The following is a 71,167-nucleotide window of genomic DNA, read 5'->3' as shown; positions in this document are numbered from 1 at the left end:
TCGTAGTTCTCTTTGACTTGTAGTAGTTCTTGGTATAATCTGGGTATGACCCTTGGCCATTTGTATGAGATTCAATGGTCAAAGTGCATCTGATCCAAAGGGCAATCTGATCATGTCCCTCTCATGGATCCTCCTTCTTTATGTCTCATGTTCCGGCCTCCTTACTTCTCTAGCCTCCCCATGGACCACCCGCTCTCTGCCTTCTCTCCTTCAGCCACACTGGAGTCTCTTGAATACTCTGCTCTCTCTACCCCGGAATCTGACAAAAGGCAGAAGCTAAGGGCACAGACTCTGGAGCCAGACCGCCTGGGTTTCCTTCCTTATGTTTAAAGTGGTGATAATAATACTTCATAGAGTTGTTGTGCAGAACCGAGGTGCTGGAGTGCTTCGAAGGATGCTTTGCACGTGGTAAAGGGGATGTGATACTTATCATTGATTGGCAGAGTGTGGGCTAGTTTTCAGACCCTGCTTGCCCCTTCAGCGGGAAGACTTGTGCAGTGCACACCCTGCTCAGCTGTATGTGGCGGCCCTGGCTTGTCCCCAGGTCTTGAGTTCCTCCAGAGTGGCTCTGTTCTCAGGAGGCTCCTCCCTTTTGGTGTCACCAGTGATTTTCAGCAGGACCAGACTTAACATCCTGCCAGTTTTGCAACCCCTTCCAAGAGAGAGCACCTCGCTCCCAATAATTAGAGCAGGAAATTATTGGAGAGCGAATGTCCGGGCTGGCACGTGTATCCTTCCCTGGGGGCAGGAGGGTGGGAGGGGCTGCTACAGGGCCACCTCATATGAACCCCTTGGACTGAGAGCCTTCAAAGTAAAATGGAAGGTTATTACTAGAAAAAGAGTGAGTTAATTCTGGGCAGGAAAAACCCACCAGCTTTCCCATTCCTTCCCTTGCTCCCATTCATGGAATCCACCCACTCCCAGTTACCCCACTTCAGGTTGCTTTATTCCACTTTCTTACAAGAAAACTCACTCCCCAAAATGTTCATTCTCTGCCTAGAAAACCCATGCAGTCACACAGGAGCTTCAGACAGAGGTCTTCATCTGTTATGAGTTTTTTGGGCATCAGTTTTTATCAACAGCCCCTGTCTTTAATCAAGAAGGAATTACCCAGTGGCAAGGCATTATGGTTTTCTTTTATAACTGGCTTGTTTAAAAAAAATTAATTTCAGTTTCAACTTTTAAGCAAGGGAAGAGAAAGGATAATTGTGCCGCCTTTCCTGAAAAGTTATGAAAGGAAGCGAGGGGTCATTTTTCAGAACTCTGCTCCCCACGATCAATAATCATCAGTCGTGGGTCTCTCACGCGTCTTGCAGCTAAGCTGGGAGCCCTGGAATTAGCTGACTGGGCTCTGCTTCCAAGATGCTTCTTGGATTCTCCTATTTCCAAGGAAGGGGCTTGGAATTAGGGAAGAAGCTGGGGTGTAGTTGGGTGGGGGAAATTCTTGCTCTAAAGGGTGATGGTTTCCACATTCTGTCGGGAAGAAGGACCCTTCCCACTTCCACCCTCCCTCCGGAGCAGCCCTCCCCACCCCAGCCCCCCGCCTCTCTTTTCTCTTCTCCAGCCTGATTTTTATTCGAATCATTGGCTGTGTTGTGCTCTCGAGCCTGGACACGGATGCACGGAGTTTTCAAACTGTAATTTATCATGTGTATGAAGGTTTTATCTCTTGTCTGGTGCCCACAACATTGGGGTTCTAATTTCCACCCCAGGACCGGTTCCCTGTGGAGCAGGGCAGGCTTTGTCTAACCTTTCTGTGTTAGTTTCATCTCCTGGAAAATAGAGTTAATATCAACCCTGCTCACAGTAGCACAGGAATTAGTCACTGTTTTTCAGAGGGCTAATCTCATACCTTTGCCGGCGGAAGGCAATTCCGCTCACAGCCCCCAGATTATATCTGATAGCATCGTTGCCAATGAGCAGTATTTATTATCACTATTTCCATTGTGAGGCTCCAAACTCCTACTTATGAGGTCGCCACTTAATTCATAAATCCAAGACGCTGTCACAGTCACCGCAGTGAGTGGGGATCAGGGCTGAGGGCCACTTGGAAAAATGATCACCTCCCACCCAGAGCTGGTCTCCATCCTGAGGCTGGGCAGGCAATCACAGTGGAAATTATAAGGTCACAATGGGATGTGGCTTCATCCCTTTCCATTTCAGGCTATGATTAATCTCTTCTGATGTTACTTTACTTGAAAGAATAATCTAAAACCAGCCCCAGACAAGATCAAGTCTCCCGAAAAGGGAGATCTAAGTGAAAGGAGATAATGTTCGTGGAGAAGAAAAGGCATGAACACACGGCAAGTTTGGAAGCTACGGAGGAGACTAAGTGGCCAGGTCCCTTAATTTATGGCTTAGAAACGGAGAGCTCTTTCTCCTGGAAAGTTGGAGATTCACGGCCTCATTTTGGGTCTGACTCCATCAGAAATATGTCTAGTTGCAAGAGCTGCCCAAAAAAGTGGGTTTCCACAGCGTCTCCTCCGGCCCGGAGACCTGGGTGTACTGTGTGCAGTGAATTTGTGAGGTCCCTCAACTTGAGTTTTCCTGCCCTCCTGAGTTGTAAATAGTCCACGAGAAAGACCCTCAGGAGGCAGGCTGCTTTGGTCTGGATGGGATTCTCAGCGGCACTGCTACTGGTACTTGATGCTGGGCTATTCAGTGTGATGAGGTCGTCCTATACATTGCAGGGTATTGAGCAGAGCCCCTGGGTCCTCGCAGGTGTAGAGCGCTACCTGAGCATCTCAGGTGTGAGGGAGCAGGGCCCCCAACCGTGGGTAATGTTTGAAGGATGCGAGCCCTTGGGAAGCCTTTCATTTGGATGCCTCGTGCCCCATCATCGCCAGCAAATTAAAACACACCCACACTTTAAGTATAATTTATTTGCAGTAAAAATCTTTGAAAGGAATTTAATGATTTTGCTTCTTATATTATCTGGCGGCAGGTAATTCACCAACGTCATAATGACCTGTGATTCCCTCACAGCCAATAGCATCCTTAGGAATTCTTGCAACTGTTTTCTCAAATGTAATGAAGTTTTTATGACTACGACATCGTGGATACCGCAGCCAGCAAGCGGCGAGGAGGCCTCATTGCTGCGTTTGGCAGGCGTTTAATGAAGCACTTATTAATTTTGATTTTCTGGCTTTCTTGTCGAATTTTGGAGCCGATCATTTTTCTCCACATGGCACACACTCGCACAGGCCCCGGAGAGGGCCGTGCCTGAGGCTCTGAGGACCAGGGTTGCTCTCACCAAAAGGTGAGAAGGAGATTCCAGAGGCCGCTAAGCAGTCGCTGTGCTGCGTGGGATTGGCGGGGCGGGGGAGGTCCGCCCGGCTGTTGGATCCACTCCCAGCTTTCTCTTTCTTCGTTTTTATGGCGGTAAAAATTAAGTTGAAACATCTGGAGATCCACATGTGCGATTCGCGAACATCAAACACGGGCGTTCATTCCTTATTTCTTGATTAATTTACTGGACGGCAGCTTTCTGATCGGCCTGTTGCTTTAATCACGGGGAAATTGCCTACCAGCTGCGTAGTTTACTTTTCTCTGTTACAGCAAATGAAGCATAATTGCCGGGATGCGGACCCGTCGGAAAAACAAGGAGAAATTAGGCATAATTGGGCGGCATTCCCTGACGGGTTGTAACACCGAGCCCCCAGATGGGATTAGCTGGTGTTTTATTTTCTTTTTTACAAAGAGGGACCTCCCGATTATAAATAGTGCGAGAGGAACCCTCCCTGCTGCTCTGGGATGCGTGGGATTGAGCCGTGGGGGCCATTTCCTCCCTCCCAACGAGGGGTGATGTGTCTCCTGGAAGCTTATGGTAATATTTAAAGATATAAAAAGGGACAGGACAATTAAAAATGTGCATGAGTAGCTTTAGGGCTGACGTTATTGATGCCTCTGTGATCAATAGCACTATTTTTATTTGGATGGCTGGGTAAGAAGGAGCCTTAGGAAGCTCTGGCCACAAAATTGAGAGCCTTACAGAGGGTTGTAAAACCTTGCAGTAACTCTAGTGTCAGGCCTGGGAATAACGGCTGATGGAAAGCTGTGGGTGATGGAGTGAGGCGGGGTTTTCATCAGCGTATATGCCCAGGAGAGGGGATTACCTCTGCCTGCCTTCCAGACCCCAGGTGGAGCGAAGCCGTTTATAACAGAATTTGGCCGATTTTAATCTTGGGCTCCACCGATTGCTTGAAGGGCAAGCTCCAGAGGCCACCATTCGCTTTCACTAGCTTTACCCAGAGCCTAAAGAAATCCCCTCCGCCCGCCCCCACTGCTCTGTCTGGGGTTGTTTTTGTGGAAGGGATTTGAGAGAGAAAATTTCGTAAATAGGAACCATGGACCAGAGTTCTTTCTGGATGAACCGTTTGACACTGGTTTTCTGATAATAATCGCAGCTAATGTTTACTGGGTGCTGGTGACACGCAGAGCACTGTTAAATGCTTTCATGTCTTGTTTGTTTTCAAACTTGAAACCGAAGTTAGACTCGATTCTCAGGCCCATCCTCTGGACCTGCACCGGCTGATGCCGTAGCCGCTCATGGCGAGCGGCTCTCGAGCACTGGAAGTGTAGCTGGTGCTCACTGAGAGAAGCTGTAAAACACACAACGGATTTCAGACTTAGGGCAAAAAAAGAAGTGGGAACTACTTAATTGATTTTCTATCTAGATTACATGTTCTGGAATGCTCCTCATTTGGACATACTGTGTTACGTAAAATGTATGATAAAATGACCTTCTTTATACTTTATACATTTGTTGTTACTGTGTAAAACTTTGACTGCCAGAAAATGAAAAATGACAGATGTGGCTTGCATTATATTTCTATTGCACGGTGCTGGTCTGGAGGGAGAAAAGAGGCACAGAGAGGTTAAGTAACTTGCCCTAGGCCACACAGCATCCTAGTGGCAACACCTTTTAGAAGCTAACAGCATCACCCCCAAACAGGCGCTCGTACATGGGTCTGCTCTTCTCGGTCAGCTTTCTGTCATCAGCCCTCCATCCCTGTAGACCCTGCTTGAAGTCGTAACCATAAATCTGTCCTCAGTTTCCCCAGCTGGGTCACCAGGCGGGTTGGGCTATATGATTGTTGTGGGGTTTCCCAGAGAATGACATTCTCAGTTTTGTACTCTTTAGCACATTGCTGTGTAGTGTGGGGAGGGGAGCGTCAGTCTCTCTCTTAATGCTTATTTAATTATATTTAATTAGGAATCTTGTCATATTTTAGCCTGCAGTTGGTCTCCTGCGGCCGTCTGCTGCAAAGATTTTTGAAAAATCCAAACTTTATTCTTTGCCATCAATCTGTGTGGTTAATGGGGCTGGGTAGGAATGATTTCATCCATCCTTCTAACTAGGAACAAGAGACGAAATGAGAGACTGAACAAAGACGGCCAGGCATCTGAGAGCCACCCTCTGAGAGCAAAGGTGGCCGGACTCCTTCATCCGGGCGCTAGTCTAAAAGTCCCCAGAGTGTGCCCCGTGTTGGGATCCCAGAGAGACCTGGGTCCTAGTATCATCTGTGTCCTTGTTGACATGGTACCCTAAAACTGATGCTTGCTCCTGATGTAAAGAGGGGGTCTGCAAGACTTTGCACCAGTTTTCCCCGTCCAGTGCCATTGGACCAGCCATCGGGCCACCCTCACGAAGGCTGGCATTTTCTTGCTGCCTGCTCCCCTGCTGCTGGGCTGGGCAGGACACCAGCAGCAGGGGAGTGGGTGTCCTGGGGTGTCATGCCCAGGACACCCCCGAACTGGGGCACGACAGAGAAGGGGGCTGTCTTTCAGTATCCTTGCTGGAAAATCGGGGTAGGATTCAAAAGCTAGATTGACGTCACCTACCCCCTTCCAGAAGCAGGCTGAGAGCTCAGCTCGCGGATGAGGCCGGCTTCCCCGAGCCAGGGCAGCCAAGGGGGGCTGGCACTCCTCCAGCCCGCCTTCTGCGCCCCTCTTCGGGCATTTAATCAGTGTAGCTGATTAGTTGCAACGCACCACAGAATGGTCGAGGACCCTGGCTGGCGGCCCGCGGCTGTCATTTATGGCTGGGTGATGTGAGGCCAGCCTCCCAGCCCCACTGAGCCTCCAATCCCTCATCTGCAAAATGAGACTCATCATGTCTGCCCTGCCTCCCCTCCCTGAGTTGTTGAGAGGTTCCAACAACGTATGAGAGAGTGATATGAAAATGTGGGTAAACAGGACAGTGGTGCTTCAATGCGCGCTATTACCATGATTGCCTTGTATTGTGTGTGTATATCTCACTCCCCAATTAGATGCGAGATCCTCGGTGACAGCCACCATGTCTCACCCCCTTTGCTATTCCCCACACAGCCAGGATGGCATTGAGCGTATTGCTGCCGCTCGATAAATATTTACTGAATGGAATTGAATTTCAGAGCCGTTCCAAATGACCCTAAAAACTTGGTCAGGTGCGGCTCAAAGGTTTTCTCAAGGAGAGGGCAGAGTCCGGGAGGTTCCACATCAGGTGTCAGGAAGCGTCTTGGAACGAATGACTCCGTGAATGAATGAATGCCTGGTGGCATTTGCTTTATTCTCCCAGCTCCTGGCTTTTGACAGTAGCTGTGAAATCTGCCGCCTCCGCTCAGAATGACTTCTCCCTCCGTCCTTCAGGACATGCTTTCCCCACCGGGCCCTCAGGCTTTCCCGCATCCGGGCGCCTCTGTTCCTGCTCAGTTTCTAGATCGCTCAGAAATGCTTAAATGAAGCATCTTATTCATCATTTCCTGGGAATGCCGTGCCACCAAAAAGAATAAAAAAAGAAACCAGGCGTGCGGGAGCCCCAGTGAGTTATATTTTTATAGGAATGCGTACCTTATCATGAGGTGTGGCCAATACATCAAAATGATAAGCCAGATTTGGATGCCATCTCACACCGTTATCGATAAATCAGGTTAACACTAAGTTGCGGAATCAGTGCTGCCCTGACACCAGCCTCTCCTCTGAGGAGAGATTCGAAAATAAATGTGGAGGGAACCAGAGGGAAAACTGCCTGAGAAGTTTCACAAGAGAAGCTGAACTCTACTAATCAGAAAGTAGATGCGTTTTGAGTTCCGAGATGACTGGGCGGCAAGTCCCGACGACAGGCAGAGCCTCTCAGCCCCCGGGCTTGGAAGAGACGGCTTACGCGTTTTGCCCTGCCAAGCCTGCATCCTCACGTTTTCCAAAATGTCCATTAACCCCAGAGGACGTTCCAGCTGGCCCCTCACCCCACCGAGGCGGTGTAAACACAACGATTAACCAATCGGCACAAGCATCAAGACTTCTTGACGTTCCTCTTCACTGAAAAATGCATTAGCTCCTGGCAGTACTGTCTAGAAATTAATTCACAGACAACCGAGCATCATTACCCATGATCTGCCTTGGCTAACTGCTCTCTGTTAGTGAATTTGGGGATGGAAATAAGCTATTTCCATCCACTTTATCATCCGGAGACCTCAGGACACAGGATGTCTCTGGTGAGTGCTGTTATTAGAACCTGTTTGTAGAATTGCTGTTACTATTAATTCTGCAGAAACAGGCTCCCACCCAAAGCCATCAGACGGGTGCCTTTAAGTCTAAAGATCAGCTTCTAATCTATACTGTGAAGTTACTGGCAGAAGCGAGAGTTTTATTTCAGCCCGATGACGGGTTGTTTTAATTTTTTTAAGGAGTGAGCTGTTTCCCCACACATGCTGAAGTCCAGAGGCTGCTCTCTGGATGGAACCCAGCTTAGGAGAAAGCCATGGTGAGTCCGTCCAAGTGCTTGCTGCTGGCTTGGTGCCATGGGTGTACGGAGGACCACAGGGCTCCTAGAGAGACAACACTGGGTTCATCTACCTTCTGAGCTCCGGACCCACGCACAGGACGTCCTGTGGACCTTTCTGCGGCAGTGCATCTTGCCCCGCCCTTGTCCCCGAGACATCTCTTCTCTGTGTTTTAAAACCTTGCTCTGGGGGTCACATCCCTCCCCTGAGTGCAGAGGCAGCCCCATCTTCCTGCGGACCTGGTACCTGACTGTATTTATGACCCAGATTTGCTTCTGGTTCATCAAGGAAGCATGAGTGCCCCACGCAGCATGGCCTGCTCCTGCACATTTGAATTTCCCTGAGAGGGCTTGACACACAGTAGGTCTCTGCAAGTACTTCTTAAATGAATGCACATGTATTCAAATCCAATCGATAGGGAAGAAAGATCGGAAGGATTTGAGGAACAGAAGGCTAAGAAACGGCTTCCGACTCAAGTCAGTGCTGATCAATTTCACTGCAAATGATTAAACCGAATGACGATTAAAAAAAAAAAAAGGAAAAGACACTCAGTATACCTTGGCCCCCTTGGGAAGGTTTTAATCATTATCGTCATCACGGCTCCCATGGACTGAGCATCTAGTTTCTGCTGAGCTCCATGCCGAGGGCTTTGCACATAGTAGCTTGTTTTGACCTTGCATGATTGTCTAAAGCAGGTCCTGCCCTGACCCTGGTTGCAGGTCAAGCAGTGGATGGTCAGAAAGCCTAAGCCACCATCATCCAGCAGGAGACCCCTGAGCTGAGCGAGCGAGTCCTCGGGGGTGGACGCGAGGCCCCTCCCACTGCCGTGCCTGTGGTCTCCGGGCTTCTATAAAGGTCGTGTGACGCGCAGGTCCCGGGGAGGACCATTATGAAAAGGGCACGTTCTTTGTTTGGGGCCTGGTGCAGAGCGTTTTCTACCCACCAGTGTATTCTGTTCGGTCTCCAGTACAGTCAGTAATATACTTTCGTCAGAGGAAGGCCGGCGTAGGGGCTGAAGCAGAGCCTCTACCTCTAAGAGAAGCTAATGGGCCCAGGATGGGGGGTGGGGGGTGAGCCCCTGACCTTGGCTGGATCAGCCCCAAGCGCTAATCAACATTGCCGGGGATGTCTGTGTGTGCTCACAGAGCATAAATATTTGTTCCCCGTTGAAGGCCTCCAGGGCCATGGCAAACAGCACCTTCAACGTGCACAGTCCGCCTGCCTGTTAAGAAAAACACAGAAAAACAGCCCTTCGAATCCATTCCTCCCCATAGAAACAGAAACGATGTTCTGATCATTATGTCTAAAAAAGCAGTAGATACGAAAATTGGATTTGGTCGGAGCTGGATTTTAGCTGCAAATGGGTGGTTTTTAATAAAGTGCCTCATAGCAACCGATCTGTGAAAAGCTGGTACTTAAAAGCAAGTTCATATGATGTTGGAAAATGGCTCATCCAGACAGGGCGGTCTGTAACTGTTTATTTAGAGTCGTCTGCGCCGGATCAGATAAGCTGGGGCTCGTGGAAGTGGGGGGCTTCCAGAAAGTACCATCCTCAGACTGTTTATGTGACCAGGAAACAGATCATCGGCTCTGGCGGAGTGGGAGATCGGGGGTAGGTGGGCTCTGCCCTTGGATAGACGTTCTCCAAGTGCTGAGACCCAAGAGCTGTTTGTGAAGATGGGGCTGCGGAAAAAGCGCGGGGGGCTTGAATGATGGTCTTTTAGGGAGCAGACGTGGATGGCGTCGGGGCCCACAGTTTTCCGGCTGTGTGGCCTCGAGCTAACGCCTTTTCTTTCCTTTATTTCTTTTTGAGCAGCTTTATTGAGATATAATTCACACGCCGTACAGTTCACCCGTTTAAAGAATTAGAATTCAATGGATTTTAATATATTCACAGATGTGTGCGACCATCTCCCCGGTCTGATTGGGAATATTTTTGTCATCTCAGAAAGAAACCCTATACCTTTTAGCTACCCCCCCCCCCCAGCTCCCCCAGCTCTAAGCAACCTCTAATCTGCTTTCTGTCTCTACAGGTTTGCTTATTCTGGACAATTTTACATAAATGGAACCCTCCCGTGTTGGTCCTTTCGTGTCTGGCTTCTCTCACTCAGCATCACGTCTCAAGTTGTACCAGCACTTTGCTCCCTTTTAGGGCCGGCCCTTTCTGGTCTTCAGATTCCTCATCGGTCAAACGGGTCGAATGCTGCCACTGTAGGACGATTCTGGAGGTGCTGTTCGTGCTTCCTGCTACTAGCCTTACTGCACTGAAATTCGAGGGACGTGTCAGTGAGAGGTTGAGCTGAGGAACATTCCCCCAAGGGGCAACTACTTCTTCATCCCTAACGACCCCGCACTGAAAATCATGAGAATAGTTGAAGCCGAGTGCGTTTCATCCATCACAGCACAGTGATGCTCTTTCCCCTCTGTGGCTCCCGTTTTCCCCACGAGATGCGTGAATTTGCGTTCGTCTTGATAAGAGCAGTAACACAATTTGTTCATATTTATTTAAGGGGCCAGACCTCATGCTTGGGCCTAACTTACAACAGCTCATGTCAACCCGGAGAGGCAAGAGAATAATGACCACGCCCCCAATTAACAGATGAGGGAATTGAGGCTCAGGGCGGGTGAATGGAGCCTTCTGAGTCTTCTGCAGAAACCTTAGTTCTTACATAAATGCTTTGGGGTTTGCCTGGACTTGAATTTTTTAATACACCCCTCTTGAGTGGGTCTAAGGGGACCCGGGGATGCCAGGAGGCTGGTCTCCAAGCCCTGTACTGGCCACCCAGGCACCTGGACCCCCATGGATGCAGAGAAGTCAACGGGCCAGGCCAGTAAGGTGGTCTGACAGTGGGGTGTGGTCTGGGGTGGTGGTGAAACTCGGCAGGTGCTTGATGGGGAAGGGGGCTTAGAAAATGTCCCCCAGGAGGTAGCGTATGAGTCGTGTCTTAAAGCACAAAGTGGGGTCCCCGAGGCAGGAGCGGGGAGGCCCTCTGTCCATCCTTTGATTAACTGTAATTAGAGGCGGGAGGTACAAAATGTCACGGGAGCACAGGGGTGGGGGTGATCGATCCCCCTGGAATCTGTTGGCCGCAGTTTTGCTGTTGCAGGAGCGTCTGCTGGAGAGATCGATCCAGACTTAACAGAGTGGTGAAATGGTGTCCGTGGCTGAACCCAGCAGAGCTTCACCCAGAGGGGGCCTCACCCCCGGAGCCACTCAGCTTTGGGGGTTCCAGCTAGTGTTTTTCTTCGTGGACCGGGGGAGATTTTCTCAAAGACCCCATTTGTGCGATGCGGGAAGCAGGAAGGCCCAGAGGAGAGGAGAGGAGAGGAGAGGAGAAAAGGAGAAAAGGAGAAAAGGGAGCGTGAGGGGTCATAACAACGCCTTTATTCCATCGGTTACTAGAAGGTGAAGGTGTGCCTTCACCTGACATCCATGGTCATCCTTTCTCCCAACCCTTTCTCCCTGCCTCTCACCACAATCCTGCGAGGCAGGGAATTTGGGGGCCCAAGAAGTGGAGGGACTTGCCTGACGTCGCATCAGTAACCAGTGCCAAATCCAGGATTTAAATTGAGGATTAGGAATTCCAGGTGCAGTGCTCAGCCGGGAGCAAAGCAGAACTCGGGCTGCCTGTTATGTACCCGGTCCCCCCGGAAACCCTAGGGTGTGGGCCGGTGCAGGGATTGTACAAAGACAGTCTTGCCACACTGCTGGGCTGGAGGGTAATTTGGGATGTGGTGCTGGGCTGTAGAAGCACAGGGAGAGTCACCCAAATCCACTGGGGCAGCCGGGGATGGCTCTTTGGAAGGGGGGCATGTTGAGTCTGGGTTTTGAGGGATGCCTAGGAGCCCTTGGGTTCAGTAAAGGGGAGGCTCACTCTGGGAATGGAAGCTGTACGTGCAAAGGCTTGAAGCTGAGATTGACGATGGCATATCCAGGGAACAATAGGACCTGCAGAGTAGCTGTTGTGGAGGATGTGAGGCCAGTGGAAGAAGAAAAGAGAGAGCGGGAAGGAGCGTCGTGATGCCCAGCTGCTCATCCAGCCCTGCCTTGTCAGGGTGGACACAGGTCGCCTTTTCCTGGGGCGGGATTTCATTAGGGGCAGGGAACCGTGAATGGCTTTGAAGATGTTTGCGCTTAGCGCCCACAACCCCTCTTGGAAGCTAAAGTTGGATTCTCCAAGGACTGAGAGCAAAGCCACAAGCAGAAAGAGATTCTGCCGGGGAAATTACGTAACTGCTTCCCTCTGTCATTAGCTAATCAAGGAGGGGGTAGGCTTTGAAGTAGCAAGAGAGAATTCTGAAATGGCTCCAGCTCTGTCCTGCTGGAGGGGTCTAATTACAGAGCAGCATTCTCCAAGGATGAGGTTACTCAGTGGGCAGCGGGTAGGCTGGGGCACGTGGAGTGGCTTCAGCATGGAAATAACCAGGACTGAAATATCTGCAACCACAGGCCCGAAGGCCACGACTTGCCATGCACTTTCTCTCTCTGGGGTGATTACAGTGGACTCTGGACATTTTCACCGAAAATCCGTGTGCGTGTGCAAGGGCGCTGCAGAGGGAACCTCGGTGTTGGGTACTCTGCTCCAGCTTCTCATCTTGGGTCTTGACAGGGGCATTTCCTTTTTCAGGATGAAAGTGAAATTCTTTCTGAAATAAATGTTCAGATCTACCAGCGCCGTGGTTGGCCAGAAGGAAGGAAAGAGGAAAGGTGTGTTGTCATTCCAACAGCTTCCTTCGGCTGCATGAGTGAGTTTGATGGCAGAGGTTGTACCATGAGCAGGTAGATTTTTTTTTTTTTTTTTTTTTTTTTTTTTGCGGTACGCGGGCCTCTCACTGTTGTGGCCTCTCCCGTTGTGGAGCACAGGCTCCGGACGTGCAGGCTCAGCGACCATGGCTCACGGGCCCAGCCTCTCCACGGCATGTGGGATCTTCCCAGACTGGGGCACGAACCCGTGTCCCCTGCATCGGCAGGCAGACTCCCAACCGCTGCGCCACCAGGGAAGCCCGAGCAGGTAGATTTTTTGAGAGGTGATGGGTACCACCATCTCGAAAGGTGGTACCCATCTCCTTTTCTGCCTGGGCATGCCACTTTTAGGTATTTACTAATTTGGCAAATCCTTATTAAGCAACTATTATGTGCCAAGCACTGTGCCAGGGACGGGTAATACGTGAGGTGAAGTGCAACAGATACAGGTCTGGCCATCAGGAGAGTGTGGTCTGCAAGCGCAAAGATGTAGACAAATAAATATAACTCCAAATTGGAACAAACTCTGTGAAAAAAGGAGGAAGCAAAGGACGGTGGTCAGAGTGACCATGCTTTGGAGGGGACAGCTGAGCTGACCAAAGGATGCTCAGAGGCCACTCTGCTGAGTGGGAGGAGGGTGATCCAGATGGAAACAGTGGCCTACGCAAAGACTGATGGGGCATTTCAGAAATAGGCATACGGTCTGTGCGGCTGGAAGGGTTGAAGCAGGGAAGGCAGAGGTGAGAAGGGCTGCAAGTCCAGCCTCACTTTTTCACCATGGACCCAGATAGGACCCTCCCTCCTAGCCCCTGCAGGCACAGTCTATAGAGACCGCCTCCCTCCCCGTATGGGATGTGGGGAAGGGGCCACAGGTGGATTTCTCCTGAAATTTCTAAGCCTTTGCATCTTAAGTTTCTGTATTGTGTAGCCACTGAAGAGGTTGGAGAGTCTTTAGTTTGAAACGTAAGATGATTTCTTCAGGAAAAATGATCAGATTCCTCACGACCTCTTGTTCCAAGGAGAATAGACAGTATTTTATCATTGCGGCATTGTATCATCGCTACAGCTAAAACCATCTGAATGCTTGCCAGTGTAACAAAGGGAAGATAAAGTGGGATGACTCAGTTTTGGGTCGTGAGAGCTCAGGAAAGCGAGACAGCATCACCCCCCCTGCAGCCGGGGTGCAGGAGGAAGGAAGTTGGGCAGGAGCAAGTGTCTGCTGAGTCTCCAACACGCTCTTCATTTAGCAGACAGTCAGCTGCCCGGCCCCGGCCCTTGAGCCTGGGGTCTTCACCATCTCATCGACCTGCTTGCAGTGTTAGCCAGTTTTAAAAACCTTGGTTGAGGGATGCTCTGTGAGTGAGTTCATCATGCAGGCTTTAAGCCAACATTTAACAAAGGGTGTTGAGCGTGTTCCCTCGTCACAAATTCTCAGGGCCGTGACATGCTAATGGACACCATGACCACACTCTAGGGGGTGTGGCGTGTGGTGTCTCTCCAGCTTATTTAAGGATGAATATGTGTTTTGAGGTACGTCTTCTGGGCTGGGGATTTCCTGGAAATCAGTTTGAGATCCGCTGCTTTAATCTGATCTTATTACCCTGTGACCGCTGTTGTCATCAAGAATACATTTTAAAATGGCAGTGAGCAACCAGCCATCCATCCACTCAACCACTTATTCAATGAACCATCTGTCCATTCATCCGATCAGTCATCCGTCTTTCTATCCATCCACCCAGCCATCCACTCATCATGTGTACATCCAAGCGAACGGTATCCAGCTGACAAACATCTACCGCGTGGGCTTTCCATACTCTGGGCACGAAATAGGACTTTGGTAGATCTACGGTGCCTTTGGGGGAGCTTCTAGTCTGATATAAGACTACCTCTCATGTACAACTAACCAGACTTGTGGGTTGGCAGTGATTTTTGTCCTTGGGGAAATGAAATGCTAGAAGCTCAGGAAGGGAAAAAGCTCCCCTCCTCAGGTGAATCCTTGAGGGCTTGGTGGAGGAGGTGGCATTTTTGTTGGAGGAGAGATTTGGAGGTGGAGAGATAGAAACTGGGCAAGGGATGCCTGCAGTTGAGACCAGTGTGAACAGAGGACCAGAAGGCCCCAAGGGTGGGCTGGTGGGGGGCGGCACCCTGCCTACCCCTCCTTCCTCGATTCTCTGCTTGTCTGAGTTGTGACGGTAGCACTGATGAAAAGCTGCTGCCCAGATGCCCCGTTACTGACAAGACCGTCTCAAACGAGGCCTGATTCTTCAGTCGGCGTGCTTTTCCTTGGGCGCTGGCTTCAGAAACATGTAGTTCCATTAAAATCAGAGGCGGAGATGTGTTTGTCATCATAATCCCCAAAGGCAAGGCCCCAGCATGACCTGCAGCCGCACTGGGGGTGTGTTACATGTGCTTCCACCTGGCACCCAACACTATGCACCTGCACCTGAGCCCTCAGATGCTGACTTTCCAGAACTTTCTGCCATGGGGCAACAGAGAGTTGGCGAGATCCCTATACACATCCAGAAGGAGAGGTGAACCTTGGTACTCTTCAGAGAAATCACACATTTGCCCAGTAGAACCATCTACTCAACATTCGAATGAGAGAAGACATACAGCGAGCCAGCAGATAACTCAGTAAGATAATTACATGTTGCACTTAACACTCGAAGGATGTACTAGAGGGCAACTTCAGGGGAGGACAATTTTAGATGGGGGGGTTAGAGAAGGCTTCCCAAGCAGATGACATTTAAGCCAAGACACGAATGCCAAGAAGGAGCCAGCCAAGGGAAGAGCTGGAGGAGGGAACCGCCAGTGCAAAGTCCCTGGGGTAGATGGGAGCTGAGACGTTTCGAGAAACAGAAGTCTTAGTGTGACAGAGGCCCGTGGGCAAGGTGAGGGGTGACAAGGAAAGTCACTGGTAAGGTGGGCAGGGACCAAATCACGTAGGACCTGCAGGCCATGAGAAGGAGTTTGATTTTAAGCGTAGCAGAGCTATAGGAGGGCTTAGGTGAGTAACTCTGTGTCTCATTTTGAAATCCTTGCTCTGGTTGTGGAGTTGGGTGTGGCTAATGGGGGTGGGAGTGGAAGCCTGGGGACCAGTGAGGGGCTGGAGGGACCAGGTGCCTTGGACTGGGGTGGGGTAGAGCGTTGTCAGGGGCCTGGAGGGAAGGGGAGGGTATGGGATTGTTGTGGAGGTGAAGCCTGATGGATTGTTAGGGGTGGGAGAGAGAGGTGACTGAAGGTCCGCTCCAAACAGGGCCTGAGAAGCTGGGTAGATGTGGCCCCATTTCCTGGGCTGCAGGAAGGTGGGGAGGAACAGGTTTGGGGACAGGAGAGTCAAAGAGCTCCATGTGACCCTGTTGAATGAGAAATGCATTTTAGACATCAAGGAGACAGTTGCATGTGTAAGTCTGGATTTAATGGGGAAGTTTGGGGCAGGAGAAAATGGGACCCAGGAGGCGTGGAATCCACTCGGCTCAGGAGATGGCAGGGTGGAAGGGAGAGTGCACAACTTGTGTTTGATCTCCTGGATCTAGCCATACCTGAAGCTGGACCACCTTGGTCTCTAGTCATATGAGCTAACCTGTCCCCATCCCCCCCCCCTTTTTTTCCCTGCATCAGTTTGAATCAGGCTTCTGTCACCTGCAGCGGAAAGAGTCCTGAACCAACACAGGAGGCAATTTCAGTGTCCCAGCCTGACTCCAATGCCTCCCCTCCACCTTGGGCTGGACTTACATCACCCCAGGGTGGTGAGCAGAGAGGCAGTAACAGGTTGTTAGAAAGAGTGGACCCTTTGACATCAGGTGGACCCAGGAGCCGGTCCCAGCTTTGCCACTGGCTGCCTGTGTGACCTTGGACAAGGAGACTGGCTTCTCTGCCCCTCTGTGTCTGCGTCCTCGCATGGAAGGGTTGTGTGAGGACGAGAGGAAAGAAAACCGGGAGGGTGTCTGGCCAGGGACTGGTGCGTGGAAGGTGCTTCGTAAGTGTCAGCATTTTGGCTCCTCTCCCCACCACAGACACACCGATGAAAAGCTCACCTTGACAGTTATTTATGTCTCTGATTAATTAAACAATTGGGAAACAAATTAATTATTACTTCACGAAGGCAGTTGAGGCGACACAATCTTTGCAAACACGAGGCCTGGCAGGGAGAGAACAAAAGGGATGCTCGGCAGCGAGGAGGATGGAAACCACTGAAGTAGAAAATCTTCAAGGTCCTTCTCATCTGGAAAATTCGCCTTTTCTGGACGTGCAGAATGTGGCTCCCTGCAGATAAATGTTGACTTATGGTTTGAGTGGCTCATTATATGTCACGGTGCCTTCAGATGGCAACTAGGCAATCACTCTGGTGTCACCTACGTGGAGTTTATCCAAGGCGAGAGGCGGAGAGGGAGAGATTGGACCTGAGTCACAGCCGCTGGCTGCTCGCTGCCGTCATTCCGGCTAAATCCACCTCTGTCGCTGTTCCCCGTGGTCCCCCGTGGCCAGCGCCCCCCCCCCCCCCACAGCTGTCGGATCTGGACGGCGGGCTGCATTAAAGTATCAGTAACGGCGGCCGTAACCATGCCCTTGGCTCAATCAGGGGAAGTTGTTGTGCTGGAATTTCAAAACAGCCCAAGTTTTTCGCCCCATTAAGTTATCATTTGCTTCAAGGAAAAGTTCCTGGAGTCCAAGCAGCTGTGATTTCTGCCCACCCCCCCACCCCCCGCCCCCGTCCTCACCCGGTAACTTCCTTGCTCTCTGGAGCCCCCTGGGCCACGGAGCACGTGGTCCGTCCTGAGGAAACATTTCAGCCGCTTCCCAGTCGGCCTAATGCCGTGTCGCTTGAGTGGCATCATCTCATTTTCTGAAGGCATCACAGTGGTTTATGGCTTTCTCACCTCCAAACCTGCCCTCGCTGAGTGCAGGAGAAATTCCGAGTTGTCAGAAACCTGTCCAGTCATCCGGAACCTTCCCCAGGGCCAGGAAGGTCAACTCCCGCCGTGGGTCATATGGATTTTATTGGATGGTTTTTTCCAAAGCAGTCGAACGGCAGTGGGGCCAGTGGGGAGGAGGCTTCCAGTTTGGGCTGGGAGGACCTTGTCTGGCTGCTGCGTTTTAAATGGCTCTCTTCCCCCCTTGAGTGTTGAATTCCCCCTCAATCAGCCCCCCCCCACCGCCTATTATCACAGAGGGGCTGAGCCAACCGCGTTTCCTTAAGTCACTGTGAGAGCCCGAGCTACATGTCACTACAAAGCAAGACACCTCCATCCCCCCCCACGGAGTAGATCAGGTGTGTGTGCAGTGATGCAGCCCCTGCCAGCCCCCCACAAGGAAAGAGACGGCAGTGGATGCTGGAAGAGTTCAAGCAAAGGGGAAGATGGAAAGATGGGCGTGAAGGGAAAGCCTGCTGGGCCTGGGTTCCACTCTCACCACCTTCCCAGGGAGGCTTTTACAGACGAAGTGCAGGTGGAGACTGTGAGCCCACAGGGTCACGTGACCTGGGAGCCAGGACCAGCTGGAGGACCAGAGTCCTTGTTCGTAAGAGAGAGACTGGCCATCCTCTCCTTTCGGTTCACATCAGAATCACAGGTGCTTGTCAAAAGTGCTGTGTCGGGGCTTCCCTGGTGGCGCAGTGGTTGAGTGTCCGTCTGCCGATGCAGGGGACGCGGGTTCGTGCCCCGGTCCGGGAAGATCCCTCATGCCGCGGAGCGGCTGGGCCCGTGAGCCATGGCTGCTGAGCCTGCGCGTCCGGAGCCTGTGCTCCACAGGGGGAGGGGCCACAGCGGTGAGAGGTCCGCGTACCGCAAAAAAAAAAAAAAGTGCTGTGTCCCAGGCCCTTACGCCAGATGCAGGGGCTCAGAATTCTCTAGATAACCGAGCTATAGACGTGTCCTGCCAGGGACCAGTGAGAAGCCATAGGTACACGCTGACGGAAGGTTAGCTCCAGCGATGAGCAAACAGCTCAGGGGCCCTGACAGCTGGGGCGTGGCTCAAGGGCGGTGGCCAAGCCCTGGGCTCCCAGGTCGTAACGCCTAACCGCCATAATTTACCTGATCCCTTCTGACTCGAGCTGGCAATGGTTCTGGAAAGGCCAGCACGTGTGCCACCTCCTCGGAGACGCCTTTGTGTTTTGTCAGGCGGCAAGGACGTCCCAGGCACGGGCACGGAGGCCTGCGGTCACTCTGGTGTCTGGGGGCTGCGAATCATGTTCATGTTGCTGGAGGGTCAAGTATGGGATAGGATGTGAAAGGGTGGATTAGAGAGTTTGTGAAGGTCAGATGTTTTATCTCCTTTTTTTCCCTCTAGAGGTGACAGGGAACCCCATAAAGGTTTTAATCAGGGGAGGGACACGGTCAGTGTTTGAAAGCTCACGCTGGCTGCAGTGTGGGAAGGTGGACCTGTAGCCAGGGCGGTGGTCAGTTGGGAGACTGTGTGTGGTCCAAGCAAAACATGGGGAGAGTCTAAGCTAAGGGAAGGGACTGGAGGGAAGGGGGTGGGTGAGAGGCCTATTAGTAGATGCCCCTTTCTTCAATAATCCTCCCCGAGTACCAGCCAGGGGACTGGCACTCCGGTAGGTGCTGGAGAAAGAGAAGTCCATCCCCTCACGGGGCTTGCATTCTTGTGGGATAAGCAAAAAGCAATCACACAGAGCATAAAACGTGTGTTCTTCAAAGGAGAGCTGTAAGGTGTTATGAATGATGTAATAGGGAGACACAGCCCACCAAGTCCTCCCTAAGGAAACGGCAGTGGATCAGAGAGGTGAGGAGTGACTAGGGGTTGCCTAGGCAGCGAGGGGAGGAACAGTGTTCTGCGCTGAAGGAACAGCATTTGCAAAGTCCATACAGGTGAAGTGGAGAGACGGAGGGGAGTGAAGGGCTGGGCAGGGGCCAGGTCGGGCAGGACTTTAGGGGAAGTGGCGGAGAGTATAGCCTTTATCCTAAGAGCAGAGAGAATTTTAACCATGATGTGATTTAAATCTGTGGAAGACTGATGTTCCCCTCTGGCCATGGTGGATAACTGGGACTGAATGGGGTAACTAGAAAATTGGACAAAATATATGAAACTTGTCCAACATTGGTCAACAGGCAGTCCAGGACTGTGCTCACAGAGGAGGAAACGAGCCAGCTGAGCTCTACAATCACCCTGGATTTCTGCCTAGAGCCTCTTTCTTATCTGTGGAGCAGAGATGGGATTCTAAGCAAACATGACTGTCTTGCTAAGTTGAGGAAGTACAGGTGGGAATTTGGGGAGGCCAAAGAGGCTAGAGTGTGTGGGGCGGAATTATAGAGAGGAAGGAGCTGTGCAGTAAAAGAACTCCAGAAATTTGCATGGTCTTGAGTCTCAGCTGAACATTAAGATGCATGCGGGACTCCCCTGGTGGCGCAGTGGTTGAGAGTCCGCCCGCCGATGCAGGGGACACGGGTTCGTGCCCCGGTCCGGGAAGATCCCACATGCCGCGGAGCGGCTGGGCCCGTGATCCATGGCCGCTGAGCCTACGCGTCCGGAGCCTGTGCTCCGCAACGGGAGAGGCCACAACAGTGAGAGGCCCGCGTACTGCAAAAAACAAAACAAAAACAAAAAAAAGATGCCTGCGTACAGGGGAGAGTTTCATGAAGCTGTGCAAATGTGGAGCCGGGAGCGTCGCGCTGCACGGCTCTCAGGGCTAATGCAGGGATGTGTGTGTTGGGGGCATTCAAGGATATATTAGCCAGCATGAAGGGTCCTCATTGACTACCCAGGGCATTCACTCCGGAGACCAGAGGGCTACACCTTGGTGGTGGGCCTCAACCAATCCTCAAGTCTACATTAGACCCACCCTAACAAAGGTTAAAAACGAGTCTCAAAAGTTCAAACTGAACCACAAGTTCAGTTTGTCTGAAAGAATTTTTGTCTACAAAAGTTTTTATTTCACCATCTCCCTGCCAAAAAAAGGCCAATACTCTTCAAAGGGAGACAACACAATCTAGACCCTCAACCCTGTAATAATCGTAATGTCCAGCATCCAATCAAAAATTACTCATCCTTTGCCGATGGGGGTGGCAAACAGTACAGCCACTTACAAAGCTTACAAAGCTAAATATACATTGGCTATAGCAGCCAGCAATCCCACCTCTAGGTGTTTACCCAAAGGAAAATATACACATAAAACATGTACATGAATGTTTATAGTGTACATATTCATATTTGCCCCAAACTGGAAACAAACCAAATATCTATCAACTAAATGTGTGGATAAGCACACCGTGGTACAACCATACGAAAGGAATTCACGCAGTGGGCCGGCTTAGCAACAGAGAGGAACAAAGGACTGAAACACACAACAGCTGGGTGAGTGTGAAAGGCGTTATGATGAGCGAATGAAGCTGGGCTTGAGAGACTACGTAATATATGGTTCCATTTATAGGACATTCACGTTCTGCAAAAAGCAAATCCATAGGGTGGAGATTAAGAAGGGGCATGAAGGAACTTTTTGGAGTGTAAAAAAGCGAACTTCTGACACGATTAACAAAATGAAAAGACAAGATACGGAGACGAGGAGAAGATATTGAATGCACGTATCTGACAGGGGGCTCGTATCTACAATTTATAAACAGCTCTTACTCTTCAATAATAAAGACAAACTATTTTTAAAATAGGAGAAGGATTTGAAAAGACACTTCACAGAAGAAGATACATGAATGGCCAATGAGCACATGTAAAGATATTCAGCATTATTAATCACCAGGGAAATGAAAATTAAAACCACAGTGAGATACCGCTGCACTCATCAGATGGCTAAAATTAAAAAGACAGACAACAACAAGTGTCGGCGAGGATGTGAAAGGACGAGTTTTCCTACATGGTTGTTTGGAAAAGAAGTTGGGCAGGTTCATAAGAAGTGAAATATAGTCTTAGCGTTTGACCCAGGAATCCCGCTTTGTGTATGTGTCCCTGGTTGATGATAGTTGGAGAATTGCTGGCCATCACCTTCATTAACCGTGCAGGTCTGCCATGTCTGCACTTTGCGTTTGCCTTGCCTGGTCTCAAATTGCTGTGTCTTTTTATGTGCTTGTGTAATTGTGACGGTTTTTCTAGCTGGGTGCTGCTCTCTGTCTGTCAGAGTACATTTTTGTCAGTGTTCTTATCTGTAGCAGCCTTTCTCCAATTGTGCCTTCAGTCCGCTGAGTTCTTAATAAGCGCAAGGATAGTATTGTGAGGACTGTTTCCTGGCTTCCGTTCTCCATGCCCTATTCACACATGATCTCAGCTCCTCTGCGAGGACAGGGACCATCTCTCTCGTTACCACTGGGTCCCCAGCGCTGGCACAGTGTTGAGATTCAGATCCAAGTGGACCTGGCTCCAGTGTGTTCACAAGCGCCAAGCTGACGGCGTGAACCTTGAACTCAGCAGTCAGCACCTTGCACGGATGGACATGGATGGGGGGAGCCGGGGAGGGGCTGCAGGGGCAGGTGGGCTTCCCAGAGTTAGACGGAATGGGATCTTAACCCTGGAGGTTCTGGGAAGCAGAGGAAAGCCTCAAGCCCAGTTAGAGGTTCTCCAGGGGGGCAGCCCAGGGGCTACCCGGCGGGATGGTGGGAGAGCCCCGCGTGCAGTGAATTCAGTACAGGATTGTGCTGGGCGCTGAATGCCACGGTGTTGGAATTGACCACAAGTCGTCACGCCCAGGAGCCCCACCGGCGGGCGGGGGCCCTATCGGTCATTGCTCCCTGATCGCTAACAGCCCATGCAAGTGGAGGGCATGCCGTCTAGAGGCGGCTTTCTAGGAGTCCGGACCCCCTTCCCTTGCAGGAGGGAGGAGGGCGGGTCAGGCTCAAGCGCTGCGCAGAGGGGGGCCCCCTCCAGCTCTCCTGCTGCTGTTTGCAGGGTTTTTGCCTTTCTCAGGCGATGACGGCTTCTCTTTTCCTCCCCGTCTGCTCCCCTCTGAGAGGACACCGCTTTCCTCAGTAGGAGCAAGCAGCCACAGTGACTATGAACTTGAGAGAGGCGACAGAAGTCTTGGGTAAATGTGCTTCGCCGCTTCCCGAGCACGTCCCCGCGGCAGCGTGAAGTCGCCTCCGCCGGGTGAGCCCACGCCTGCCGCAGCTGCCCCGGGCAGGCTCCGAGCAGGTGGCGGGGCCCCGGCTGTCTGGACACGCAGGCGGCGTCCACCACGGAGGCGCCCTTCTTTGTCCACTGCCCGTCCTTCCCAAGCATGACCAGCTGCAGAATTTTCAGGACCTGGTGCGAAGGGAAGATGTGAGGTGCTCGTCCAAAAACTATTCAGAATTTCGAGGCAGTGACAGCAGAACATTAAACCGAGTACGGGACCCTCCGAGCGGGGGGCTCTGCGAGGCTGCCCGGGTCGCACAGCCGGTCCCCCGGCCCTGCCTCGCTCCTGCCCGCGAGGGCAGGCGGGCATCCTCACGCAGCGAGGCCCCCAGTTACGCGCCCCCCGCTTGCGAGTGGGGTGGCACAAGGGGGCACTGGGACACAGTGCCTGTGTCCCCTGCTCATGTGGCCACACCCAGCTGGGTTCCAGCTCCCCTTGCTCGGCGGTGGGTCCTGGAAGGACGAGGATGTGTGTTCCTGATCTTCCTCCGACTTCTCTTGCTAGTTGTCTGGGCCCTACTACCGCCCCTGAATTTGGAGTCTTGACGTATCGTCTTCCCTCTGACCCAGCCCTCCTCCAAAACAGTAGACTTCCTCAGGATCGGTACAGTCGCCTGCCGTGTCGATGGGTTTCAGTGCATCCTGTCATATCCCCACGAGCTGGTCCACGCTCCTTCGAAGCATGGGCTCCACAGCACGGCGGGCAGTTAGACGAGCCGGCCCGTTTCTTCTCTGGGCCAGCCCCCCTCCCCTCCTGGGGTCCGTCTCCGGCTTTTAACCCCGGGGACACCTCAGCCCACAAGCGAAGGCCCAGTGTTACCCCGAGAAGCGTGAGCACCCGGCCCCCAGCAGGTGGAGGTTGTTCACTCGCCAATCACTGTGATGAACCAGGCACGGGAGGCCTGGAGAAAGCAGGAGGAGGGATGGGAAAGCGGTCGCTGGCATCCCAGAGTCTCGGGTTCGAATCCCAGCTCTGCCGCCCATTAGGTTCGTACCTGGGCAGGTTTCGGAGCTTCCCCTGTCCTCAGTTTCCCCAGCACCTGCCCCACGGGGCTGTGAGGGTGAGAGGGGGCAGGGCAGCGGTGGAGTGAGCACCTGCCAACAAGGCCTTGGTAACTGTGAGTCAAGGTTAAGGACCCGGGCCTGCAGCCCCGACGTCGGGGTCAGAGCCAGACATTCGCGGCAGGCACGGTGCTCGGCTTCCAGGACCAGGACCCCTGACGCCCCTGAGGCTCCGTCTAGCCTCATTCTTCCCGGCCCCTCGGATCAGGGCGCCCCCCCCCCTCGGGCTCCAGGCTCACGTGGGAACACGCCTGTCCCTCCTGCCTCTGGTTCTGGTCATGCTTCAGTCCCCAAAGGTGCCTTTCTCAGGGAAATGTCCCCCAGCCCTCTCTGAAGCAGGGCCCCTTGAATGCCCTCCAGTCCCCTGTGCTTTTCTGCACTGGTATTTAAAAGTATATGTGTACATAGTTTTACATTTTAATTGTGTGTTTGTTTGGTTAACTTCTGTCTCCCCCAGCTCACCGGCCTCTCCGAGAGGACAAAGCTGTGCCCACCGTTCACCATTCTGTCCTGGGTACACAGTGTGGGGCCAGCTGGCAATGCTTGAGAAGTCGTGGCTGCATAAGTAGATGAGTTTCTAGATCAGAGAGACAGAGACAGAGACACACAGACAGACAGAGAGCTCCAAGAGGGCCTGCGCGTCTGGGGTGGGGACAGCAGGGGTGGGGTTAGGGGGCCGGCAGTGGGGTCCAGGTGTCTTTGGGCTGCAGACCGTCTGGCCCTGCGGCCGGGGCTAAGGATCCGGGTCTCTCTCCCAAGGGTGCAGGGACGCCTGTTGAAGGGCATCGCACGGCTGCCTGCCAGCATCGATTTGCATTGTAGGAAGATCCCCGGCAGCTGTGCAGAGAACGGATGGGTAGCCCGGCTGCTTTGTTCAGGTCCCCAGAGGCTTTTTCTTCTTCTTTTCATAGGATTCTGACTTGTTAGGGACAGAGCCAGGAGCTGATGGTTTCTTCCCAACTCACTTTGTGACCTTGGGCGAGTCCTGGCCACTCTGCGGGAAGCAGGGCACGGACCCCCTGTCTGCTGCGCCCAGCCACGCAGCCACGGTCTCCCAAGCCCTGTGCCCCTCGCCTGCCACTGAGGTGTCCCCTTGGCCTCACACGGCTACGAGAGAAGGGGTCTTCTTTCCAGGGAGTGTGGGACATTCCTTTGGTTGTCACACTTGTGATTTCTCCAGGAGGGGCGTGCAGAGAGGACACACATACATCTCAGCAAAGTTGCTCCCCGTGGCACTCGCCCTTACTCAGTTGGTGACAATTACGTCTGGGCCTGCGCTCTTTGGGGCCCATGACTGAGGACAATCCCGTTGCCCCATCCCACCCCTACACCCTCCCAATCTTCGCTCTTCTTGGGGGTCGCCCAGGAATCGGGGGAGCCTGACTTTTCACTCTGTGGCCGCCCCGCCGCATACAGAAGTCGGAGGCCGAAGGGGATGGGGCTCCCGTGGGTACCATTTTTTAAAAAGCCAGCAGAAGAACCCCTCTCAGCTCCTTACCAGTGCCCAAAACAAGCTCTCCCTCCAGATTTATAAAGTTTGCCTAACTTTCCTTCTGCCACCCGGGAGGGACCTTCTCTGCCCTTGAAGGAAACACCTACGGGTTTTTTTGTTGCTGCTGTTTCTCTGAAAAACAGATGAAGGTTTTGGCTAGAAGTCCTGGAGGGTTGAGGGGGGCCGGGGGAGAGTAAATTGAGTCGTGGTTTATTGCCCTGAGGAAAACATACTTCGGTTATGAAGTATGCCCCCTTGAACTCTCACCTGACACTCTGTAAAGAAAGAGGAACTTTTTCAGAAGTTGGCCGAGCCACCTACTGCCTTGCTCCCAGAGTGAAGCCTTTTTGAAAGATTAATACGGAGCTGGAGACAGCCCGTCCCTGTGATCGCACTGATCCTGGCTTGTTCCTCGGCCTGCGTTGTCTCGGCCGCGTCCATCCGGTGTATGCCCGGGGCTGGTGTACCAGCTTAGCTCCATGAAAGGCTACCAGCCCCAAACTTCAGGGAGCTCTCCTCGCAGCCCCCGGAGGCTGGCAGGTCTGAGCTGCCGTCCTTTCTTACCTCTCTTTCCGGAATGGGGAAGAAGGGCCAGGCGCTGTGTTTGGTGTTTCTGGGCATTTTTTAATGGAATTAAGAATGGTTTCCCCGGGCTTCCCTGGTGGCGCAGTGGTTGAGAGTCCGCCTGCCGATGCAGGGGACACGGGTTCGTGCCCCAGTCTGGGAAGATCCCACATGCCGCGGAGCGGCTGGGCCCGTGAGCCATGGCCGCTGAGCCTGCGCGTCCGGAGCCTGTGCTCCGCAGCGGGAGAGGCCACAACAGTGAGAGGCCCGTGTACCGCAAAAAAAAAAAAAAAAAAAAAAAAGAATGGTTTCCCCAAACCATCTGTCTTTCACACTGCTTCCCTCCCGCCATCTACTTAAGAGCCGTTGCCCCAAGCAGGCTTTCCCACCTCCGTGGTTGCATCCCTTTAACCAGAGAAAAGTTCCATGGAAAGGCGATTTGGGGGCCGGAGGGGGCCCCTGACCTTCTGAGACACAAAGTACTCCCACAGATGCTCTTTGCAGTGCTGTCTGCCGGTTAAAACGAATTGTCTCAATTGTGGTCTTGGCCTGGGTCAGGGCAGACCAGACTCCCTCCTCCAAGACCATGGAGTAGCGTCTCAGATGGGACAGGTGTGGTGACAGGTTCAAACCCTGCTGAAGCTTAGAAGCGTCAGCCCAGGAGGACCTGTGGCTTCCTCGGGAGTGTTAGGACACGGCTTCTACCTGGAAGCTTGGGGGTCAGCTTGGCGTTTACCTGTTGGCTTTTCCTTTACCTCTTCCATCCACTTGGCTGGTTATAACTAAGCAGGCCCTGAACCCCGCCTTGGGCAGCCTTGGGACCTCAGCTTGCTTGACCGGTCGGCGGGTGGTTGAAGTCTCCTCCACGGCCACCATCTATGGGAAAAAAGCAAAGGCCCAAAAGCTAAATGATTGAAAGACATCGTTCCATGGAGCATGAATTTCCAGGATTTCACCTGCGAGTGGGAATAGTTTCAGAACTGTAAATGTTATGAAACCACGAGTTTCTTCATCCGGAGGGGGGCAGGTGGTGCAGAAAATCTGCTCTGGAGAAATCACCATGAAGGCAGGTTCCCAGCCCAGACCCAGCACCTGATCACTGACCCGCTCTGGGCTGGATGTTGATTAACTTCGCCGAGAGTTTCCCCCCCGGTGTCCGAGGGCAACTCCTGACCCGGATAAAGTCTGCACTCACCGTGTGACCTTTCCAGAGAGGCAGTGGCGTGCCCCCTCTGGGGTCCCTGAAATAATAAATCACCAGAGGGCTGCTCGAGGCGGCAGACGAAGGACAAAGAAGGGACAGTAGCTCCAACTTCCAGAGAGCACTTGTTTTGAAATGCAATTACGATCCAATAATACAAATATCGACATCTGGAATTCCGCGATCTTGGCGCCTGTCTGTTCTGTTTAGAAATGCAATGCTAATCGGGCACAATTTCTTTCCTGTTCACGGGCAGAGAGCATGGCGTTTGGGGAAGGACTGGTTCAGGGAGAGAGCAGATCTCTTAGCTGACTTGTCATTAGAGAAGCTCCGAGGGTACAGGGCCATCCACCAGGCCCCTGCCCTCACCGACTGACCGTCCAAAGAAACCCAAACCAACAGTGGCCTGGGAAAGCGCTCTCAGAACCAGCTTGGTTTGAAAAGCACCAAGAAAGAAGCCAGACCTGATCAAACATCTGCACCCGTCCTGTGCACTTCTGTCCTGGGCTAAAAATATGAATTCTAGACAAGGAATTTGAAGATTTTTTTTCTTCTGGAATTAAGGTCTGGGGAGGAAGAAGATGCTTTGCCCGCCAAGAGGCTGAACTGGCTGTGATGTGCCCAGGGTCTCTGTTCTTAGCACTGAGTCCCTCTGGAAATGCTGCTTTCTGTGTGTTTGGGGCCTCTTTTATTCTAAACTTCCTAAACCTTTTCCAAGCCATCAGTGAGGTGGGGGGAAAAAAAATGCATGCCCCCTTCCTCACTTTCAGATCCCAAGCTCTAGAAAATCCAAAGTCCGTCCATTTCCCTGATTGGATGACCAAGGAAAACTGAACTCAAAAAGACAAAATGGGACGTGAAAAAATACCTTGCAATCGTCTCCTCAGACATTTCAGGGGAAATGACTCAGGCATTTTTTCCCAGCACAGTCTGAAAACAGAGACCCTTTCCCGGGAGAAAGAAAAAACAGCTTCAAAGTTCTCCAAGAGGGGAGCAATCCCTCACGGTTATTAATTTTTAACTTGTGATGGATTTTATTACCCAAGCTTATACATTCTACCTCAAAGGCCCTAAGACAGGAAAGACGGCCCCAAAGAGTTTTGCAAACACTTAAAAAAAAAAAAGAAAAAAAACCCTACACTTTTAGGATTCATTGCTCTGACTATGTTGTTCCAGGTCCCAGTTAATGGGGTAAAGGAAAGTTCCAGGTGTCTTAAAAGTGCTGACGAATCCAGAAGGATTATACAGCTTCCCCCTTGAAACCCAGGGCCCACGTAGTTTTCATAACCAGATGTTTATCTAGCCAGAATTCATTTAGATGTGTGTTTTTGTTTTACAAGCTGATGGTCAAAACATAAAAGTAGTTTAAGCCCGAAAACAATCACAAAGGTCGGAAGTCAGGCAGTTTGTCAACGCACAAAGTTTGATGCCTGGGGGACAGCAAATCTATTTTTCTTTAGGTAACGTAAAGGGACAGAAGTCCTAAATAGGAAAATAACAAAACGGTGGTGATTTCCCACCCCCGTCCCCAGTGCAGAAGATCACAGATCTCAGATCTAGAAATTCGTGTGTCCCCCAGAGGGGAGTGTGGGCGAGGGCGCCCATGAAGCCAGGTGGCAGGGGTCAGGCATTTATTCTTACTGCTTTAATAACTTTTTTCTCCCTTGACAGTTTTATTGAGGGCAAAGCACGAGCACGGAGGCTGCAGCCGTCTCAGCTCCCAGCAAACTCATTTCTGGGCACTTGCATTTGTGCCAGAGCCGTTACATTTTCCGTTTTCTAGCTGGGAATGGAATGTTGATACTGTGTGATTGTTTTATTTATTTTATACGTTTCCCTTGGAATGTCTACGTGTGGCCTCTGTGTTGGCTTGAAGGCCCCTTGATTTACGGTAGCTATAAACATTCCAAAGTAGACGTGTCAGTTAAATGATACAATAACATTATACAGTTACCGTTCTGTTATAAATGTGCCCACGCTTCCAAAAAATCCATTTTCCGGGCCGCCTCCCCGACCCCACCCCTTTCTGCTACCTACACAGTGATGACTTTGGAAGCTACTGGCTCAATGGAAAGATGGCAGAAGATCTAAGCTTTACTCAGAAAGTGACCTCACCACCCCCAGCCCTGCCCTCCGGAAAATATTTCCAAGAAGCCTCAGTACTAGTGTCCAGAAGCAATATGCTCATGTGAGGAACACATTTGAACTTTCTTCCCACCGAAAGTCACATTTATTTCCATAAGCAGTGCACTCCCAGGAGAGGCATGGTTCCAACATGGCAGCCGGGGGAGTAGCTGAGGAGATGACCTGCCTCGGTCCACTGGCGCTTTTCCACGTCGCCCACACAGAAAGAGTGGTTTACTTTCCTAAGAGATGTTGGAAGAGGGACAGAAGAAACCCTTTCCACCAACGCAGCAATCCAGGGGCTTAACGTTCAGTCAGAAAACTCACCTCAGTAGCTCCCACAGAGAAATATCAGGGTGAGATTCCTTACACATCTTTCCACAGAAAACACCGGAACCACCATCCAGACTGCTAGAAACGCCCATTTTCTAACTGACGGGTACAAACCTGACAACTCATATCTGAGGTAAAATGTGCACGTAAAGAATTTCCATTCTCGGGGCTTCCCTGGTGGCGCAGTGGTTAAGAATCCGCCTGCCAATGCAGGGGACACAGGTTTGATCCCTGGTCCGGGAAGATCCCACATGCCGCGGAGCAACTAAGCCCGTGCACCACAACTACTGAGCCTGTGCTCTAGAGCCCGTGAGCCACAACTACTGAAGCCGTGTGCCACAACTACTGAAGCCCGCGTGCCACAACTACTGAAGCACGCGTGCCTAGAGCCTGTGCTCCGCAACAAGAGAAGCTCCCGAAATGAGAAGCCCGCGCACCGCAACGAAGAGTAGCTTCCGCTCACTGCAACTAGAAAAAAGCCCGGGCGCAGCAATGAAGACCCAACGCAGCCAAAATTAAATAAATAATAAGTAAAGACCTTGAGGATTTTTTTCTAAAAAAAGAGCAGGATTCTTTTTAAATTTCTTTAATAAGTTTGGCTGTTTGAAATCTTTGAATAGGTCACTTGACCGTGAACCTTTTGCTGGCAGGGGCTCTGCTTATCCCCAGCCCTGGAGCCTAGCACATGGCTGTCACTTACTATGTGCTCAGTAAATATTTAGTGGGGAGAAGTGCTCGGACACCAGGAGAGTGAGCACGCTCTCCGAGATACCCTGGAGGAGCCGTTCTCCGAGCTCATGCTTCATTTCCTGTCCCACTCCTGCAGAAACGGACCAGCTGCTCCACTCGGGTTGTTTAATGTCGGAGCTCCATCTTCGCCCACGCCGGGCCGGCCTCAGCTCTGCCTCCATTAATTCCCCAAGGCCATCCAAGGAGCCTCACGAAAGCAGATGCCTGAAGACGGCTTATGTGAACCGCGGAGGGGTGTCGAGCTTCACGCCTCGCTGCCTTGCAGTCTGGCGTCTTCCATCAGCATCAGTGGCCCAGGTGGGGTCTCCAAGCAGACACCCCCCAACCCGCCCCAGCTCCCAGAGGCCCTGCCTGCCTGTTCCTGGGCTGTCACCATCCCACGTCAGGGCCATCGTGGCGAGCAGTGACCTCGACTGCCGGCCGAGGAGTCTCACCTTTTCCTCCTCATCCAGCTAGCTCTGCGATGCTGGGAGAGGGCCCGTCATTCCCGAGCCTCAGTTAACTTTCTGTAAACTGGAGACAACGCAGGGCCTCATGGAGTAGGCACTCAACGCACCAGAGCAAGATTTATGGCCACTGCGTGTTGATTGACGGTGAAGCTCGGGCTCCAGGGAGGCCTTGCAGTGCTTTGGAGCAAGGTCCTCTCTGGGCGCCCACAGCGGGCGCAGGGAAGGGGTGCTTTTCTCTCTGATTCTGTCCTCAGAGGTGCAGGAAACCGCTCAGCCGGGCCAGGTGGCCGGGCCTCGCTGCCCCTGTGACAGCCTATGCCTGTCCCCCCGACAAAGGCCAGGCATCGCCTGTGCCTGCCCGTGGCTTTCTGTGGCCACGTGGAAATACCTGCTGGCAGCTGGGACTCCCTCCCAGAGACCTGGGAACGAGCACGGCCCCGCGTTTACATGATTTAAAACACGCTTTGTTTATGCTCTTGCGGGCGGACGAGACCTGCATGCCAAGCGGCCCAGTGAATCCTGGGAAGGGGAGATGGTGCGGTTTCGGGGCTGCAGATGTTTCTGGGGGGAAGCCCTGAGTCTGATGAGATGGACGGGTGATCGCTGGGGGCTGGGGTGGGGACTGCAGGTGACCAGCTCCTTTGTCAAAGGAGAAGCCCAGAGAACACGGGGACAACACTCAATCCGTTCGTTCAGCGTCTATGCACCAAGCAGCCACCTCGTGCCAAACCCGCGGAGAAGAGTCGGGCGGGAGTGGGGTCGTTTAAGACGTGACAAACCGACTCTCAAGAGGAGTGCGGCGCGGGCAGGGTTTAGGAAAAGCAAGGTAGCATGGCGTGGTCCCGGAGGACCAGTAACAGTGGGGAGATGTTCCCACCCCTGGGGGAGGGGTCGAGGGGATGGAGCAATGCCCGGAGCCCAGGGAGGGCGGCCCTATGTGGGCTGCTTGGTAGGACCGTGGCCTTTAGAAAAGGGACCCAGCCCCTGTGCCACCTGGCCGGGAGAGAGCCAGGAGAGCAAAGGCCCCCAGGTCTCCAGTGGGCGATTCCACTGGCTGAACGACCCAGAAGCCAGAGGGCGCGGGGCCTGTTGACTGGTCCATATGGGGCAGCCTCCTGGGGCTCAGGGCAAGGAGGAGAGGACAGACGTGACTCCAAGGGGCCATCAGAACGCAGCAGCACAGACCCACTCCCATAGAATTTTCACACCTGGTTTAGGGGTTGCAAACAACCTAATGGGCCAGGCAGGTAATATAAATGAGGGGAGTCAGACGGGTGTGTGACACAAGGGCGAGGTGGAGAGTGTGGGAAACTAACTTGTTCACCGTGGGAAGGAAAGTGGCCCAGGGTGTCCAGATCTTCCAGTTGTTTTGACAGAAACTGGAAATTGGGGGTTTTTAACGGGTGAGCTCTTGATTTGAAATTTTAGTAGTGGAGTCAAATTTTTGAGAAGAAAACATTTTGCGGGCAGGACAAATGTAATTTGTCTATAAGCAGGCTGTCACTCCTGAGCGGCTGGTCGGGGACTCGTGGGCAGTGGGGACCATGGGGTGAATAAGTGTGGAGCACCAAGCTGGACTCTGTTCCGGCCAGAAAAGGCCGGAGGTGGGACGGGGAGGGGCGCTGCCCGTGTTGGGGGCTGAGCTGAACCTGCTGCTGTGAACTATGAACCCGGCACCGTTTGGAGTGTTCACACTCCTGTCTGGTGTCCCTGACCCCACCTCGCCTTGCACTCCCCGTTCTCTACCTCTGCATTGTTTTTTAGAGCACTTATCCCAAGTTACGGCTGTATACTGCTTTACCTATTTATTTGCTATTTCCCTCCCTTCCTGAGACTGGGCAGGTGTCTGTTTCCTACCTTTGCCCCAGAGCCAGGCAAATAGAAAACGATGGATGGACGTTTGTTAAGTAACTGCTGTCGCACCCCCTTGGGGGGTGGCATTGTTATTATTACTACTGGTAGTGGCAGTTGTCATCATCATAGTCATCACCCATATTTTATAAATGAGGAAACAGAAGCAGAGTGCTTAAGAGAGTTAAGGTTGCACAACCAGGAAGTGTGAGGGTGGGGACTCAAACCCAGGACTGACAGATTCTCAAGACCCCTGCTCTTAGCTTGAACACTGGCTCATTCCTAGACATCCCTTAGATTTGAGCATAGACCTCACTGCCTCCAGGAAGCCCTCCCTGATTTACCCACCAGCAGGATTAGGAGTTGCCACTGGGCTCCCTCTGGCGTCTTCTACACAGGATTTATTTCTCTGTAATGCATCTTCCTGTTTCCTCTGGGTTGTCAAGTCCACCTTAAAGGCAAAGAGCTTATTTGTCCATGATTCCATTCCCAAATTCTTACAGCCCAGTGCCTGGCATGTATCAATAATAGCAATCTTAATAATCCTCAAAAAATGAGAGGACTATCATTAAGGAGTGACTACCGTGTGCCAGGCACTGAGCTTTTTTTTTTTTTTTTGCGGTACGCGGGCCTCTCACTGCTGTGGCCTCTCCCGTTGCGGAGCACAGGCTCCGGACGCGCAGGCTCAGCGGCCATGGCTCACGGGCCCAGCTGCTCCGCGGCATGTGGGATCTTCCCGGACCGGGGCACGAACCCGCATCCCCTGCATAGGCAGGTGGACTCTCAACCACTGCGCCACCAGGGAAGCCCCACTGAGCTTTTATTTAATCTTCATCAGGTCCCTGTTTTACAGACCGGGAACCTGGGATGCAGAGTAGCTTGCTGGAGGCTGCACAGCTGGCTGGAGGGGGAAGTAGGATTCAAATCCAGTGCTGGCTGTCCCTGAGGCCACCATATTGGTCTCTAACCATTGTGCTGACAAATCTCACTGTGGGTACTTCCTCAATACCAGACAAAAGGGGTCGGCAGCCTTGTTCTGTAAAGGGCTAGATGCAAACCCTGTTGGCTTTGCGGGCAGCACCACCATCACTGTCCCAGCCACTCAACTCTGACGGCAAAGTGCAAAAGCAGCCCTTGACAACATCTATGCAAATGGGTGTGGCTGTGTTCCAATAAAACTTTATTTACAAACACAAGTAGTGGGCCAGATTGGGGCTGTGGGCCTCAGTCTATGAACTCCTACCATATGTCGTTGAATCAAAGATGTCAATGTTACAAGGCATCCTGGTTTCAGAGAAATTATAATGTGAAAAACTCCACATCTTAGAACAAAGGAGATTTGATATTTGCTTAGTGATGAAGGAGTGAGTGAATGATGCCTTCAGGCGTGTGCCCCTGAGTGTCGGGCAGGGAAGACGAGTACCTAGCAGGGGCTTCCACGAACGTCCCATGAATGTCCTCCAAGAAGCCATCGCTCTTCCTGGGAACTGCTGTTGTCCCACAGTGCCTAAGTGGGAACCAGGAATCCAGGACCATGAGGGTCCTGGCAGGAGCCGGGCCTCAAGGCTTGAGTGCCAACTGCACCTCTGGAGGGGCAGTTCCTCATCAGCTGAGGAAGCAGCCCCAAAGTCACAGCAAGTGCACAAAGAATAACTTTGCACTTCAACTCCATCCAGATTAATTCAACGAGAGTTTATCGCACAGCTTTCATCATGGCTAGATGGGGGAGCGGGGGCTATAAAACACCACTCCTGCCCTCAGGGAGCTTAAGCACATCTAATCTTATAAACCACCCAGATGGAAAAGCGGCGTGAGAATTCGGAGGCACCGGGCCCCGTCCTGTCCCAGTGGAGCCTTCCGAGGTCTGTACCGTAGATATTTTCTGGGCAGGAATGAATCACGTTTACGTCGGCGCTCCGAGCCAGACCCTCCTTAATGCCCACTATAAAGAGCCTTATTACCCGGGAACGCTGTATATTACATTCTTCAGTGCACACCAGCCATGTGAGCAGGCTGCTCCCTGCGTCCCTGGGCCAATAAATTAGACTGAGATTACTAGGGATGGAAGGCGGCCCGGCGCGTGACTGCCTAACGGGTGCTGCGGACGGAGATGTCTTGATTTAGACGGCCGAATGGCCCTGCCGACAGGCCGGGAGGGTGCAGACTGGCACATAAAAAGCTCGTAACCTCCGTTAGCCCACCGTCACCTTGAACAAACAGGCCCGCCGTCAGGGGCCAGGCCTAGGGCTCGTTGATGGCTCGGATCCAATGTCATGCTCGTTTCCCGAACCCAAATCCTTTCTAGCTGCTGGTTATTGATCCCGCTGAGGAACGCGGTCGCCTCTGATGCACAGGCCCCTTGTCTGGCTCCAGAGTTTCCCAACTCGGGGGCTTCCTGTTTTTCAGGTGCCTCTGTGGGACCAGAGGCCAGGAAAGGCAGCGCGAAGGGGGTGCTATTGTAACCCTGGGTCCCCACTGGGATGGCGGGAGGGCTGTGGGTGAGCCGCTCTTGCCCGGGGCAGAGAGGGGTGAGGCCCTGGTGGCCGCAGGACGGGAAGCAGCCGCTGTGGTGGCAGATGGCTGCGCTCCTCAAACTTGCCCGTGTGGAGGAGCCCCTGGGCCACAGATTCTGGCTCAGCGGACCCGGGGCTGGGCTCGGGCTCTGGGGGCTTTCACAAGCCTCTCAGGTGATTGTGGGTGTCCTCAGCTTCAGGTCTTTGGGGGCTCTTCCAGAATCTTCTAGCCAGATAGCACCACTGAATCTGATGCCGCAGAGAGCAGGCAATGGGTGCTTCCACCGCTGCTTTCGCCGTCCTCTGCAGAGAGTGGCCTGCTGGGGGGCTGGCCCCGCTGCTGGATGGGAGTTCTGGTGCGGCTGGAGCTGAGCATCTTACCTTGGGCCGCCCAGAATAAGCCTCAGAAGATAGCTTGAACGCAAGAAGGAAGGGAGAGAAAATGGGAAGGGTGAGAAGGCTCTCTAGAAAGGACCCTAAATGATCCCAGGAAAGGCCAGGAAGTCCAGAGGTGGGATTTGCCATGGAAAGGAGGAGGGGCGGGGTGCAAAGGCAGAGGGAAACCGTGCGTGCACAAGGGATGCAAGGCTGCGGCCTCTCCCAGACCGTTCAAAGTGCAGATGTCCCTGCATCCTCCCCCAAAGGCAGCCTCATGACCAAGTGTGAACACCTCACCTTGAAAATACATTTGAACCGTTTTCTTCCCTTAACAGACCACGTTGTAGGTGTCATCCGGCAACTTCTCTTTTCCGCTGAGAATGTCTAGAGACCTCCCCCAGTCATAGCCAGAAGTCCCCCCCCTTTTTTCAAACAGATCACACTGATTATTTTTTACTCTGTTCTTCATCATGTCTAAATTGTGATAAAATACATATAACATAAAATATACCATTGTCTCTGTTTAAAGTATACAATTCAATGACATTAAGTAAATCCACATCACTATTTAGTTCCCAGTCATCACCACAAAGGGAAACCCTCATCCCCATGAGCGCTCACTTCCCACCCCCACGCCCACCAGCCCCTGGCAACCAAAACTCCACTTTCTTGGTGGCAAGGCAGCAGCTCCTTGCCTACGTTCCCCCAGCTCAGCAATCCCAGTGGAAGGGAGGATCTCTTTCCTTATAGTTCTCTATGGATTTGCCTGTGCTGGGCATTTCCTATGAATGGAATCATACAAGGTGCGGCCTTTTGGGTCTGGGTATTTCACTTATACAGTTTTCGAGGCTCGTCCATGTATCAGTACCTCATTCCTCTTTTCCGGCTGGGGAATATTCCATTGTATGGACAGACCACATCTTCTTTGTCCATTCCTCTGACAATGGACATTTGGGTGGTTTCCAGTTTTGGGCTGTCGTGAATAGTGCTGGTATGAACATTTGTGTACAAGTTTTTGTGGGGACCCCTGTTTTCCTTTCTTTTGGGTGTGCACCTGGGCGTGGACATGGTCATATGGAAACTCCACATTTAACTTCCTGAGGACACTGGATGCGTTTAACCTGCTGTTTAGTATTCCCGGTTGTGGCTCAGGAGAGCTTATTTCACACTCCTCTGTCGAGGGAATCGCAATTGTTGGCTGTTCTTGCCGTTTCAGCCACGAGCAGCTTCATCGTGCTCTTTGAGTGCCCACGCACGTGCTCTGGGACAGCTCTGCAGACACAGAACTGCTGGGCCGACCCAAGTGCACATTTAAAGTTTTACTGGGTATCACCACCCTGTCCCCATCCAGGCTAATGGGACATGTGGTCCCAGCGATGGGCAGTGATCTGTCTTTTCCCCTCGGTCTTTGTCCTCACCAGATATTATCGACATGGACACTTTCTGCCGATCTCGTGGGTGCAAAGTGGTACCTTGTCATTTTAATTTGTATTTCCATGTATCTAAAGGAATAGGAGTTAGTGGAGGTAAGAAGGAAGCAAAGAACCTTCCAGGAAGGGGCAGCTGTAGGCACAAAGAGGTAGGAGGGAATAGCACGGGGTTCACTATCGCACAAGTTATGGGTCTGAAGAGGCCAGGCGAGTGGGGAGCCCAGGTGTCAACCTGCAAGTTAGAATCAGGACCAGTCCGTGCAATCGTTCTGTCTCCCAGATGGGACAGGCCACCCAGTGGAAGTTGAAAAAGGAAAGGCTTGTGGGAGAGGTGGGGAGGACCCAATGGCAAGGTACACGAGTTAACCCGGGAGCCGGGCTGCCTGCCTTCAAATCCCAGCTCTGCCACTTGCTTGGCTGTCCGGCCTCGGGCAGCTTGCTTTAACCTCTCTGAGCTTCAGTTTCCTCACCTGTAAAACAAGGACAAGGAGAATTCTTACTCGTAAGTTTGTAAGACCAAGTTGATGGTGGGACCTGGAATAGAGAGGCTTCAAAGCTGTGGATGTGGAAGGTGTGAGCTGGCCAGGTGGCTTTTCATTATAAGGAAACAGAACCCAACTCAAATAGGTATAAGCTAGAAAAAAAGGACGTTAGCTCCTGTACCAGAAAAGACAAGGAGTGGATCAGCTTCAGGAATGGCTGGATCCAGGTGCTCAAATGCATCAGGACTTGGATCCCCTCAGCAGGATCCTGTTCTGCTTTCTTTTATGTTGGCCTGACTCTTGGGCAGGCTCTCCCTGAGTGGTGGCAAGGCAGAAGCTCCTTGCTTACATTCCCCCAGCTCAGCAATCCCCGTGGAAGAGAGGATCTCTTTCCTTATAGTTCTAGTGAAAGTCCCAGTGTTAACTCGGGTTGGACCATCTTGGGTCACATGCCCACCCCTGGAGTTAGGGATCAGGAGGGGAGTCTGACCTCAACTGTGTGCACTGGGGGCAGGTGAGGGTGGTGAAATTGGGGTGCTCCACAGGAGGAGGACTGGTGTTGGCCAGAGCGTCCTCTGTGCAGGGTGACCCAGGGGCCAGTAGGTGGAGGAGGAGAGGCTGGTGCCAGGGGTCCTGGAGGGCATCAGTTTGCGGGAGACAACTGAGGAGCGGGGTAGAAAGGCTTGAGAAGGGGCGGCAGCCGACTCCAGGGCCAGACAGCCTTCTGCTTCTCGCTGCACCAGCCAGGGAGCTGCTCACGCGTCACCGAGCTTCCCCGAGTCGCTCAGAGAGAGTTGCGTGGCCCATTGCAATGATTCCCTTTTTGCCTCAGCTGCCGGGATGCAGGAGCCAAGCTAGACTATCTAAGTGTATCGCCATTTCCCTAAACCGGAGTATTTGGGAGCGTTTCTGACCCCTCCTCCTGTGTGGTGTTCTTGATTTTTCTCTTTCTAGTTAACAGCCTTTCCATTTTATGTGTCGTTTATCGTAAACCACCTCAAATCCTTTTTGGAAGCAGGCAGGGTATAAATTATAAATAGATTTAATTTAACAAACTCAATAGGGCAGTTTCTCTGTAGGGCTCCTAGCAATTGCTTCTGCTGACATTTCCCTCATTACCCCAGTGGAGGGGAGGGGGCAGTCAGAGCAGCGGGAAGGGGCTTAACCCTTGGGGTGCTGCGTCTCGGGGGCTCGGCACTGGCACAGGCTGATGAACACTGTTCGGAGGGGTCGAGCTGCTGCAGGAGTGCGGTGACTCGTGTGTCTGTCAGCCCTCTCTCCTCCTGGGAACCCATTCTGTCCCGCAGTTGCCCCATGTCGTGTTTCCGGCCTTCCCTTGTTTCTCCCTTGCCTCGGGCCTCGCACCTCCACAGCACAACAAATGCAGTCCACGGGGGAAAGAATGTGGGAGCTGAGGCCCGGCCCCTTGGGCCTGCTTGCCTTTCGTGGGTCCCCAGAGCCGTGTACAGTAGCTCACTAAGCTATAAATGTAGGCCTTGCTCCAGCCAGCCAGGGGTCACACCAGGAAGAGGGGCCCTGGTTGGGGGCAGCCTAAGGGCTTAGCGTGCCCTGGGCTGTGTGACCTTGGTTGAGACACCCAACCTCTCTGAGCCTCAGCTTCCTCATCTGTAAAGTGGGTATAATAACAGGAACTATTTCAGATCATTGTTGGGATGATGATTTAAGTTATTAAAATACATCTAAAGTACTCAGAATGCTCAGAGCACCTTGTAAGAACTTAACCCAATCTTTGCTATGATTCTGTACTTTCACTTTTCGGGAAAACATACACACACACACACACACACACACACACACACACACCCTGATGTACATCACTTTTATGATTTTGACTCTCCTGTCCCTGGCCTCACCCAAGAACCCCCATCATTTAATGGATTCAAAGTCATATGAGCCATTCATTCATCTACTCTTCCTTCCTTCCCTCCATCCCTCCCTCCCGCTTTTCTTTCATCATCTCGGTTGTTTGTTGAGCACTTACTTTCTTCTTGGTACACAGGGGCACAGTGAGGAGCAAAGACAGACGTGGTCCCTGTCCTCCTGGAGGCCACTTTATAGACAGTACTTAAAGGAAACAAACAAAAAGAAGTTCAGAAAATGAAAGTACTGTGAAGAAAATAAAAGAGCTTGGAGGCTCCATTGTGAGGGGTGGGGCTTGCTGGTTGGGACCCCCGAGGAGGGGATATTAGATCTGAGCCCTGGATGATGAGAAGGAGCTGGCAAGTGAAGCTCTGGGGGCAGAGCTTTTCAGGTAGTGGGAGCAGCAGGTGCAAAGGCCCTGAGGCAGGAATGAGCTTGGTGGGTCTGGAGGGGATTGAATCGGACTGGATGAAGGGTGGGGAGGTGGGAGATGCAGGCAGGGGCTAAATCCCACAGGGCCTGGGGGCCCTGGTAAGGAGTTTGGATTTTATTCCAAGTGGTTAGAGCAGAGAAAGAGAATTCTTCTCCGGCCAGCCCCCTGCCCCTATATGAAGGCTCTCAGGCCAGTTGACCATCCTAATGGACTTACGGGAGGGATGGCAGTGCTCAGAAGCCCTTGGTGGCCTCACCTCTGTGACCTGTCCCTGATCTTAGCTATGCTGGGGCTTCTGGCCCCGTGCGTCCCAGAGCATTTGGGTTTTTGGTGCTGTTGCCATTGAGCTCTGTGTGAAGCTCTAACGAAAGGCTGGTGGCTCTACTGATGCCACTGGTTTATGTTCCACCTGTACAGAAAGTTTGTACTTTATTAAGTATACATACGCCTCGCATTTTCCAAGAGGAGAAGTTCTTTTCCCACCCGCCCCATGCCAGCTGTAGAACTCCGCAGCTTAAAGAACTGGTGAATTGATTCACTTGCTTCTCGGGAGGATTCGTTTTGCGTCTCCTGCGTGGGGATGTCAAGCCTGGGGGACACAGAAGAAGGAAGAGGTCGTCATTTCTGCCCTAGAGGAACTGGCAGTGGAGCGGTTTTATTAGCAGAGGCCGGAAAGTTAAAAAGTACAGAGCGAAGTTTGACTTGCTGGCAGAACTGTGGATATTCTGTGGATCTCAGAATATTCCTTCTAGAAGCTGCTGCTAGAAGCTTAGTAGGAAAGAGCGCTCCTGACCAGATACGTTGGGATTAGGCCAAGCTAGGAAGCGGCCTCTTCTGTAGGACCTGTCAGAGCCTTCATATTGTCAGTTATCTACCCACATCCCCGATGTTGGTTCCTGGGAGCTTTCTCTCCCAGGCTCCAGCACCTGTATCTCTGTTGAAGGCCGCCCTCAGGCTTCCAGAACCTACCTTCTCTGCCATCATGGTGACAGGAAGAGCCTGGGAATTCAGCCCCCCACTTCGGGGGATTCATTAACCAGTGATTGGAGAATGTGGGTGTGAGGGTATTAATACCTCTGCTCCCTCACTCTGATGGAAACAACCGTGAGATGGACCCCGAGTGTTCCCGGAGCTGTGGCAGGAGTGGGTCTGTCCCCTCTGTGGGACCGCCCCCTTGCTCTCCCCGCTCCTCCCGGCTTACCTCCTTAGGGCCCTTCTGGGGCCTCGGGCCAACAGAGTGATGCCTCAGGCTGGGAATTAAACATGGCATTAGGTAAAGTTAGATGTCTACACTGCAGGACTTGTCAGAGCCTTGACTATGTGTGCATGGCGGTGCTCCAGGAGGGATGGGAGGAGGAAGCATGGCACTCACACTTATTTGCCAAGAGGCTGCTGTCATCCAGGAGCCCCGGAGGGAAGAGCACGCTTTGAATACCGTGTTGCAGAGAGCGGGGTTGGACTCTCGGAAGAACCTCTGTGGCCCCAGGTTCACACCGAGCGTAAGAAGAAAACTGGCCTCTGGAATTAGAACATGGGTCTTTGGACTCCAAATCCATACCTTCAACAGTGCCCCTCCCCAGGCCTGCCGGTCCACGCCCTCCCTGACCCAAGGCTGTGTCAGACGCCTCTAGGGCTCACAGCACCCACCGCCCTCCTCCACCCCGCCCCAGCACAGCAATTCTCGGACGATTCTGCACTTATCGTGCACTTGTAAACCAGGAGCGTGTCAGTGGTGGCCTTGGTCTAAGTGTTTCCATCCCCGGCCTCCAGTCCAGGAAGGGCTTGCTGAGTGAGAAGAGTCAAGGGACCAAGCGTTTCCTCCAAAGGTGGGCTCTGGGTGTGGGTGAGGCCCTGTGCCCAAGGCCTCCTGCCCACCCCTCTGTCAGCCCAGCCTGGACCTCCCTGGCCCCTCCCCTGAGTGTGTGCGGACCGGGCGGGAGAGGCATGGAGGGTCTGGGGCTAGCGTCCTTCCCCTCCCGCTTACGGCTTCATCATCCCAGTTATCCGTGGTCCTGACAAAAACATCGAAGGTACAGATAAACCCCAGTCGCCCTGATTCCCTGCTCAGCCAGTGATATGATGGCATTTGACAGGTGAGGGGCAAGGAGGGCTGAGGGTTCACCAGGCTCACAGGTGGGGGGCTGGGCTCTGACCCTGGAGCGTCTCACTCTGGAGCTGACTCCCCCGCTTACCCCTCAAGTTGATTTCAGAAAATTTCAGCCGTTCATGAAAGGAGAGGGAATGGTCTATTGAACCCATCACGTGTGACCCATCTGTGCCTGCCGTCCTTGCTTCTCCGCCCACGTTATCGGGAGCCCTTCCCCGATCGCACGTCACTTCTCTGTGAAGTTGTCCAGTGCGTATCAGAGCCTGTGCTCCTAAGACTCCACTATTCTGCTCTAGATAAAGAAAATCTCTCTATAAAATTGCCCCTCTAGAATGGAAGCTCCACAAGGGTGGGTGCTTTATTTTGTTCATGACTGTCTCCCCAGCACATAGCATAGTGCCTGGCGCATAGCAGACACTCAATAAATATTTGTTGCATCTCTCTTCCTCATTCTTCCTTTCTGTCTATCTACCTCTCCATCCATCTCTCCATCTGTCTGTCTATCATCTCTCTATCACTTATATCTACCTATCATCTGTCTATACACAAGTTTTGAATGGAAATGAGATCCTTCTAAGCTTACTGTTTTGTGACTTTGTGTTTTCCCTTAACAATTTATTATAACCACTGCTCCGTGTCAATAAACAAGGGTGTCCTACACCACCATTTTTACTGCCTGTACAGTATTGTGTTGTGAATGCGTCATCATTTTGTTTAACTGATTTTCTTTGGGACATTTAGGTTGTTTCCAATTTTTCATTATTGTAAACCATGCTGCAGTGAATATCCCTGTTTAGGGGCCTTTGGGAACAGCCACAGTGATTTCTTTAGAACCAATTCTTGGCCGGGGAGGGGCTGACTCAAAGAGTGTGCACCTTAAAAAGGTGGTTTTAGTATTTAAAAAAAGCGTTTTTTTGTGGTATTTTTGGCCGTGCTGCGCAGCATGTGGGATTTTAGTTCCCCAACCAGGGATCGAACCTGCACTCCCTAGAGTGGAAGTACGGAGTCCTAACCACTGGACCTCCAGGGAAGTCCCTAACAGCATTTTTGATTGGATCTTAATGATGGATGGCGACCTTGATCAATAAAAGTGCCCCCCACCACTGGTTTCTTTTTACCTCAAATTTTGTTTGAGAAAATGGGTGTGAGAGTAGGAGTGGCCATGGGGATGGTGGTGAGGGTCAGGTCAGCTGACACGATTGCCCTGCAGCGCCGGCCCTGGCGCGAGCTTGTCCCCTGCAGACGCCGCCCACCGTGTGGGCGTCTCGTGGGCGTCCTGCTGCTCCTGTTGCCGCCTGAGAGAGTTCTCCTCTGGCTCACCTGGAAGCCTTCACCTTTCACTGTGAACCTTTCGGAGTGTCTTTGGCACGTGGCCCCGCTGTCCTGCTCTGCTTGCCTGTTCCCTGGTCTGTGGGCAGCACGTGACTCTTCTTGGCTCTGCTGGAGTCTGGAGCCCGTAGAGCCTAGTGGTTCAGTCCATGAGCTTCTGGAATCCGGCATCCTGGGTTGGAGTCCTGACTTTATCACTTGTTAGCTGTGGGAGCTGGGACAAGTTACTTAACCTCTCTGAACTTCAGGTATGACCCCTACGTGCCCCAAGATTACCGGGAGGGTCCCTGACATGAAGAAAGGCTGTGCCTGTGTCACCAGCCTCGACACCTCTTGCTCTCCAAGGTGCTGCTCTGAGGTCTTCCTCGCCTCTGTGGGCTTGAGGGCAGGGGCCCGTAGCAGCCGTCTGGAGGGGGAGCTGGGGTGAACACCCCCATTTCACAGGAGAAGGCCTTTGCTCAGGGGTCCAACAGTCGCTTAGCGCAGAGCAATTCATTCACTTGGCCAGCGTATATTGTGCTTCTAGAGTAGCCCAGGAGGGGTGCGCGTATCATTTCATCCTCCCAAGAGCTATTATGGGCAGGTGCTATTGTGAACCCCATTTACAGATGAGAAACTGAGTCCAATGCCGGAGGAACCAGAGGGCCGGATTCGGCACTATGTGGCATTCTGGGGGAGCCCAGAGGGTAAAGAGCAAATTCCTCTCTTGCTCTCTGAGGCATCCAGACATCGCCTGCAGCCCTCCAGACGCCCAGGCCCCAGCTCATACCCACAGCAATAGGACAGGCCACAAGACAAGTCCAGAGGCCTGAGGGGGAGACTCTGAGGTCAGCCCCTCAAAGATGTCCACGTCCTAAAACCCAGAACCCATGACCATGTTGCCTTACATGTCAAAGAGGTTCTCAGATGTGATTAAGGACCTTGAGATGGGAGATTATCCTGGCTTATGCGGGTGGACCCAGCGTATCACAAGACCATGCAAGAGGGAGGTCAGAGGGTCACGTGCTGGCTTTGAAGCTGGAGAAGGCAAAGAAAGAGATTCTCCTTCAGAGCCTCCCCAAGGAAAACAGCCCTGCTGACACCTTGAATTTAGGACCTCTGACTTCTAGAACTGTAGGATAGATGATTTGTGTTGCTTGAAGTCACCACGTTTGTGTAGTTTGTTACAGCAGCCATAGGAAACTCATACAGGCTGTATCTGGACAGATGATGTCCAAGCCACGGCACCACTGGGTGCCTTTGCCACTGGGTTCCGGGGGTGCTTGGAGGAGCCAGGACGGGCGGAGATGCGGGCGGCGGCCAACGGGGCTGATCTGCCGCTCTAGGGCCACAGCCGAGCGGTCATCTGCACTGTTCTTGGCCACACCATCCGGTGGTGTCATGGCCCCCTCGGCAGTCTTCAGCTCCCTGTCATCTTCCAGGGACAGAGGCACAGTGGCTTTCTGGAAAGGAGGAGAGAAACCAACAGAGACAGGGTCTTGCCCAGAGCTGCTCAAAGCCACCCTTCGACACGAGGTGAGGGTGGAGGGGCTGGTGGGTGGGACTGTGCTCATCAGCGGTCAGCGTGCTGGGAAGGCGCGGACCGTGTTGGGATTTGCTGGCCCGAGGGTGGGAGGTGGGGGGGAGACGCCGCTGTCACGGGCAGAGCCCACGTGACCGGGTCTGCTCTGTCCTCCTGGCTGCACCTCTTTCCACTTTCCATCCATCGTGAGCGTTCAGCTTGCCCTCCGAACATCGCTCTCTCTCGGGCACGTCACTGATTTCCTAATGGGATAAACTTGTTCCTTTGCCCACTGGTTCGGCAGAGACTGGGCCTGGGAGTCAGCGGGTCCTGCCTTGGACTCTCGGCTCTGTCTTTCTCCAGCTCTGTGGCTTTGAGCGAGCCTCGCCCGCAGCAGCCGTACCCTCTCCTCGTGGGTTATTGGGGAGATCGTCTCCCGGCTCATCTGGATGTGAGCTAGGACACAGCCGCCATGGTGTTCTCAGCGCCTGGCTCGTGAGAAACACCTTCTACGTGTTTGTTGAGTGAATGAGGCACGTGGGGATATTCGGTTGTCGGCACAGCGCCAGGCCCAGAGCAGGTCCTTGGCCGAAGCTTGGCTGTGACAGGCCGATGTCAACCTCCCGTCCCATCTTTGGTCCTGAAGCTCAGTCTCCCTCCTGCCCTCCCTCCAGCCCTCTCCTTCAAGCCGCTTCTTGGCTGCCTACATTTTGACACTTTTCGGCAGCAGAGGCATTTTTTAAGAGTCTGCCCCTTTATTTTCAAAAGAGCATCTTTGGAAGCTGGGCCTTTGATGTCTGGGGACACGACGTAGGTGCCTGTCTTTTCTCTTCTGTACCCCTGGGCATTGCTATCTCTCCTGCCATCTGGGCAGCTTGGCAAAAGCAGAGAAGCACTCAGGCTTGCCTTCAAGGAATGGAGGCTCCTGGCCACGGAAACCTGTGCTGATGAATGAATGATGGATGGGTGGAGGAATGCATGCCTGCGTGATAAATGAACGGATGAATTGGAGAACGGAGGGTGAGCCCTGGTCTCCTCTGTGGCTCCAATGATCTTGCAGAAGGTATGCTGTATGGTCTGCCTTTTCTAAAGCACGCTCCCTGGGTGAGCAGCCCTGCCAAACACTCGTCGGTGTTATCCAAAAAATACGAAAAGGGGAGAGGACTTCCTGGGGCCAGAATAGTTTGGAAAATACTGGTGTTCAACAAACTTAAAAAGGTTTCTTTCTGGCAAGACTTCTCAGAGCCTTTACTACGCTCGTATGCTTTGCAAATATCCCCCAGGCATGTAGGCTCTGCCGTTCCCTCCGACATGTGGACCCTGGAGTCTGTGTTTCAAGGATGGGGTTCGCAACAGGCTGGCAGGAAAGCTTTTCGGGGAAGGCTGACGTGGGGAGGAGGGAACCCCGTTTGGTCTGGCAGAGGGAGAGCCAACCGAAAGAGCAGAAGGCTGTGCTGGCCAAGGACCAGCTGCTCGGTCAGCCCCGGGTCAAGAGCAGATCCAGGGAAGACAGCCTTGGTCTCGTCCCGAAGCAGGCAACCTCCCGTCCAGCAGACTTGGTGTCTCACAGGAGCCAGGGAGGGATGTTATTGTCGCCATCATTCGACAACGATCTGCCTCTCTTCAGGGCTAACCAAGGGATTCTGCCAGCTTTTCTGTTTTCTTCATCATTTGCACCTACTGGGTCCCTGCCGTGGGCCATGGTTCCCCCCTAGAAAGTGCTCGTCGAGGGTTAATCCATAAGGTCACTTGAAAACGAAGCCATTATTCCCTTCTTAAAGGTTAATGTGTTTTTTCCAGGAGTGTGTGAGTGGAAATTTCAAGTACTCCACATTCTTCATTTCGCTGGGTAATGTCCTGAGCTGCTCCAGCAAAATGAGCCCTTGAGCAGCTAGAGAGGAGCCCCGACAAGAGAAAGGAGGGCAGTGGGGGGCGGCCGGCCCCCGGGAGGCGTCACCGCCTGCAGAGGAGGTGAAGGCAGCTGTCTGGCCTAAGCCCCATGGTGGGAGATAATGAAAACCCATAGGACACAGCTCAGGGGAGTGGGCCGTTCAATAAAGTGTGCAGCGGGTGTCAGGGGGCCCAGGGGCAGGGGCACCTGCAAATAGGAATACCAGCAGGACCTGGGGAGTCTGGGAGGCCCTCAAATGCTCCTTGGTTCCCTCTGCAGCCAGCCCTCTCTGCTTCCCCAAATCCCCGAGTCTGCGGGCCCTCAGTTTGAGATGGGCCAGAGGGGCTGTGCCCCAGTTCCAAGTGCCCCCTCAGGGTGGACATCCACCCCTGGGCGTCCAATTGGACCATGGCCGGTCCAATCAGCCCTGGTCAGGTGTGGCGTTGCATTGTACACCCATGGCTGTGCTAGGCCCCTCTCCCGTAGGTGGGAAACGAAGTACAGCTCAGAGATCGGAGGACTGAGTCAGGTTAGCACCCAAAAACGGGTCTGCTTCAGGCCTGGACACTAGGTTCCAGCACGTTCTCCCCTGTTCCTTCTACCACATACCCCCATATTAGCTCTACAAGATGCCTGTGGATCTCCACCCCCAGCCCAGGACGTTCTTTTTTGTTTTGAATAAGGGGTTAGCAAACTATGGCCCACCGGCCAAATCTGGCCTGCATTTGCTTTTGTAAATAAAGTTTTATTGGCACAGAGCCATGCCCACTCATTTACATATTGTCTGTGGCTGCTTTCCAGACACCATGATAGAGTTAATTGGCTGTAACCGAGACCCTGTGGCCCGCAGAGCCAGAAGTATTTACTAGCTGGATCTTTGCAGAACAAGTCTGCCAACTCTTGTTTTAGACGACTGTTATGTAACCCTTGCTAAGTGAACAGGAGTCCGCAGGGAACATCTGGGGTGAGAATGATTATGACTATGATTATCCAAGAAGGTCTTCCTTCATTTAGCAAGTCCTTACTGCCTAGCAGGCATGTGCTGAGCTCTGGGGATAAAACAGGGAACAGGCAAGGTCCCTGCCCTCACAGAGCTTTCTTCCTTAAGATGATAAAGTATGTTTTCTTCTAAAAAATAACCAGAGCTCTCAGCCCTGGGTGCTTACTGTCTGGGAGTAGAGATCCGGGGCTGAAGGTGGTGGGTTGGGTACATACTAAAGAAGACATGGGGTCCCTGGATCAGGAAACAAGAGTCTACCAGGGATGCTGGGACTGACTCACCAGAAATGCCCAGGTTCCAGAATAGTCAAGGGCACGTGGCCGACGGAAGGGCGGGCCAGAGACGAGGTTGACGGGTTAGCCAGCCGCTGGAGTAACTTAACCCCGAAGTCTGCCTGGAGGAGGAGGATTTTGCATACAGCCTTGAATTCAGGGAGAAGGGAGGGGAGTCATCCCTATGGCCCAAAGGCAAACTCAGGAGAGGCTGGGGCTGGAGGCTTTTGTTCTTACCCTGTCTTCATCACACTCCTCTGTGGAAATTCCTGCTGATTTTCCTTCCTCTACATTAACAGACTATATAGCTGGGCACGTGATCACCCCAAATAAAGGCCTCATTTCCCAACCTCCCTAGCAGCTAGATGTGGCCATGTGGTAGATTTGGCCATTGTGCCTTGAGTGGAAGTGGTATAAGCCATTTCCAAATTGTGCTCTTAAAGGGAAGGAGTGGGCCCACTCCTTGCCCCTTCATTCCTTCCCACCTGCTGGAATGCACAAGTAATAGCAGGAATTGAAGCAGCCATTTTGTATCTTGAAATGGAAGGTACGTGTATCTTACATGTGCAAGATACAGGGAAATGAGGTGGACGGGACCTGGGTCTCTGATGACTGTGGAGCTGCTCCACCAACTCAGGACTATGACCTGAAGCCTTTACGGGAGAGAGAAATGAAATTTCTGTGTTGTTTAAGTCACTGTCATTTTGGGTCTCTTTGTTATAGCAGCCAAACCTATAAGACACCCCCAAGGCACTCCAAATAAACATACAATTAAATAAACACCATAGGCTGTGCAAATGAAGCTCAGAAGCTTCACCCACTTGGAAATTCTGGGGCCCCGTTGCTACTGCTCTGCTGTCTCCTCTGTGTATCTACACAGCTCCCCTCCTCTGGCTACGAGCCAGCTGCCAGCTCTCTTCCATGGCCAGGTCTCAACATACATTTCTGGATGGAGGAAGCATTGAAGGTTAAAGGGTGGAGGTGCTTGGCCAGCTAAGGCCAATGGAGTCCTCGGCAGCCCCCTGACCTTCACCTTGGCCTCCCCATCTCCCACCCCACCCTGTGAATGGGGGCAGCCCTCAAAGAACCCAGGGTCAGCTGTGCTGAGGGGCTGCTGGGAACAAAAGACTATCAAGGGATGCAGATGAGCTGCCGCAACATCGGAATAAAGATTCAAGTCCCCAGCTCCTCTGACCTCTGCCAGGCGGGGCTGCTTTCTCGGTGATCTCAGCCTTCCGCATCTCAGACCCGTTCCCATAAAATCACAGGAGTACTGCCAGTTAGAAGCCTGCCAGCCGAGGCCCCTCTGGATGTAATCAGCCATGATAACTTAATAGGCTTAAGTTTGGGAGGCTTCGTTTGAAGCTCAGGATCTTCACCCCCGGTAGCCCAGTTCATCTGGAAGAGCCTCCGTCTTGCCCTGACCGTACCAATTACCTCCGGCATCTCTGAGCTCTGGGACCCACATCTCCAGGAGCCTGCCCCGCCCTTTTGCTGATAGGCATGGCGCATGCTTCAGGCCCCCCAGCTGTCATTCCAACCAGCAACCCAGCGCAGACCCCCAAGAGAGAAGAGTGCAACATACAAAAGGCTTGGCCTCAACTCCCACATGCAGGCACACCAAGAGAAATCAAAGGAGGTGCCCCCTGGGCGCCGAAGATCATTCGAGAGTGAAGAGGACTGTAATCAGGGAGAAAGTTTAATACGCAAGGCTTCACGTTGGATTAAGTGTCCTATGCAGCTGGAAAACGAGGCTGCAGATAGAAAACAAATGTTCAGACGTCTTCGTGGGTGACCTCCAAGTTTCCACCGGCTCCTAATCCTTCTGTCATAATTCAAGCTTGTTGGCCTGGAGATGGTGGCTTGGCTGGTGGAATTCCATGATCTATTAGCCGTTCTTCCAAGGCAGCCAGTGGTTCCCTCTGTGTACCCGGCACGCTGATACGTTTCTCTGGCAGGATGGAAGCCCATGTTTCCATCTGGCCGGGCGGAAAATCACCTCTGAGTTCATCTTCCCAGGAGCTCATCCCGTGCAGGCAGGGGGAGGGGGCATGGGGAGGGGCCGTGATCGAGCAAGCATTAGGAAGGCCACTGCTCCTGAAAGAGCTTGTCTTTCGGGGGGACGAGGGGCAGGGGTATGTTAAGTGATTTTGGCAGGACCAGCCTTGAGCAATGGAGCATCTATCCCTCCGCCCGTCAGCCCACCTACTCATTTTTCTTGCATTCATTCATTCATCTTCCAACTGCCGGTCTACCATCAGCCATGCTACGATCTTTTTAAATTTTTCTTTTCCTTTTCTTGTTTTTGGCTGAGTCTCACAGCTTACCGATAGTTCCCCGGCCAGGGATCGAACCCAGCCCCTTGGCAGTGAAAGCGTGGAGTCCTAACCGTCGGACCACCAGGGAATTCCCAGCCATGCTACAGTCGTAATTGAAGCATGTAAAACTTATCATATCCTCAATAAAACTTTTGCTTTCTTCCCAGCGTCTAAAAAGACACGCAGTGTAGCTGGTGTTCACACTCCTGTGTACTCCCCTCCCCCTGAGTGTGGGCAGGACCTAGTGACTCACTGCTAAGTCAGAGAACGTGGCAAAAGTGATGGGAGGTGCCCTCTGAGATTATGGTACCAAAAACTTGGACTTCCGTCTCGCTGCTTCTCTGGCTGCTCACGTGCGCATGCTCTGATGGACCCAGCTGCCACTTTGTGAGCCACACTGTGGAGACGCCCATGGGGCAGGGAGCTAATGTCTCTGGCCTTCAGTCAGGGAGGCCTGGAGGCCCTTGGTCTTGGAAGAGGAGCTTCCTGCAGGTGAGGCTTGGGGTGACCGCAGTTCCTGCTGACACCTTGCTTGCAGCCTCATGGGAAACCCTGAGCTAGAAGCACCCAACTGAGCCACGGATGCTGGGAGATGCTACACACGTGCTGTTTGCATCACTGAGTTTTGGGGTGATTTGTTACACAGCAATAGAGAACTGATACACCCAGTTTTCCTATGTCAGTAAAGGGTCTACCCCAGACCTTTCCACAGCCGGTCCATCAGCAGAAATGACTGGCTCTTACTCCAAACCCCCTGGGCCATTCTCCTCCTCTGCACCCCGCCCCCCCAGCTGCCTCCTCTCACTGGCACCCCTGTGTAGGCCTCTTGGTCTCCTCACATCCGTTCCCCACCAACGTCCTGCTCCCATCCTTCCAAGGGCTCCCCACCGCCCCGGGGGATTGCGCCTCCTCCCATGGCCCTTGTTTCTCCCCAGCCTCATTCCCTTCCCCGCTGCCCCCAACTCACCCACTCCAGGCACCCAGGCCTTCCTTCTGTCCCCAATGTGTGAAGCTTGTCCTTGCCTTAAGCTGCTCATGTCTGTAAGCCCCTGGCCTGGAACAGCTCCCCCCAGAGGTGTGAGTGGCCAGCTCCTTCTCACTCCCCAGGTCTCGACTCTGTCCCCTTTCCAGGTTTTCTCTAGCACGTCACTGTCTTATTGCTGTGATAGCCCTTTCACTGTGTGAGGTTATCTTGCTTATCTATCAACCAGTCACCTATCTACCTATCCATTCTTCCATCTATTTATCACATTTATCATCTATCATCTATTTATTATATCTCTCTACCTTCTATATCTGTCTCTTCTATCTCTCTCTCTTTATCCATCATCTATCATCTGTCTGTCTATATCATCTATCATCTATTATCTATCTATCTTCTATCTATCTATCATCTGTCTATGAATCTATCATCTATGTATCTATCTATGTATCTATCATCTATCTATCTATGAATCTATCTATCATCCATCTATCATCTATCTATCTTCTATCTATCTATCTATCTATCTATCTATCTATCTATCTATCTATCATCTATCATCTCATCTATCTCCCCCACTAGAATACAAGCTCTATAAGTTCATGACCCTTATTTGTCCTGTATATTAGTTTCCTGTGGCCACCATAACAAACTGGTTGGCTTAAGATAAGAGAAATGTGTCCTGTCACAGTCCTGGAGGACCAAGTGCCAAAATCAAGGTGTCGGCAGGCTCACGTTCCCTCCAAGGCTCTAGGGAAGGATCCTGCCTTCCCTCTTCCAGCTCTCATGGTTCCAGGAATTCCTTGGCTTGTGCCCACATCACCCCAACCTCTGCCTCTGTCGTCACGTGGCCTTCTCTGTGTCTTCTCCTCTTCTGTCTCTTTTAAGGACCTTGTCGTTGGGTTTAGGGCCTACCTGGGTAATCCAGAAGGATCTCATCTCAAAATCCTTAGCTTACTTATGTCTGTACAGATGCTTTTTCCGAATAAGTTCACAATCACAGGTTTTGGGGGATATCTTCTGCGAGGCTACCATCCAACCCACTGCAATGTGTTCACCAATGTGTTTAACCCTTGGGCCTCCAGCAATTCCAAGTATATCTGGGAGCACTCAGGAAGAATTTGTTGAGTGAATGAATGAACAAACCCATCCCTTAGTTGAGTTGTTCTCAAAGCTGAGTTCACATCAGAATTACCTGAAGGGCTTCAAACAGATTGCTGGGCCTCGCACTCAGAGATTCTGACCCAGCACGTCTGGGGTGAGGCCTGAGAATTTGTGTTGCTAATTCATTTCCAGGTGAAGCTGCTGCTGGGGGGAGCACGCTTGGAGCCTCCCTGCTTTAGGTCATCTGTTCTTCCATTCAACCATTATTAGCAGGACCTGAATCATGATTAAGGTTTCATTTTCCCCTCAAAGAGCTTATAGGCCTCCAGCATCTTTCAGCTGTCCATGGTTTTTCCTTGTCAAAGAGAACACACTATCTGATTATCTAATTCTTCTCCAAAGAGCCTGGTACCCTATGTCCTCCCTAGGGATGACTGCAGTTAAATCAGCTCTCTGGGGAAGGCCGGACAGGACCAAGATGGGAGCATCGCCCAGCGGATGGGGCATTGCTGGGTGTGGAAGGTTGGGGTCTTCCTGGATTCTCTGAAATCACACCTTGGGGACCACACTTAGGGGCTGTTACAGAGGCCAAGTGTGGTCCAAGACTCACCCCCAAAACAGAATTTCTGGTTCCACAGAGGAAATTCCACAGGATCCACAGAGGGGAAAAAAAAAAAAGTGTGGGAAGGGAATATCTTGAAAATGTCACCATTAAGATGGATTTTCAGCCAGGAAGACAGGTGGTACATGGGGGATGTCCACTGAGCACAAGAGCCTTACCTGGGGCTTTTGCTGGGGTGTCCCCATCTTCCACCCCGCACAGCCTTGGGGTACCCTTCCTTCCTTCCTTCCTTCCTTCCACTTTATTGAGATAAATAATTCATTGGCCAAAAAATTCACCCATTTTAAATATATAATCCAGTGTTTTTTAGTATTTTACAGTTAATGCCCAACCAATTTTAAAACATTTTTATCACCTCAGAAAGAAACCCATCACCCTTAGCTACCATACCCCTATCCCAAGCCCTACACCCAGGTCTAAACAACCACTGATCTACTTTTTGTCTCTATAGATTTCCCTCTTCTGGACTTTCATGTATATGGAATCAGAAACTATTTGTCTTCTGTAACTGGCTTGTTTCACTTAGCATGATGTTGTCGAGGTTCCTCCAAGTTGTGACATGTATCAGCACTCTATTCCTTTGCACGGGAGAATAATTAATATTCCATTGTTCGGATGAAACACATTTTGTTTATTCATTATTCAGTTGATAAAAATTTGGATTGTTTTTTTTTAGCTGTTATGGATAATGCTGCTATAGACATTTGTGGGCAAGTTTCTGTGTGGACATATGTTTTCATTTCTCTTGAGTATAATATCTAGGACTGGAATTGCTGAGTCATATGGTAACCCTCTGTTTAATCATTTGAGAAAGTGCTACACTGTTTTCCAAAGCAGCTGAACCTTTTAAAATTCCCACCAGCAGTGTATGAGTGTTCTGATTTATCCACATCCTGGACCAAACTTATTATTGAACTTTTTGATTCTAGCCATCCTAGTGGTTATAGCACGTGTCTCATTGTACTTTTGATTTACCTTTTCTCTGATGACAAATGATGCTGAGCATCTTTTTATGAGCTTATTGGCCATTTGTACATCTTCCTTGGAGAAATGACCTTTGCCCAATTTTTAAATTGGCTTATTTGTATTGTTGAGTTGTAAGTGTTCTTTATATATTTCAGGTACAAGTCCCTTATTAGATTTGCAAATATTTTCTCCCATTCTGTGTGTTGTCTTTTCCCTTTCTTGATGGTGTCCTTTGAGGCACAAAAGTTTTTAGTTTTAAAGCCCAATTTATCTATTTTTTCTTTTATGTGCATACTGTCATATCTAAGAATTTTTTTTGCCAAGCCAAGGTCATGGAGACTTGCTCCTCTGTGTTCTTCTAAGAGTTCTATAGCTTCAGCTCTTACTTTTAGATCTTTGATTCATTTTGAATTACTTTGTGTATATAGTGTGAGTAAGGGATCCAGCGTCATTTTTTGGCATGTGGTTATCCAGTTGTCCCAGCACCATTTGTTGAAAAGACTATTCTTTTCCCATTGGATAATTTTGGCACTCTTGTCAAGGGATGGAGAGCTTTTCTTCTTTCCTAACTTTAAAACAGAGAGGCAAGTAGTCAGTGACTTTTTAATCTAACTGTAATTGTTTTACAAATTTACACATGTAACCTATTGTAGAAAGCAAAACCAGTCTCCCCCCACCCCCAAGAGGATTTATCTGTAAATCAAGTTAAAAAAAAGCCCTGTGTTTCTGGCTATTAACCCTTGGATATGATTCTTGAGAGTTCCCCCAAATGCCAAAGAGCAACTTTTGAGACGTTCAAAGGGAGGTGGGTAAAGAGCTACTGAAAACTCACTGAGCAAACAGGGGTAAGTTCCTACCCTTCTCTCTCTCTCTCTCTGTCTCTTTTTTTTTAATTTTTTGTTTATTTTTGGCTGTGTTGGGTCTTTGCTGCTGCGCGTGGGCTTTCTCTAGTTGCGGCGAGCAGGGGCTACTCTTCGTTGCAGTGCGCGGGCTTCTCATTGCGGTGGCTTCTCTTGTTGCGGAGCACGGGCTCTAGGCGCCAGGGCTTCAGTAGTTGCAGCATGCGGGCTTAGTTGCTCCACGGCATGTGGGATCTTCCCCAAGCAGGGGTGGAACCCGTGTCCCCTGCGTTGGCAGGTGGATTCTTAACCACTGCGCCACCAGGGAAGTCCCTCTCTCTCTTTTTAAAGCTACACGATATTTTATTGGATTGTTTCCAGTTATCTGCTATTACAAATAATACTTCAGTGAATAACTGTACAGATACCCATTTATGTATGTGGAAGTACTTCTGTAGAGTAAAATTTTAGAATTGGAATTACTGATTCCAAAAGTACATTATGGGACTTCCCTGGTGGCGCAGTGGTTAAGAATCTGCCTGCCAACGCAGGAGACACGGGTTCGAGCCCTGGTCAGGGAAGATCCCACATGCCGTGGAGCAACTAAGCCCGTGCGCCACAACTGCTGAGCCTGCGCTCTGGAGCCCACGAGCCACAACTACTGAGGCCGCAAGCCACAACTACTGAGCCTGTGTGCCACAACTACTGTGGCCATGAGCCACAACTACTGAGCCCACGTGCCACAACTACTGAGGCCGCAAGCCACAGCTACTGAGGCCGTGAGCCACAACTACTGAGCCCGCGTGCCACAACTACTGAAGCCCATGCACCTAGAACCCATGTTCCGCAACAAGAGAAGCCACTGCAATGAGAAGCCTGCGCAGTGCAATGAAGAGTAGCCCCCGCTCGCTGCAACTAGAGAAAGCCTGCGCACAGCAACGAAGACCCAACACAGCCAAAAATAAACAAACAAATAAATAAATTTATTTTTAAAAGCACATTATGAATTTGTTATTCTTGTAAATGCTGTCCCATTCCACCCCTTTAAGGGCTATGCCGAATGATACCCCAGCAGGAGCGTATGGGGGCGCCTGTCTTTCCAAAGGCTGATCAACACAGAGTATTACCAAACTTCTGGCTTTTTATCCATCTGATGGGTAAAAGTGGGCAATTCAGTGTGGTTTTAATCTGTATGCCTTATATTATGGTGAGATTACACATCTTTTTAATACAGTTAAGACCCATTTATATTTCCTTTTTGGTGAATTATCCATCAATATGCTTTATCCATTTTTATTGGGTTTTTTTTTTCTTATTTGTTGAAATGTGCTTTATCGTTTAGGAATATTAGGTCTTGGTTTACCTAGGTCTTTGTCAGCTCTATTCAATATAGGAAGAGATCATGGAAGGGCACGAATGTATAGCCAGAGGTGAGAATCTTTGGGGACCACCCTGGTGATGGGTGACCACGTTTATATTTTCATTTTCTTAGCAGCCTGGGGAATTCGATTCTCTCTTCTGAGCCTCAGTTTCCTTATCTGAAAATGGGGATAATAATTCCCATTTTTGAAAACATCTTTGAAAGCGCTTTGGGGATCTGTGTAGACCTTCATCCCGCCTTAACCCCACTCTCCTTCGAGGCGGCCATTCAGCTCCTTGAAGCTAAACTCCAGCTTCTCCCGGACCCCAGGGCATTCATTCTGTCGTTCATTTACCTACTGAGAACCCACCATAAGCCTGAAGCTGCTCCAGATGCCAGGTGCTAGTGACCCAGCAGGTGTGCAAAGTAAAGGTCCTGTGCCCGTGGAGCTTCTCATAGGAGAAATGGACAGTAGACCGTAAACCAGCACTACAAGGAAATCAGGACTAATCAGCATAGCAGCTGTGACTCACGGGGCATCAACGACGTGACAGGCCCTGTGTTTCATGCCATCCTACACCAACCCTAGGATGAAACAATGATCAGCTCCATTTTATAGATTTGAGAAAGGTTCACAAAGATTACGTGACCTGCCCAAAGTCATATAGCTAGTCAGAGGATTCAAACCCAGTGCCCTCTGGCCCTTAGGACCTGGGGAAGAGAGGCAACCCCTAAACTCCCAAAGCATCTTCGAGGGTGTTTGGGATGGGGGGGGGTTGGACCAGAAGGGAGCAGGGAGGATGGTCTCACGAGTTACAGCATCGCTCCAGAGAAGCCTCTTGGCAGTCCATCGCCTGCCACCCCACCCGAGACACAGACAGGTCCCAGCAGAGCTGCTGGTCAAGGATGAGCCAGGTTTCATGAGCAATTACAGTCCATGCAAGATAAGATGGCGGGGGAGATGCTTAATTAGACTCTTTCTAAACCTCGGGTTTCTTTGAGGTGAACAGCCAGAGGGGTGTTGGGCGTTGTGTGTGTGTGTGTGTGTGTGTGTGTGTGTGTGTGTGTGTGTGTGTGTGTGTGTTTTCCCCTTCCCAGAAACAGGGCCAATCTCCACAGCTGGAATGAAAGCAGAGCTGGCTGCTGCCCTGAGCCCTGTGAAGGCGTCTGGGCTGCCTCCTGTCCATGATCTCTCGCTTCCCTTCCCGCCTCTCAGCCACTCCCCCTCCTCTGCTGGGCCATCTGGCTATCAGGGGTGGGAACTCATCACAAGGGGGCAGGGTGGACCGTGTCCCGCTCGGGAGATGCCAGGTGTGTTGAGTCTGAGCCCAGGTGGCCCCTGATTACTGGGGAGGCCTGCCTGGGGCGCGAGCTCCGCCGAGGGTCCCGCTGGCCTCTGGGCCTCCTCTCAGAAGCACCTCCACCAGCCTGCCCTCTCTGAGCCTCGGTCTCCCCACCTGTGCAAGCTGGTGGTGACCCTGGGTGGTGCAGCGGAGAGCAGGGGCCGCTCCTGTGTTACTCATGCTGGAATCATGAGCTTGAACCCGGGTTGGCACACAGCGGTGGACTCCATACAGACCTGCCCAATTTGGGTTCCTAAAAGGTATGTATGAGTCACTGGGAGAGCTTTTGTTCCTTGGGCACCTGTGTCACCTGGGGAAAGGGTTGCCAGGATAAAGGCAGGACACCCAATTAAATCTGGATTTCAGATGACCAACAGATAATCTCTTAGTGTAAGTATGTCCCGTGACATATTTGGGACATAGTCATGCTAAAAAGTCATTCACTGTTTATCTGAAATTCAAATGTAATGGGGTGTCCTGCATTTCATTGGAGAAATCCCTACCTGGGCAAGGCCACTCAAAGATTCAGGGTCAGTAGGCGTGGGGTGAGGCCCAGGAAAGTGCATTTTGATCTCTTTACTGGACACCTCGATGCACAGGGTCCTTCATCCACACTTGGAAAAACATGCAGTGTCTCCTGCGGGCCAAGGTCAGGAGTTGAGAGTGAATGGCCTCCCCCTCCCCTCCTCTGTTAATACAGTGTGCCCCCCACCCTCCCTGCGCCCGGGGCTTGACTGAGACCCTTGGAGTGGGCAGCTCTGAGGGGCAGCTCAATGTCCTGGCTTAGAACCCTGGAGTGTAGTCAGGTGTCCTGCTTTCAAATCTGACTCCTCTCCTCACTGACTGTGTGACTTTGAGCAAGTCACTTAACCTCTCTGGCCTCCAATTTCTTGTAGAGAGATGAGCACTTCACAGGTTGTCAGAAGGATGAATTGAGATCACGCGAGGCAAGTGCTGTGCACAGCGCTGACATAACAGTGATTAATAAAGGGAAGAGAGTAGTAATCCTCGCAAATATATATTGAGCACCGCCCCATGCCTGGCATGGTTACAGGTGCTCAGAGAATCTTCATCCCCACCAGGTTCACTACAAGGCACATTGCATGGGGTTGTGCAGTGCACGGCGTGAACAGCTGTACACAGCATCCCTAGGGTCGGTTCTGTGTCAATCCCACATGCAGTAGGCTCACTCAAGGCCACGAGAACAGCCCTGAGGCCACACAGTTCACCATGGCCTGAAGTGCTCAGGACTTGGTGGGTGTTGGAATCAGGAATCGTGCCGCTCCCTAGAGTTCAGGTGTAAGGGAGACAATGCAGCCTCAGTCACGTGAAGGACACAGGGGACTCCAAAGTACAAAAGAAATCTAGGAAAATGACAGTAAGAGTCTGAGAGGGGCCCCAGGATCCAAACTGCTCTGGTCTGTGGGGCACAGAGACTCGCAGCTCAGGAGGGACAGCAGCGGGCCTCTCTCTCGAAAGAGAAGGGAGGCATGTGTGACAGCGCTGGGGGGTGTGAGATAGACCCGGTGTGGGGCTTGTTAGGAGAGCGGGCCAGCTGGCCCCCACTTGTGTGCTTGTAAAGGATTGAGGAGATGTGGGTACCCCAAACCCAACATGGAAATAGTCCTTGGGGGCCCGGGAAGCCCTTGACCATTCCACGGACCCACGGAAAGTGGAGGTGGGGATGCCGACATCCGTCTGTCCTGGGCTGGAATCCTGGCTTCTGCACGAACCAGCTCTGAGACCCTCAGCACAGCGTGTGCCCTCTGCTTCTCACTTTACTCCTGTGATGAGGGGGACTTTTGAAACCCACCTCACAGGGCGGTTGTGGGTATTGGAATGGAAGCCGAATCTGGTGGAGAACTTGGTTTGCTGCAAAGGGCTGGCTGGAGGAGGGGATGGCTGACATCATCCTTCATCTGAGAGCCACACGTTTCCCCTCTGGCCACCTCCAGTCCTCCTCTTCGATAACCTGGGGAAGATGAAAAAACAGTCACGGTCCCCTTTCTTCTCTTACCACACTCCCTCCTGCCTCAGGGCCTTTGCATGTGCGGTTTCCTCTGCTTAGGATGCCCTTCTCTCCCCCGAGCTCACTGATTCCGCCTGGCCCCTCTGCTTTGATTGCTCGTGTCACCCTGCACCTGCCCTTCACTGAACTCGTCGGCGCTGGGGCTGGACGCTCACGCTGAGCAGTTATAATACTTAAGCCCCCTCTGAGCTCCGAGAGGGCAGCGGCTACGCTTGCTTTTGCTCCTTACCACGTGGCTCCCAGCAGTCCCTGGGCAGACGGAGGGTGAGACGGATGGGGGCGGAAGGATGGAAGCCCAAGAATCTCGGGCTGAGCCCTACGTGTTGCCTCTGATAATTGTCCTGGTCCCTTCCGCAGGCGCCCAAGAGATTCCAAGGCAGAGCGAGGAAGCCAAGGAGGTGATTTGCTGCATGAGGCTTGCTCGTTTGTGGTGAAATGTTCTCTGTGGCTTTTTCTCAGAGGCTAGCTGGTGCCAAGATAGACACACTCCTCATCTCCTGCCTCTCCCCTCCCTGGCCGCAGCGGAGCCCTCTGCCCTGTGGACAAGCTGGGGGCCCGCTCTGGTTTCCCTTGGCCCCTGGCGTGCAGTGTTCAGGCCACACAGCAATCAGCATGTTGCCACTGACCGAGAGCTGCCAGCTTGCCAGGTCGGGTTGCCCACGCGAGCCAGACCCACAGGGGCCTGGGGCCGGAGTCTGCTCAGCGACAGGAAAAAGGGGAGTCCCTGTCCCTGCTGCCGACCTCCCTGCCACATCCTGCTCCGGACTCCCGTCCCAGGCCCGGAGGACACGAGCCCATCACCAGGAGACAGGAAGGAAAGACACAGGGCAAAGGCGCTCCCACGTCTGCGGCGAGTTCTCAAGTTCTCCCCCATCCATCACCTACATTTCCCTGCCTCCACCCTCATATTTGGTTCAAACAAGAGCTCCCAAGAACGAAAGAAATTTAAAGGAAACCCCAGGGCCCTGACCATGGGTTGGGATGCTCATTTCACATTCGAATAAATACTCAAGCGAGCGATGGAGGGCTGGAGGGAAGGAGGCTGGGTGTGGAGTGTGGCGAGTACCAGGCCCAAGCTCCATGCCAAAGCCTACGTTTGCTTCTGCCTCCCTCATTCTGGTCCCTTCTGAGAGCCCAAGTATCAAAATAAAAATACCCGGCCACATACCAACTACAGTCATCTTTCCCATCAGTGGGCTTGGGAGCTCTGATGCCTCATCAGGAGGGTGGGTGAGGGGCTCATGGGGCACCTGGGAAGGAGGCAGTGGTCAGAGGACAAGGACTTGGTAGCATGTGGCCAGTGCCACCTGAGACTTGCTAAGTCTCGGGCCATGATTTCTGGTGGGTTCTATCGTGAGTCCAATTGTTCATCAGGCTCCTCTGGAGCTGGTGGATTCTCCCACAGGCGTTTCCATCTTCTGGGTGGTGCTTCTCTGACTCCTGTGCCCCTTTAGCCTTTTGAGGGCCCATCTGACTCCCCAGAGCCCTTCGCAACCACTAGCACAAGCCATGGGGAGCAGACCCAAGGATCCCAATCTGGCCGCAGTCGCAATTGTCCCTTCAAATGAATAAGCAGGCATGGGAGGGGTTATACATCAGTCTCTTACAAATTTAGTTGCTGTGAGTCCATCCCAAAAGACTGATAAAATTTGGGGCATCTGTGCCTGAAGAGGTGTGGTCTTCCTTTGGGGGCTTTCTTCTGGTGGCCAAATCCTCACCCCCGTAACTTTAGGGACGAAGCTCTGAGCTTTATTTCAAAGAGAATTCCACATTTATCTTTTAAATAACGTTGCATCGTTTTAATAGTTTGCCCAGCACTTTCAAATGTGATTCTGCAGTGTCCTGCTGGGTACCCTAGAGGCATTTTTTGTATATAAAGTGCATCCCACTTTAAACTATAGCTACTATCTCAGACAGTTGATACTATCAGGTTGAATCAGGAAATTACCAATATTTGACTTTTTTCATCCGTATAAAATGTCAGTTTCCTGTGGTTCAAGTGATAATAGCTAACATGTGCAGAGCTCTGGTCGCAGAGCCAACACCTCCCAATGGCATCACCCAGTGTAATTGTTACTGTCATTCCTGTGAATTTCAGAGAGGTTAAGTGTCTTGCTGGAAGTCACACAGCAGTAGCTCCAAGAATTAGCACTTGAGCCCCAGGAGGCTCTAAGGAAGCCCTGGGGAGTGCTGGGTGCCATTGCCACCTGTGCATTTCTGTCCATGGCCCTCTTGCTCTCCTCGCCAGGCCACCTCCCTCTCCTATGTGTTGTATCTGGATAGCTTCCCAGATGGTCCTGGCCCCTCTGGCTACATCTTCGCTCTGCATGCTTACAAGATCCCTGCACTCGAGCTGCAACGATTTCTCTATGTGGTGGCAGGAGCTTGTTCATCTTTAAGAGGGGACGAAGGTGACCACCGTATAAATGGAACTGATATGCTAATCTGTTCATTTGACAATGCCACCTGAGCCCCTCCAGGGTGCAGACACGGGAAGACAACAGCGGCCTGCAACACCCTTGCCTGCCCTGCAGCAGCTGACAAGCACCGCCAGGACGCATCTGCGAGGCACGCTGGTCAGGGAAGCCTCTCTGGGGAGGCGACATCGGAGCCGAACATACACCGAGCTGGAAGAAGAGCGTCCGGGGGTGGAACGGCGAGTGCAAAGGCCCTGGGGCACAAGCACGCACAGTGCGTTCAAGGAATGATAAGGGACGAGAGCAGCTGGAGTGGGGAGCAGGGACGCGAGGTGACTCGAAGTCTGACCCACGAGGCACACGGTCTTTGGCACAGAGGAAACACTTGCCAACTGTTGGCCTCAGGATGGGCTTCCTGGGGGGACGTCCCGGCCAGGGTCCCGGAAGGGTTTGGCATAATTCCCTGTCTGTCTGTCCGTTCATGCCTCTGCTTGCTCAGTGGCCCTCCGAGCTTCTACCCCGGCCCTGCGCTGCAGGGGTGAGAAGGCCATCTGGCGCTTCCTGCCCTTCCTCTCCTTCCCCTGCTCCAGGCGAAGGAAGCCAGGCCACACCTGGCATCTGGGTGCACGTGTGGGCCCGGGGCGGAGGGGGTCGCTGCCGAGGGCGCTGCGGGGCCCGGCTTCCTGTCTGGGAGGCCCCGGGCGCACAATGCCTCATTGTCTCCGCCGCTGCAAGGAGCTTCCTCAGGACGTGGAGGCCCGGGCCGGAGATGCCAGCTATTTCGGGTGCCGGGGAAGGCGTGCGTTTGCTTGCTACCAGCATTTTTCTCAGGAGAAAGGTCAGTGGGCCCAGCCTGGGGGGTAAATCAGTCCCATGGGCCTCATTTCCCACAGTGTTCCCGCTTCCTCTCCAAAGAAGGGAGGGCTGGGCGGCAGTGCAAGGCCAGGCCGGGGGGCCTCGGGTGACTGCGCCTTCCGCCCTCTGGGGCCACCACGGGGCCTCTGCTGTTCCCGGACACGCCTGTCCCCTCTGGGGCATCTCTGCAATTTCAGGGCCCCCCACCGTGGACCCCTGAGTATCCGGAAACCCCAGATCGAGAGGGTTGCCCCAGGACGGAGCCTGGTGACGGGGCTCATGGCCCCCCCACGTTCAGCCCCTGACTCCCAGTCAAGTGCTCTCTCCAAAGCTCGCGCTCGGGGTCGGGGACCACCGAGGTCGGCTCCCTCACGAAGAGGCACGTGCAAACGCTCACGCGTTGGATTTCGGGGAGGTCCCGGGCCAGATGGGACAATTCTGGGGTGTCTGCAGTCTCGCAGATGGTTCCGTTGTCGTCATCAGCACAGGCCGCCTTTGACCCTGGCTCCGCCGTGTGACCATGGACAGGGTCTTGAACATCTTAGAGCCTCAGGCTCCTCACAAAACAGGTATAACAGTGACACCTTGAATCCACGAGTTCAAGGCAGAGCTCACGTTCTCCAAGGGCTGGTGTCCCTCCCCACCCCGTACTTCTGGGGGGGTGGGCAAAACTGTACGTATAAAGCACAGGTCCGTGAAGAGATGCCCAGTTTATCTGGGGTATGAAAATTTTCATGGGAAAGGGGCGATTAGGAAAAATTGTCTAAAGGTGCTCCTTAGGGGGACGCTGACGAACGATGCTTACAAGGGCTGATGTGGAGAATGAAGCAGGGGTGGTGCCTGGAACACAGTATGTGCTCAATAAACTTGAGCTGCTTTACAATGACTATTACTGACAGCAGGTGTCAGAGAGGAATCTGGGAGCTCTGCCACTTTCCAGCTGTGTGACCTTGGGCAAGTTGCTTGACTTCTCTGTGCTTTGGTTTTCAGACCTCTTTCAAGTAGTTATTGTGTAGGTTGAGCTGATTAATGTAACATACGTAGTTCAGTGCCTGGTGAACGGTAATCACACAATACATGTGAGCTATTACTATTATTTATTATTGAAATTCTTAATATTATTACTACATGCACAGGGACTTGGGAGCCAATGGTTCTAAGTGGGGGAAAACCATAAGGGATGGTGTGGTTCAAGGTTGGACCCCAAAGAGCTTGTTCCTTCTCCTGGGCATCTGGTTCCAGCCTCAACCACCAGGGTCCGCCCTTGGCACTGAGGAGGGGCTGGTTGGCAACAGGGGGAAGGGGAGCAGTAACGCAGCACCCAATCTGATGTCAGTAAGGTGAAGGCCTTTGCATCCTGGTGCAATTCCTGGATGTGCATCGCACGTACCCAGGGAACAGCTGTGTCTGCCTCGGAGCAAGAGGTCCTGGGTGTGTAAACCAGCCGTCACATGCAGAAGCCAGGGATCACTGTCTCCAGCCTTTTGGCCACCGCAACCCTCCCCATTCTTTGGCCCGGCTGAGGAGGGACGGAGGGGTTTGTACCTTCACAGGACTTCCCAGGCGGATGGTAAGCCCTCACTTTCCTGATCTGGACCCCTGAGCTGGGTGAAGACTCACTGACTCAGGATACCAGGAAGGTCTCACAAGGCCCCCTGCGGTCCAGCCCTGCCTTTCTCTCCCACCTCCTCGCCCACCCTCCTCCCTGAGTGGGCCCCAGCCCACTGGCCACCTGCTGCTCCTGGACATGTCAAGCCCATCCTGCCTCAGGGCCTTTGCATATGTTGCTCTACTGCCTGGAACTCTCTTCCCACGTCTGTGTCCTTCTCAGCCTCCAAGTCACTGCCCCACAGTCCCTTTCCCAGAGAGACAGACCTTCCCAGACCACCCAGTCTGAAGTGGACTCCCCACACTGCCCGTCCCCAGTCTTTCTTGAATTCATTTTTTTATTGCTTTTAATCATGAACAACATTTCTGTTTCTTTATTTGTGTACTTTTTTCTTGTGCTTCTCCCTGTGTGAGATGACAAGCACCACAGGGCAGGGGCTTTATCCTCCCGCCAGCACCTGGTCCAGGGCTGGGCCCGGGAGGCCCATAGGATCTGCTTGGTGTGGGCAGTGAAAGGCCAACCAAGGCCTTTCACTGCCATGGTCATTAACTCCAGTTGCCATCCCATTTTACAGATGTGAACACTTAAGGTAGGGATTCCTTGTGTGTGTGTGGTATCTCAGGGAAGCTTCCAGAATCCCTGCCCAGGACCCAGGGAAAGGGTAAGCTGAAAGGGAGGTTTCAGAGGCTACAAGAATGGGATCCGGGCCCCAGCTTTTCCATCTCCCTTAAAGGAGCATTTTCCTAAAATTTTCCTGTCGCCTCTGGATGCGTGAGCAGGGCTGTGGAGGGACCTGGAATTCGATTAGGCAGAAAGATTCGGACAAACAGGACGGGTGGCACTAATCAAAGCTGACACTCAGATGGGGCCTGTGAGGGCCCCGGGCTTTGTGAACTCAGGGCACCTGCATGGAAACTTCCTTCTTCCCGGCTTGGAAGGATGGCTACAAGCCGGCACTCTCCCCTGCCGGGGAGCTGTCAGGGGAGGGACACTCATGGGCCACAGAGGCCACCCCTGGGTGCTCCTGGGCCGTCGGTGCAGGTGTCACGAAGGAAAGTGCTGCCAGGCTGGCCCTGTCTCTGGCCAGTGGGGACGACGAGCTTGAACTGGCCAGGTGATTTAAACTTCTCTGGGCCTCAGTTTCTCCATCTCTGAAAGCCACTGGCCCAGGGGCCACGCTCTGGCCTGGCCTGGTCTCACCCCAGGGGCGGGGCTCTCCCAGGGTCTGAAAGAGAATATACATCCGCCCTGCAAGCTGGAGCCTGGGCTATTCCCTGGCCCTGGGTCCCCCTCTGATCTCACCTGGAGCCACCTGCCTGCCCTGCCCACCTGGGAGCGCTCTGATGGGCTTCCCGCAGCCCGCTGCTCTGGACGGCCTCCCGCCATCCTCCCTCCACTCCCCTGGGGTCTGGCACTGAGCTGCAGACATGTTCACATGCAGTAGCCCCTTCAGCCTCCCAGCAGCCCCAGAAACCAGGCCCTGTCCTTGGCTCTCACTTTACAGATGTAGAAACAGAGGCCGCGCCGGGGGTGGGGCCGGGATACGGACCCACGCTGGGCTCCAGAGCCTGTGCTCTGTGCTCCCGGCCTTCATTCTTCTTGGCTTGAGACCCCCAGGCAGCTGGAGAGGAAACCTCCCTCCCTCGGTGCCTGTTCCCTCCTCTCTTCAGTCGTGTGGTCCCTTCATCCCGTTCCCAGGAGTCCTCCGTCCCTCCTTCCTACTCAACCGGTCAGCTCACATTTTCCACTGGCTGCCCCACGCCCCCTAGGCTGTGAGTTCCTGGGGGGACCCCGGTGCAGCGGGCGCCCATGCCTGGCCGAGGCCCGCCCTGCACAGCCTTCCACCTGCGACCCAGACGGGGGGCAGATGGGGACTCCCCTCGGGGGCTGGGGCCTGCAGGAGCCGCACGGGCCTGGGGCTGGTTTGGTCTGGCGCCTCGTGGAGAGACTGCAAAGACTCCCCGCGCTGAGCTTCCTCGGGCATCTCGCCGTTTCTAAAGCCACTGCGTTGTGTGGATAATGCCTATTCTTTCCACGGGCCACCCGCCAAAGTAAATGTTCGTGTTGTTTGAAAAACTTACGTTATATCACCGTGGGAATCTGAGTGGACAGAAACCTTTTTTTCTCCTTTAAACGAGGGTTGGGAGGGAGGCAGGCGTGGAAAGGTTTTTTGTTTTTTCACTTTTCCTCTGTTACTTTAACACGAGACACCATTGGGATGGCGCTGGGTCCCCGCAGCTCCAAATGTATGAACTTGTATCGATGATGTTCAGGACCGTCTTCCCCCTTCCTACTCTCTGAGGTTCATGCAGTCACCGGTCACTTCCTAGAAAAAGATAAAATAAAAAGGAAAAAGGAAGAGAGAAACAAAGGGGAGGGTAGGTGGGAGCTTCCTGGAGCAGAGACCCTAAAATTCTCAGGAGGAAAGGTTGAAATACACAGTCAGGAAAAGAGAAGGGAAGAAAAGGTCTTGGAATGAAACCTGCTCCGTGTTTGTCTGAGCCTCTGCCCTGCAGAAGGGCGGGAGAGCTGATTTTAATTGAAGGGGACAAAATTAAATAAGGCCTGGGCTTCAGGTACATGTGAGCCTGATGGACCTGTCCCCTGGTGCAGTGGCCACCACCATGACCTCATGCCAATTATGCTGCCCCGCCACCGAATTGAATGCTGTGCCCCTGGGCAGATGGAGATGCACGGCTGCCAGCAGCCTGCCGCCCAAGACACCGGGAATTTGTTCTTCCGCCAATGCCCCGTGAGTCAGGTGAGGTGGGACTCCAAGGCTGGCCCGGTTCTCCTAGGTCACGGTAGCCGGAGGCTGTGCCACAGCCTCTGGGCTTGTTTGGGTTTTTTGGGCAATGGCAGCAGAGAATGGCCAGGCCTTGTTGGCCAGTCCTCCAGGGAGGACTCCTGGATTGACACTTGCTGGGCCCCTCGGCACTTGCCTTGGCTGGCGTGAGAGGAAACCTTCCTCCCTGCCTCCTGTTCGTCGGTGATTACCGCCGGCGTGTTGGACATTGGGGATGCAGTGGAGATGGGGACACCCCGCCCTTCGTGCTCCTGGAGTTCACAGTCTGGTGGGGAGAGAGACGGGACCCAGGCCCGCCAGGAGGCTGCGAGCTCCAGAAGAAAGCATCGTGTGCCTTGGGAGACAAAGAATGGAGCACCTAAGATCGTCTTGGGGGATGGGGAGGCCTCTGTGAGCTTGAAAGGGACGGGCAGGGGTGAGGCAGGCACAGAGGGGACAGTGGGGAGATAGGAAAGAGGGCCTGGGAGCAGAACAAGCTGCTCTGTGGTCCAGCCGACTTGTGAGGGGCTTGGGGGGATCTGTCCTGAGTCCCCTGAACTCCCACATCCATAAACACGCGTGCACACGCACACACCCACACCAGCGTTTCTGAGAGCTCACCGGCCCGCCGGGGAAAGGTGCTCAGCCCCGCCAGCTGCATCCTGGCAGCCCGAGCACGGAAGGTCCCCACGGCCCTGGGGTCACCCCGCAAGGCTGCCCTGTCTTCAGAGCCGACCCTCCTGGCCTCTCCGTGCGGCACCAGGGCCGGCCTGAGTCACCGGGCCCACGTGCCCGGCCCCGGAGGTCACACTCTGCCCCCCGCCAACCTCGCCTCACAGGTGGGCACACGCCCTCCCTCCCGCCCCAGGTGAGGTCGCACGGGCTGCCCACCCCTCCCGCCTGCGCACCCCTGGGTGTGCGGACGCCCACGGGAGCAGCAAGGACGCTGGGGCCCCGTGTCACCTCCACCTGGAGGCCGGCTCAGAAGTGAGGGGAGGGGGGGAGGGGGGAGGAGCCCGAGGTACACGAGGGCACATGACACCCTCGAAGCCGCCATGCCTGTGATCCCACCGGGCCTGGAGCTGCGTCGCTGCGGCTGCCTTCTGGGGACGGCGTCTATTACTCTCTGCCACTTCCCAGCTGTGCAGCTTTGGGCAATGACTTAATCTTTCTGAGCCGCAGTTTTCTCATCGGTCACATGGGGCTGATGGCAGCCTCTGCCGTGCGGAGCCAAGGTGGGCGTGGGGGGTTAATGCGTGTGAAGCGTTTAGAGCAGCGCCCGGCTCGTTGCTCTTTGCCTCTCCCCTCCGGTCCCGGCTCCCTGTCCCTTGACGCCCAGGTGCGGGCTGCCCAGTGCCCAGTGTGTGCTCGCGTTTGTTGTGAAATGGGAGACGTAGACACCCCACCCCCACCTGGTGGTTGTGTGCCCACCTCGGCCGTGTGCCACCTGTCACACTGAGCGTCCTCTGGGTGCTGGGCGCTGGGTGAAGCTGCTTTGCACAGCTTTTTTCCCTGTGAGCTCACAACAGCTGTCCGCATTTCACAGATGAGGAAACAGAGGTTCAGAGTGGTCCCAGCAGTCACCCAACATCTCACGGCCAGCTAGTGTTCCCAGAGTGTCTCCTTCCCACCACCACTGCCCCTTGCCCCATGCCAGTGCAGGGGTGCTTCCCTGGAGGTCATGGACCCCGCACACGTCTCCCCGCCTGGCGGTGCCCCTGTCTGCAGGATGCAGGCAGTTCCTATGCCCCACAGGCCACAGACATCACCAGGGCTGGGCTGGGTTCGAGGAACGTGTTTGTTGGAAGTACAGGAAACAGTAATCAGGAGCTGTCCACACGCTTTTCCTCTGCTTTACGCGTTTCCTCTGACAAAGATCAGCAAGGCGAGGTGGGCGCCAGGGCGCAGCCATGACACCATCTCCATGACCCACGGAACCAGGAGGCTGGAGAGGCAGACCGCCCCCCAGAAGAGGCGCCATGGCTGTACCATGAAGGGCTCCAGGCTTAGACACGGGCAGCGAGAAGGTGGCCGACGCAACGTATGAACCCACGTCCATTGTTTCTTACCAGCTTTACCGGGATGTAATTCACGAGCCACACAGTTCGCCCACAGGCAGTGTGGCTTTTGGTGTGTCTACAGAGTCGTGCGACCATCACCACAACCTAAGTTTTAGAACATGACCCCCAAAGCCCGTATCCATTGACATTCACCCCCCTTCCCACGCCCCCTCCAGCCCTAAGCAAACACAAATCAATTTTCTGTCTCTATAGACTGACTGTTCTGCCCATTTTATATAAATGGAATCATAGAATATGTGGTCTTTTGTGCCTGGCTTCTTTCATTTAGCATCGTTTTCAAGGTTCACCTACGTCATACCGTGTACCAAAACTTCCTTTCCAGTTGTGGCTGAATAATATTATAGATACACCACACTTTATTTATCAGTTCATCAATTGAAGGGCGTTTGGGTGGTTTCCACATTTTGGCTCTTGTGAATAATGCTGCTATGAACATTTGCGTGCGAGTTTTGGTGTGGACATGCGTTTTCATTTCTCTTGGGACTGTGCCTAGGTGTGGACTCACTGGATCGTACGGCAATTCTATGTTTACCTTTTTGAGGAACTGCCGAGCTGTTTTCCAAAGCAGATGCACCATCTTACATTCCCACCAGCAACATGTGGGTGTTCCGATTTCTCTGCAGCCTCGCCAACACTTGTTGTTGTCTGTCTTTTTGATTCTAGCCACCCTAGAGGGTGCGATGCGGTATCTCACTGTGGTTTAGGTTTGCATTTACTTAGCACTTTTAGCATACTGCTTCCTCCTCTACCAAACGAAAGAAGTGGTCTTCCTTTCCCTCCTCCTCCAAATCCCCTCTCCCTGCATCACAAGACACCCTACTGAGCAGAACTCGTGAGGTTTCAGTGGAATCTCCGAGCAGGTCAGACTGAGTCTCCTTCTTCGTTGTTAAGAGTCAGTCGACAGGTCTTGAGTGCGTGTGCCTGGTCCGGCCTCGGGTAGCGGGGGTGGAAGGTGAGAGCAGGTGCTGTGTTCTCTGATGACGCAGGGTGTGTGGGGAGAGACACAAACACTCCATGGGGTCGTGTCCTTCGAGGAGGGCCCTGAAGAACAAGAAGACTTCTATAGGAAGGGGGTGAGGAATAAGAGACTCAGCACTCTTTCCTTTCATCTTTTAATAACTATTTATTCATCACCGATTGTGTGCTGGGCATCGTACACGGAGGCCAAAGGCACAGAGGTGGGACCATGCCTGCTCTCTGCCCCTCCCGCTAGGAAGCTGGGACCTGGGGAAGGCAAGCTTATTTTCCATCTTGACGCAATCCCTCCAGCTATGTGAGCGGTCCCTAAGTTGCAGGCCAGCTTGCGTCTAGAACAATTGCACGCAAATCACAGGGATGAGAACAGCTGACATTTGTGACCAACAGGACACACTTAAGCAGCCACCAGCACCTTTGTAACCATTAAACACAATGGCCCGTGCAGTGGGCTTCTAATCGCTCCTGCACTCATATGGAAAGTTCCCTTTTGGACCCGGCTAGGTCTGCCCAAGCGGCACCAAGCTCTGTAGTATGTTAGGATCCTGATGCTTTCCACCTTGGTAACAGAAGCTCCTCAGCCGTTGAGAGAACAGTTCCACGTACAGAAGTCCCTCCCCCAGTTTTAGATTCTTATTTGATGGGGTTTCCAGGTTCCTTACGACAAACTGTCCTGGACGCAGCAATTATTTTGTTCAAGGTCTCAATTCTTCACTCCAGGTTAGGGCCGGGGCATAGGACTCTGGGGTGCAATTCCTGCCCTTCGGCGGGGAGCTCAGGGCTCTGGACGAAGCATATCGCCCATCCGAGGTCGCCCTCTGGTTTCCTGGTGGGGCCCGAGCGTCACATAAAGTCTGGCTGCAATAACTGCACAAACGTCTCCAGTCATCTGCCTGCTGTCTTTCAGGCTTTGCTCATGATCTATGTGTTTTCCGGATGTTCAGCATCTACCCTATTTCTGTCAGGACTTCCCAATGAAAAGTGGGTTTGTTTACTTTGTGTTAGGGATGTGAGAAGCCCTTTCTTTTTTTTCCTTTTCACTTAAACGACAACGGCTGTGTTTTAGAAGATGGTGCTTGAACAAGTCAGCAAGGGGAAGGGCCCTGACCGTGACCGTCAGGAAATGTGAAAATAAAGGCCGTTTTGGGGGGCTCTGCAGCCATGCAGCTGGTCCAAAGGCCTCGGGAGGAGAGAAGCGTGGGCTCAGCTTGCTAATTATATTTCAAGATCTACCCTGCCTTCGACAAACTGGCTGTGTAAG

The sequence above is a fragment of the Delphinus delphis genome, chromosome 15 (genome assembly GCF_949987515.2).
Source record: "Delphinus delphis chromosome 15, mDelDel1.2, whole genome shotgun sequence".
Taxonomy (NCBI): Eukaryota; Metazoa; Chordata; class Mammalia; order Artiodactyla; family Delphinidae; genus Delphinus; species Delphinus delphis.
Note: the sequence above shows the minus strand (reverse complement) of the source record.